This window comes from Lissotriton vulgaris, chromosome 3_1 (genome assembly GCF_964263255.1).
Source record: "Lissotriton vulgaris chromosome 3_1, aLisVul1.2, whole genome shotgun sequence".
NCBI classification, from domain to species: domain Eukaryota; kingdom Metazoa; phylum Chordata; class Amphibia; order Caudata; family Salamandridae; genus Lissotriton; species Lissotriton vulgaris.
This window is the reverse complement of record NC_141689.1, coordinates 1,363,324,534-1,363,396,622: the sequence shown is the minus strand read 5'-3', so window position 1 is coordinate 1,363,396,622 and position 72,089 is coordinate 1,363,324,534. Positions and strand designations below refer to the sequence as shown.

General features: G+C 45.6%; 7 pseudogenes; all 7 read right to left on the bottom strand.

The window, feature by feature from the left end:
* Positions 1-45,111: 45,111 nt before the first annotated feature.
* LOC147727905 (5S ribosomal RNA) lies at positions 45,112-45,230 on the bottom strand (annotated as a pseudogene).
* A 1,312-nt stretch (positions 45,231-46,542) lies between these two features.
* Positions 46,543-46,661, bottom strand: LOC147727904 (5S ribosomal RNA; annotated as a pseudogene).
* A 1,206-nt stretch (positions 46,662-47,867) lies between these two features.
* LOC147727903 (5S ribosomal RNA) lies at positions 47,868-47,986 on the bottom strand (annotated as a pseudogene).
* A 552-nt stretch (positions 47,987-48,538) lies between these two features.
* LOC147727902 (5S ribosomal RNA) lies at positions 48,539-48,657 on the bottom strand (annotated as a pseudogene).
* Positions 48,658-59,596: 10,939 nt separating this feature from the next.
* On the bottom strand, positions 59,597-59,715 carry LOC147727901 (5S ribosomal RNA; annotated as a pseudogene).
* Positions 59,716-60,049: 334 nt separating this feature from the next.
* On the bottom strand, positions 60,050-60,168 carry LOC147727900 (5S ribosomal RNA; annotated as a pseudogene).
* A 793-nt stretch (positions 60,169-60,961) lies between these two features.
* On the bottom strand, positions 60,962-61,080 carry LOC147727899 (5S ribosomal RNA; annotated as a pseudogene).
* Between the last annotated feature and the right edge of the window lie 11,009 nt (positions 61,081-72,089).

Below are 72,089 nucleotides of genomic sequence, written 5' to 3'. Positions count from 1 at the left end.
CCCAATGTACAAAAATGACTTGACTAGTCCCCTTCCTCCTGTTATCACCCCAATACTGCCTACTCCTAGCTTCCAGACCCCGAGGAAGGAAGTATTCATAGATGAAGATCAGGAAAGTGAGTGTGAATCTGGAAGTTTGATGGATCTGCCCATAAGGGAGTCAAGGGCCAGTGTAGTAGGGACAAGAAGTCAGCCCAGGCAAAAGGAAGTGGTGATTGAAAGTGCATCTGGAATTAGGAACGCCTCTTTAGTCTCCCCTGAAGAATTAGACAGATGGACAAAGGAGATAGAGAAGGAGACCGCTCCCCAAACTAAAGCATTGGAAATATATAAATTAAGAATAGAAATAGAAGAAATGATGGCTGGGAATGTGGGAGTTGAGCGCCTGAGCTCGTATAATGAAGAAGAGTTACTATTCATCAGTAAAAATCTTACCCGGAGTGCTAGGGTGCTCCATGAAAAGATAATGGATGCCGCCACAGAAATGGGAGTTGATGTTAGTCGCTCAAAAATTCTCCAGAAACCTTACAGAGTAGACTTCTCAGACAAGGATTTAGAAAGCCTGAATGTGATGGGAAAACAGATCCAAGTAAGAGAATTGTTGAAAATCTTGCAGAAATGGGGCGAAGTGGGAAAATGGAGAACCAGGTGGGCAAAGAAAAAGGAAGGCAGCAGGGCTGGGTCCGTAACTTCAGAATTCGTATTAAAAGAAGTAACCCCAACAGAAAAATTGTGCCCCATGAGAGAGGTCCCGGGAGGAAAATATGTCCATGTCCCTTGGTCCAGACAAGACATTGTGTCATTTACAAACGACTTCCCGAAACTACGTGAGAAACCAGTTGACTGGTACAGACAGGTGGAACGTTTCATAAAAGTTCAGAAATGTCTGCTGAAAGACCTGGATGGGTTTTTCGACATTGTGGTCCCTGTAGATCTATGGACCGAATGTAAGATAGAAATTGATTGGCCAAATGATGAATATCCCAGAGATGAGAGAACGGGGGCCCCTTCACCGGATGTAATGAGGAAATATGACCAGGTCATACAGTACCTTAAGAAAAAGGTGCCAGCAAAGGAAACAGATTGGACCAGAAACGGGATGAAACAGTGCATTCATTTTATGAAAGGTTACTGCAGGTATTCAAAACTTACAGTGGTATCGATAATGTAGACATGAAAGACATGACGCATTTCAGTTATAGGTTTGTGCTAGGATTAAGGCCTGAAATCTCACAATGGATTCGAGATAACAAAATCAGTTGGCAGGGGAAACCAATAGATGATGTCCTGAAATATGCAAAATACTGCGAAGATGAAATCGAAAATAAAAAGAAAGCCCTCAAGGAGAAAGTGATGTGGGCTCAGGTAAAATTAGCTGAACAGCAAGAAAAACAGTTAAGTAAAATTACTTCTGATAATAATGTTCCGAATACCAATTCTGGGGGGGGAGGAAAGCCCAGACCTAAAATGAGTCGTGAAGAGGCCATGAAAAAGTTTCCGTGCCATGGTTGCGGCCAGATGGGGCATTGGAGAGACGAGTGTCCACACCTACAGGCTGGTAATGCCCCTGTAAATGGTTTAAATCCACAGGTGCCGAAAGAGGGGACAAGAAAAACCCAGCAACAGGTAAAATTACCTCCAGTACCTCGCGCTCCTAGACAGAATTTTAAGAGTCAGGGTCAGCAGAATGAGAGGGCGGAAGTATGGGAGGTTGAGAGTGAAAGAAATGCAGTCATTCCACAGTACTTGCTAAGTGATACCTTCCTTTGTGAAGATCAAGATTGACGGGGCCTGAGAGGGGAGGATGAGGAGTGCGTACTTGGCGCCTCCTTACCGGTAGACCAGACTGGACCATACATTGAAGGAAAGGTTGAAGGAAAAGACGTCACCTTTCTGTTGGACACTGGTGCTACCAGATCTACTGTAAGAACAGTGGATGTTCCTAACCTACCCCTCTCGGGAGAAGCGATCCAAGTAGTGGGAGTCTCGAATCAGATAATACGTACCCCTGTAACTGAACCCATGGAGATTTCCATAGGAAATTTCAAGGAAATGCACAGATTTGTGGTCTGTGATTCCAGCCCTGTAAATCTACTGGGACGTGATTTGTTGTGCAAGATGCGTTGTACCATTTACTGCACACCAAATGGCGTTGAAATTCAGACCCCCGATGAAGATGGCCTGTACAAACTGATGTTAGTCAGACAAGATGCTGATATCAAGCCTTTGACAATTGAGGATTTACCTGAGGAACTCCAGCTAAGAGTAGTACCTGAAGTGTGGGATTTCACGGGAAAAGATGTAGGCCTGATGGCAAATGTGGACCCGGTTAAAATAGCAATAAAAACAAATGCTGTATACCCCAAAACCAGACAGTACAAAATGAGTGCAGAAGTGAAGGCAGGAGTAGCGACTGAAGTCACGAGGCTGTTGGAAGCAGAAATAATAGAAGAAGTGCTGAGCAGCCCCTGTAATTCGCCTATCATTGGGATCAAAAAGCCTAGTGGGAAGTACCGGGTGGTGCAAGATTTGCGCAAGGTAAACCAAATTGTTGTGCCTTGCTGTCCTATTGTACCCAACCCTGCAGTGATACTCTACCAGATTCCTTGGAACGCAGAATGGTTCACTGTCATCGATCTGTGCCACGCATTCTTTTCCATCCCATTGCACCCAGAAAGCAAGTTCCTTTTCAGTTTTGAATTTGACAGTCATATCTATGTCTGGAATCGTGTCCCTCAAGGGTACACTGAAAGTCCATCGATTTTCAACCAGATACTGAAAAAGTGCCTTGAATCCCTAGTGCTGCCAAGAGAGTCTGTTTTGGTGCAGTACATAGATGACCTGTTAGTGGCATCTAAAACCCAGTCTGACTGTGTCACTGACACAATTGCCTTGCTGAATCACCTAGGAAAAGGAGGACATAAAGTGTCGCCTGACAAATTACAATTCTGTAAAAACTCAGTAAAATAGATTTGAATCTGAGCAGGGACAGAATAGGGACCAGGCAGAAGAAATAGACGAAAGACCTGGAACTAGTCAGACAGGCAGGGAAACAGAAGTGCCACATCAAAAAGTGAAAAGAGTGCACGAGGAAGGCGAAGTCTCCTCAACAACTGGGAGGCACGGAGGAAGAAGTGAACCCAGATACGTCAAGAGACTAAGGCTCAGACTAAAGACAGTCGGAGAAAACGATAAAGACCGAAAAAGGGCTCAAAGTGAAAGAAGTGCAGCCCAAGGAAAATCGCTGAGAAAAAGCGACAGAATAAAGAAACAGAACCGACTGTATCGGAGCCCTGAATGGACGTACTTTGTGTTGGAGGAGATTGACGAGCCTCACCACAGTGGCAACAGTGACAACGAGTCTATTGCTGATCGGAGTTCGGACGAAGACCCTCCGTAAGAGAACCCCTGAAGTGAGCCTTTGGTGCAAAGAAACGAAGAGGGGTAGCAAAAGCCACCTGTAAGCTAAAAATGTCTGATCCGAGTGTCTCTGGGAGATCCCGGTGTGGTGCTAGAATACTGCAAGCAGCTGGGTGACCAAGTGCGTTCTCTCTCTCAGCAGATTGGAGAGACTGAAGACGAGTGGCCAAAGACTCCAGCACACAACCTGCAGCCAGGAGACTGGGTGGTGTTAAAGAAACACACCCGGAGCAGCTGCTTGAAACCAAGGTGGGGAAAGCGACGACAAGTGATCCTCGTCACTACCACTGCTGTGAAGTGCGCTGGTGTACCGAAGTGGATCCACGCCAGCCACACAAAGCGGGTATCTGGAGAAAACGCGACTGGAGCTGAAGGCAGCACAGCTGAAGAGACTTCCGAGGAGGAAGGTCCGGAACTAGCTGACATCGAACTGCCGAGCACAAGTCGAGACGTTGAATGGTATCCCGCCGACGAACCAGTTCATGATCCAATACGAACAAGGAAATATTCCTACTTAGACAGTGAGTGGGATAGTCCAGGTGAGTCAGGAGTAGAAGGAGAAGGTCAGGTCAACGAAAGCCACAACACACCTGATCAGGACATAGGCCAAGTAGGGTCAGATCAAGATCTCGAGACTCCTCCTGAAACTCCGGAGCCGAGAAAGGGACAGTTAGAAGTTAGAGTTGACGTTCATGCAGAAGAAAACGAAGAGATCGAAGAGCATGAACAGGAACAGATAGAACTAGATCAAAGTGCTCAGACAACGGAAACAACAGTAACCAGAAACAAAAAGAAAGTGCGATTTGAATCTGAGCAGGGACAGAATAGGGACCAGGCAGAAGAAATAGACGAAAGACCTGGAACTAGTCAGACAGGCAGGGAAACAGAAGTGCCACATCAAAAAGTGAAAAGAGTGCACGAGGAAGGCGAAGTCTCCTCAACAACTGGGAGGCACGGAGGAAGAAGTGAACCCAGATACGTCAAGAGACTAAGGCTCAGACTAAAGACAGTCGGAGAAAACGATAAAGACCGAAAAAGGGCTCAAAGTGAAAGAAGTGCAGCCCAAGGAAAATCGCTGAGAAAAAGCGACAGAATAAAGAAACAGAACCGACTGTATCGGAGCCCTGAATGGACGTACTTTGTGTTGGAGGAGATTGACGAGCCTCACCACAGTGGCAACAGTGACAACGAGTCTATTGCTGATCGGAGTTCGGACGAAGACCCTCCGTAAGAGAACCCCTGAAGTGAGCCTTTGGTGCAAAGAAACGAAGAGGGGTAGCAAAAGCCACCTGTAAGCTAAAAATGTCTGATCCGAGTGTCTCTGGGAGATCCCGGTGTGGGTGTCTCAAAACATGTTGTAAGATATGCTTGTGTAGTGTAGCTATGCTAATAGTAATGTGGATAGGACTAACAGTTTTTCTGCCCTTTATGATAAGTAGAGATCCAAACTTGTCCCCTACTGAACCCGAAGCAGTAGATGTAGGGGTTGTACAGACTGCAGAAACACCACGTAGACTAGAAAGACGCGACAAAAGAGTAGGACTGACACACACACGACCTAATTTAGAAGCACCAGATGAGGATGGACTACATTTTCACAGAATGAAGAACAGGACGCATCTAAATGTTTTTGCTAACCTGTTAGTGCATTATGTAGAAGCTATGGAAATAGAGGACTGTTATGTCTGCATGAAGCTACCAACCTCAGTGGCTGAAGGCGTGACATACCACCATCTACCTTTGACCTATGGAATCTCCTGTAGTATATTAGCTAGCTTGTTCTATAGAAGCACCTTGCAGTACTATTATTCAAACGATGACGTAGTATTTTCTGAACTTCCTGTTAGAGGACATTTGAACCGTGTACATACTACAAGTGATGTGACCCGCTATATGGGAGAATATTTCCTGACTATAGGTAACATAGACTTAGATCAAGCAAGAGAAGACAATCTGACCTGTTCACTGCAAGAGCAGGAAAAGATGTTTATAAAGATGGCAGACAGAAGGAGAGAAAAGTTTCAGAAGAAGGCAAATGACGAGAAGGATAGAATCCCTAGGTGGGCTGAGCACATGGACAACACCTCAGAAGGCGAAGCCAGTCCTGCCTTGTTGCTGGATTTTGAAAGAAAGGGGAAACTTTGTATCCATAGGGAAAAGACAGAGTACTATAACAATGTATTCATCGGTTCCAGCGAGTGTGAACATAATTATAAGGTAATTGGAGGTTGGGGTTTCAAAAACGGGTCAGAACGTGTGTTTCCCGGAATATATTATATATGTGGGAACAAGGCTTATTTCAAATTGCCGGATCACTGGTATGGAAGCTGCTACTTTGGCATTGTTTTCCCGAAAATATACCATGTGAATAACGCAGCTGGAAGCGATGATGAAACTAATGGCTTAGTGCGTAGTAGACGCGAAAGTGTAGGCGAAATTGTAGGTGATATCTTCAGTGCACTGATACCTGGAATGGGGGTAGTTCTGAACACCCATAGAATCTGCAAACTGTCTACAGTAGTGGACCGGTTATCAACGGACACTGCTGCTGGTTTCCTGCTGGTCAATACTGAAATGGTTGCGATCAGATCAATGGTTTTACAAAACCGTCTTGCCCTTGACACCCTATTAGCAAAAGAGGGCGGAGTCTGTAGAATGCTGAAAGCGCAACATTGTTGCACCTACATTCCTGACAAAAGTATCGAATTAAAACAATATGTGAAGAACATAACTAATTTGGAAAGAGAACTCAAACCATTGGAGGTTGACAGTGCCTGGACGAGACTGACTGGAGGTCTCTCCTCTATAGGTAGTTGGTTTACTAATATAGGTAGAAATATTTTGTGGAAAATACTGATGCCAATAGTCATAATAGGTGTGATTGTATTGATCATTTTTATCTGCTGCAAATGTCAAAGGTGTAAAAAGAAATATACAGTCAATCCGAGGGGGGTGAAAAGAAACATTGATGAATTAGAATTAGAAGAGCTGAAGAGTGCAATTTATAAAAAGGCGAAAAATCACCACTCTCATAGGGAAGCTGAAAGAAAACTAAACAATAAGTTTATTGAAATAGAAATGGACGATATGAATGAATGAGAAAAGTTGGCATCTGTTTCCTTCATGTAGTGATGATAGTAAATATCATCAAAGAGGGGATTGATGGAGCAAGGATTCGCACGCATAGCGCCTTGCTCGTATGCAAAACCCTCGTCTATAATTGCATAATAATATTAACACCATTGTTCGTCATTTGTAAAGTGTTTTCCCCTACACGCGGGTGTCCCTAGGATGCTTGCTTGTTTGTCTTTTCACGTACTAACGAAGCTTGCACTGAAAATGGCTGCTTTGCCGCAAATTCAGTCTGCGCATGCGTCGGTCATACCCATGTGATGTGACGCACTCGCATTCTGGAGGGATTCTGTGCTCATGCGCATTGATGCTAAATATGGCCGCTTGTCTCTTACCACGCTCTCTGCTTACTGCAGCAGCTTTTAGCCTATCTATTCTTTCGCATTAATCTTTAACGCTATAGTCATTATAAAGTAAGGGTTGGTTAAGTTTTAGCTTGGTATACAGTGCGATCATTTTATGTATGATTCTAATTTGTCTTCGCTTACTTTTCATGTACCGCGTCTTTTGGGCTGGGGTGATCATGAGCGGAGCCATGCTTGAGGCTCTGCTGGGCACCGTCACATGACCGGAGAAAGTTCCAACTGCGCAGAAGCTAAACCTAGCCAGCTGGCTCCTGAAGCACAATGCGCCTGGGAACCTCGCTGGGAATACGGAGTCTTACCTTGAAAGAAGCGATACTGTTGCTACCTATTGTAAAACTGTCCTGTACTGCTGTATTCTATGCATGGGAACGTGAACCTGGGGGGCGGGTATACAAATTTGAATATCAACATGTGAAAACTGAATTCTAGGAGGTGGTAAAGACCGCACCACCTCTCCTGACCAATCACAATGTGGGAAACTGTCACTTGCAACATTAGTGGGTGGTCTAAGGGTCCCCAAACTGTATAACTACCCTAGTTTAGCTTAGGAAAATTGTCCGACTTGTCCGAGTAGCAGACCTGTCACTGACCCTACGATCTCAATAGGTGCTCATTCTGAAAGTGCTGCGGAGCACTTTGTCCATACTTTCCACAATCTCCTAAGGGGTGGAAAATCCTAAGTGCTGGCGAAGCACTTTGCTGGGGAATTCGAAAATCCAATCGGGGTTTCTGGCGGATTACTTGCAGGAGGGGGTAACGCAGGCGTTGCTGTCCGAAGCTGTGGGTGTTGGTCGTACCCTGGGAGGCCCAGTCCTTGACCTGAACCTGAGGGGTATCCTGTCCTTACTGTCCGTGAGCTGTACCTGCTCGCATTCTGGCATTCCTTTTCTGAGGGTCCCTGTCCCCGTCTTTCCAACTGACCCGTGGCCAGGGTTGGTCTTCAATCTGATCTAGGTAAATATAGATTGTGGGTTTACGTCTCTCTCTCTCTCTCTTTCTCTCTCTCTTATCCGAACTGGTAAAGCATTCTTACCTGTATTTTTGCTTTATTGCCATTGCAATTATATGTGTCTGAATTTTAGTTGGTTCCTTCTCTCCCCCCCCATCCTTTAGAGAACTCATTGATTTTATAAAACCATAGCATGTTCCCGTTTTTCCCCCTTTCCTTTAGTGGTTTGCAGTGAACTTAGCAAAGAATAGCTTAAATACTTAGGTTAAGTACATGTTCTAGGTCATTCCCAATCCTATGTTCTAGTATAAAATTGCAGTGACTAGTTTTGCTCTAAAACTCCTACCTTTAGTCTCCCCATATATCCTAATGGTCATATTTTTGATACAAAGCTACCTATTGGTGTTGATTTTAATGTTTGATATATTACTCTGTGTATCGCTTATTATCCTGGCATCTTCTCTTTGAATACTTATATAAAAATTTTAACTTCATCAGGTGTCTGTGGTCATTTTACAGAATTGTGGAAAGTATATTACTGATTTTAAGTGTATTGGATGTTAGGCCTGTCTACTATTTTCCCTAATAGCTCTAGGTCCGTCGGAAGAATTGTGCCTGTGGTAAGTCAGGTGCATGGTAAGCAGAGGTAAATCCAAACTTTATTACTCTTAGCAGCGTGCAGGAGGAGAAATCCTCACCCGGATCACCCAATAAAATTAGTGAAATAATAAATAGTGTCTTTTCACGCTAAGGGCCCAGTGCGTGTGAAGGAATTGGTAACTCGGGTGACCTGGGTAAAACTGCGCGCTCTAGCAACCCCGCCACAGCCTGAACCAACCTACACGAAGGGATGAAAGACGTAGCCGAATGGATGAAGAACAGCCGCCTGAAACTGAACTCAGACAAGACGGAAGTCCTCATCCTGGGATCATCACCCTCGGCCTGAGACGACTCCTGGTGGCCCCCAGCCCTGGGCAGCGCACCCAAACCAACGGACCACGCACGCAACCTGGGATTCATCCTGGACTCTTCCCTCTTGATGACCAGACAAGTCAACGCCGTCTCATCATCGTGCTTCAACATTCTACGCATGCTCTGAAAGATCTTCCGTTGGATCCCCATCGAAACTAGGAAGACGGTCACCCAGGCACTCGTCACCAGCCGACTGGACTACGGAAACACCCTCTACACCGGAACCACAGCCAAACTGCAGAAAAGACTCCAACGCATCCAGAACGCCTCCGCACGACTCATCCTGGACATCCCCCGACACAGCCACATCTCCGGACACCTGAGAGACCTGCACTGGCTCCCCGTCAGCAAGAAAATCACCTTCTGCCTCCTCACCCACGCACACAAGGCCCTCCACGATCTGGGCCCAAGCTACCTCAACAACCGCCTGACCTTCTACATTCCCACCCGTCAGCTACGATCAACCAGCCACGCCCTCGCCGCCATTCCTCGCATTCGCAGAGCCACCATGGGAGGAAGATCCTTCTCCTACCTGGCAGCCAAGACGTGGAACTCCCTCTCCATCCACCTCCGGCTTACCCAAGACCACCTTTCCTTCAGGAAGCAACTCATGACCTGGCTGTTTGAGCAGTAGCGGACCCCCCCCCCAGCGCCTTGAGACCCTCCGGGTGAGTAGTGCGCTATACAAATTTCTTGATTGATTGATTGATTGATTGACTTGTGTGGGAGGTCAAAGTATCCGCCACAGGCAAAGGCCCAAAACATTTTTTGATAGGCAATGTCGATGTTACCTCAAAATGTTTTGGGCACATCGTCAGCCTAGCGCCAATCCAATGAAGCAATTATGCCCATCGGGCCTTTTACTGCGTCACGTGGGTGCATATTATTCATGATAGGCAAATCTGTGATAGAAAATGTCCCAATGCTTTTCGGGCCGTTATATGCCCTTCGTCAGGGGTAGCTGTCAAATTTAAATAACAAACCTATGTTAGTTTTACATATCTAGGCCTATAATGTTTTTACAACAATGCATATTTTAAATAAACTGTGAATCAATGTGTGAAATCATAATTAAATTACCGAACTCCTACAGAAATTATCGGAGTTTAAAATACCTCTTAAGTGCAACTGCACCACACACTATTGCGTCCCCCAGAAGAAACATTACTTTTCAAATAAACCCCATGTAGAATTCGCTTAACACAGTAACCTCCCCCACATCCATCCTCGATCAAATACCTGCCAATTAAAACCGCGTTACAAAACGAAATTCTAACCACCCAACATGCTGATTCTCCTACAACTGTCAAACCTCCCCATGTATTCCGCCTCATATCTAACAACCCAATACTAAGCTTATACCACAGTCATTACAACTATCGCTATGCTCTAGAAAACCTCATACCTGCTCTTCCTTCTAACGTGAACAACTCCTCCTTTCATCTTGACCAAATGGCCAGATGGATGTTCAAACAACTCACTCCTCCCCATACTAGCTATATAAGCTCTTCCGCAGCGTAATTTCCACAAACCACCTGATCCTTACTTTCTAGAACTCACCTTCCTTGGGGGGGCAGACAAAGCCAACTAGAGTGCCCACAAAAGGGGGAGCGACCCTTGTCCAAGGGGCCGCTCCCCGAGCAAACAATCACTGGCAAGACGAAAAAAAAAAATCCCTGGTGTCTAGTGAGAATTCCTGCTGCACGATCTCATGATCGTGCAGCAGGAATGCACAAAGAGACATCGAGGGAAAGGAAAAACCCTTTCCTTTCCCCCGATGCCTCTTTCGGTTGCATCCCCCCTCCCCATCCCCAAAACTCACCTCTTTCTCCTCCGACGCACAGGAAGCAAATGGCTTTCGTGCGCGTCGGAGGAGAAAGGGAACCTCCAATGACGTCAGCGCGCCTCGCGCACTAACATCATTGATGACGCAGGCGGGGGGCGGAGGGAGGCAGGGGAAGGTCTTCCCCTGCCTTCACGGTAGAAACAAAATAGATCGGGCACCCGGGGGGGAGCACCAGCGCCCCCCCCGTGGGTGGGGCTCATGATGAGCTGAGCTCCTCATGAGCACCCGAATACTGTATGCCATGACGGGCTCAGCTCGTCATGAGCATACAAGGGGTTAAAGCGCCTCTGGGCACATGGAATGGAATGGGAATTTATATAGCGCAAAACTGCCACCCTACGGGTATCTTGGCGCTTGGATCAAAGAAAGAACATCAAATAGCAGAATCAGTTGTCGATGAAGGAGAGCTAAGAAGCATTCCTTGGAAAAAAACAGGTTTTCAGACTCTTACTGAGCCCGATCAGTGAGCTCTCCTGCCTAAGAGTCAGAGGCAGCTCATTCCAAATATGTGAGGCAGGTACTCCGAAAGCTCTACCCCCTTCTGGGATCTCTTAAATCTAGTAGTTGTAATCAAATTGGTGTTTGACGAACAGAGCTGCCTCCTTGGGTTATACCAGGTGAACATTTTTTGCAAGGGAATAGGACCCTGTCCATGTGCTGCCCTATATACAATGCAGAGAGATTTAAAATGAATTCTCTCCCTGATTGGCAGCCAATGAAGATCTCTTAATGCCAGTGTCGTAGAGGACCTGCGTTGTCTATTTAGCGCCATCTTTGCTGCCAGTGCCTGTACTCTCTGCAACCCCTGCACAATATATTGTGGTGCTCCCAGATACAGGGAGTTGCAATAGTCCAACCTGCTCAGTATTACACTTCTCACTACAAGTGGTCGGGTGTCTTCTGGGAGAATATGAAGGATCTTACTCAGTACTCGTAGCAAAGAAAGGCGCACACTGGCAGTTTTGTTAGCTTGTATGTCCATTTGGAGATTTTCATCTACCATAACTCCCAGGTTGCGTACTACTTTAGCCGGAGCCAGAGGCTCATCCTCCAGAGTGAGTTTGAACTCTATCGGCAAGTGTCGAGACTCTGGTGGCAGGACAGTACACCGCCTCTGTTTTTCCCCCATTAAGCTGTAAGGAGTTTTTCCTAAGCCAACTTGCAGTTTGACACATGCACTCCTGAAAGGTATCCATAGACACCACTTGTTTTCCCTCCATGGAGAATATCAATTGAGTGTCATCCGCATAGTTGACCAGGTCTACCCCAAAGGACTTAATAATGGGGAATAGAGGGCGAAGGTAGATGTTAAAAAGGATCTGGCTTATTACGGAGCCCTGTGGCACCCCGTGATGTACTGGGGACATGTCAGAAATAAACGGCATTAAAGATACAGCCTGTTGTCTTCCTGACAAATAAGATCATAGCCACTGCAGGGCTCGCCCTTTAATCCCTATGTTTTCCAATCTCTCAACCAGCACAGCATGGCTCACCGTGTCAAATGCGGCTGACATGTCCAGTAGTACTACGACTGAGGAATTTCCATTGTCAGCACGCATTCGCAGATTATCCATTACCATTGCCAGTTCCGTCTCAGTCCCGTGTCCCGGGCGGGAACCATATTGGTCCCTGTCCAGCAGGAAGTTATCCTCAAGATAACACGATAGGCTTTTGCTGACTGCCTTCTCTAAGATTTTAACCGGGTAGGGCAGTAAGGAAATGGGTCTAAAATTCGCTGGATCATTGGGGTCCAGGGATGTTTTTTTAGCAGAGGAGTTACTACTGCATGTTTCCATACCTCCGGAACCACACCTTCCTCCAATGACTGGCAGCAGATCCTCCATAGCCCATGAAAGGTTTCTTCATCCAAGATTTTCCAGATTTTATGAGGAAAAGGATCTAGTGGGGAACCCGATGACACACTTAGAGCGAGCTGGTTAAAAGAGTCCTCTGAGGGAGCATGGAAAATGTCCAGGGAAGTGGCGTTCTGGGATTCTATATCAGGCTTCCAAGCCGAATCATAATTTTCCGACAATGTTGGTTATTTTGTCCTAAAAAAAAGAGGCAATCTCATAGCAAAGTTTTTGCGATGCCACTACCTTGTTACTTGTGAAGGCTTGACTAGATAAATCCCTGACAATATTAAAACGCGCTGTTGTGCAAATTGGGGGCTTGTAGAATAGATTTAGCATAAAAATCTGCTTTGACCCTAACAATAGATTCTTTATACTGGGTCTGTACCAGTTTCAGCACTTTTTTGTCAGATTCCAAGTAGGCCCTCCTCCATTGTCTCTCGGCCTTTTTACATGCTACCAGCAATTGTTTCAGTTCATCATTATACCAGGGAGCAGAGATTTTTTCCCTGTTTTAAGGCGTCTTATCGGAACCACAGAGTCAAGGATTTCCGCCACAACCTTACAGTAGGTCTGATAGTTTTCATCTCCCGAGGTTGAGGAAGAAAATAAAAACTGGCCCTGAAAGGACAATTGAGTCCTGTTTTTTATCACCTTATTCCATTCTCTTCCTTTCCGGAAGGTCGACGACTGGTTGCTTTTGTCCCCTGAGCTAGGTAACTTAAATATAAAAATGAATTAAAAAGTGATCAGTCCAGCTCTGAGGCAAAATGTCAACCACCTCCGTCTCGGCCTGATTCGCAAACAGGAGGTCCAAAACATGTCCTCCTAGATGAGATGGTTGCATTACCATTTGATGGAGACCAAGATTCTCGCAGGTATGCCTTAGATCCCTCAAATGGTTGTCTAAGCTACCATTATCCCATAGATTGAAATCTCCCAATACCAACATACGTGCGTGAGTTAGACTCAAATCGGTAATAGAATTGAGTAGGTCCTGGTACTGGGTGTCTGACCCCGGGGGTCTATAGCAGAGCACCCCTGTAAGTAATCTACCCTTAGTATCCTGGAGTGAGAAGCCCAGCCTTTTCAATCCCAGCGACCTCATCTACCTGCAAGGGTGCGAAATCCCATTTTTCCTTAAAAATCACCGCGACTCCCCCTCCTCTTCAGATGTCCTTGGTTTATGGAATATTTTATAGCCATCTGGGCAGGCAAAACCCATTTACACCAAAGAGTCTGAGGTGGTACAGGTTTCCGTTAGGTAAAGGACGTCCAACTCCATGTTTTCTAACATAGTGAATACCTCTTGGTAATGTTTTCTCAAGGGTCGACAGTCAATCATTCCACAATTAAGGGTGTTCCTACATTGACCCATACAAGTAGGTAGTGGACGTGTCCTCCCTTACCTATAGTGAGTAGCTGTTCCCTAATATATCCTATTCTATCCTGGTTTGGGCTACGACGGGCAACGTGGCTGGTGCTGTGCGCAGCCGGTGTGTGGACGGGCGCAGACGGGCTTGCCTCGGGCTCGCCTCCTGCATGCCCACTGCACGCTTGCATTGCCTGTTTTTAAATAGGCAGGCGAGTGCCCAACCACTAGAGCTCAGCCCCGAAAGTGCAGCCAAGCCCAGGTCCCCTCACCCAAGATGGCGCTCGGGAAAAAACACCCGCTACTCTGTTCCCGCTAAAACAGCAGGATGGCTGAAGTAAATTTTAATGTGCTAGTAAGAGCTACACTTTTTAAAAGCAGAAAAACGATTTTAAAATAAATTTAGCAGAATTTGTGACAAGTGCATCAAAATGTCCCAAGTGCATCAGCTAAAAGGATTAGCAACGAGCATTCCCTGCATAGTGCGCAAGTGATTGTCAGCTATTTTTGTGTCACTTCTAAGTTTCATGGTGCGGGCCTCGGTGGCATCAAGAGCCACAAGGGAGCCTGGGACCTGAAGTCCTGTCCTGCTCCCTCTCTGGACCCATATGGGGCCAAGGGGCAAGTGCAGGAGGTTTCTCTTGAGCTTTCCATGCTGTGGGAGCCTGGACAAAGCTTTAAATCACCTCCGGGTGCGTGGTATGGGCGTCAGCCGCGTCAAGAGCCGCAAGGGAGCCTGGGACCTGAAGTCCTGTCCCGCGTCCCCTCTGGACCCTTATGGCGGCAAGTGACAAGTGCAGGAGGGTTCTCTTGGGTTTCCTGTGCTGCGGGAGCCCGGCTGAAGCTCTAAAGCGCCTCCGGGCGTGTGGTGTGGGTGTCAGCGGCATCAAGAGCCACAAGGGAGCCTGGGACCTAAAGTCCTGTCCCGCTCCCTCTTTGGATTTGTATGGCAGCAAGTGGCAAGCACAGGAGGGTTCTCTCACGACATGCACCCATCAGTAGCCATTTGCAAGCTACCATTTTTAAAGGACACAGACAAAAGCAAATCCAAAGTGGAGGAGGAGTCAAACCAAACATAGTACAGATAGCCTAACTGTGCAAGCACTGTAGAGGTGTTACCTAAAAATGAATTTAGGCAATGCAATTGCCGCTCCTCCACTGTTATTAATGTCTGGTGGTGATCCCCCTATTGAATGGGAGGACTGGATAGACTGTGATAACGCCGGATTCATATCTTATCTTTTATTTTATCTTTCCAATTTTAAGAATCCTAGGTCGACTGGATCTTTATTATCTGCTAAGAAGCATAAAGGGGAAAAATTCAAATCTACCACATGATCAATCAGAATCAATCTTGTAACTCTAAAGGATCACTGACTCTGAAATCAAATATTAAGGGATTTATTACAAAGCCAAAAATAACTGAACATACAAACACCTCAGCACAAGGTTAATAAAATAAATGGGTACTAATACAAACATAATCCTACGCAAGAGTCTCATCCGACTCAGAATAATAAGAATAGTTAATTCTAAAAGCATCAGACAGGCAATGACTCCTCCAACCTCTATTTTAGTATTCATCAGCCTAGAAAAGAAAAGCAAATAATCTGTCCCTACACTGTCGCTGAAGTGACATCCCTACTAACATTATCCCCATGTAAGAGAGAAAAAAAGTGTCAGTAGTGAGGACTTCCTTAGAAGTACACTCACTTTGCATAGGCAAGTATCCAAAGCTACAAAGCTCATTCTAAGAGGCTCTTTCTAGCTTCCCCTCTAGTCCTCAACTGCTCCACTCTCCGGGGCACTAACCCTAATACAAAATCACAAAACCATAAAACACGCCCTTTACACGCCCCTTGGGACAGGTCTTCTTTTCTGTACTTTTCTAGTGAAACTCTGACTTCATCCAGAAACCGTTGGTGTGTCCTTGGGTCCCAGGCACCTTCTCCGCTGAAAGTATCCTATCTGCATTCCTGTACACTCCCATGGCGACTTCTCCTGCCAACCTAACCCCTAATACAAAAGGGTTATTCTGCCTAATGAGATGTTTGTCATGCAACAAGAGCATGTAAGCGAAACAACCTTGCACGCACACACAATCTGCTGGCTACCTTCGACTGAGAGCCTTCCCAAGGAAAGTACATTTTGCGCCTGCAATATACAGCTAACATAAGAAATCACACACAGGCCTCTCATTGCAAGGCGTAGAAATCATCTGGGTCCCTATACGTTTAAACATACATTTCCAAAGTCACAATATAAGCATTGACTTCATTACTTTGCATACATGAATAAGCAAAACTACACGTGCAAATGTTAATATGGTGCACGTTTACCACTAATGCATCACTTTATACATGAACTAATTCATTAGGCATCATCTAAAATACAGTTCCAATTAAACACTTCATTGATCTTCATAAATGACATAGTTACAATTCTATTCACTCTAATATATGCTGCTTTAGTACTATATTTCTCTTGAACCACACGTTAATACATTCCTTTAGCTATGCGGATGCTGACTATCTGTGATTATGATGCACCCCTACAATTTTCCAGAACAACATCACGCTATATCAGTTCCCCTCTTTGATGACTAGTGTCATCACACCTTCACACAACTTCCTTGGAGAAAGAACCCACCTAAACTGAACTTGTTGCCATCCTTTCTCATCTACTTCTCTCCGTGCTCTTAAGATTCTGATAGTGACTGTCCTGCAGTCTTTCCATCCTTATCTCTTGTTCTCTAAGTGATCTCTCAACTCTGGTGGTTCTATACCACTTGTAAGCTCTGACAAAACCCCACAAACAAATAACACAAATAACAACTATAATGAGTCTGTTTCAAGATATAGCCAAGGAAACCTCTTCCCAAATTCGCAAACCAACTTCCCACTTGACCAACACCTTTGCCAACTTTCTCCCAAACTCCGTCTTTAGTCAAATCCTCAATTCCATGATAGATCGTAGTGATGTTACTAATATATTTCTCCAGATCCTTGCTATTGTCTGCTATATAAGTACAGCACTCCTGAACTTTCAACAATTTACAGACTCTGCCCTCTTTTGCTAAAAGGACATCTAAAGCAAGACGATTCTACAAAACCACAGTCCTTATCGACAACATCTCTCCTTCCACCAACACCAGTGATTTTGCTGTGTTCATTGACAACTCATCAACCACAGTCGCCAATCTTCTTATTTTCACATCGTTCAAGATCACTCCCAAACTTGGTATAATTGCTCCAAAAATATCTTCAACCACAGCTCCCGCACTTTCACCTCTTTTCACTTTTGAATGCTTCTCTCCCTCTATAAGTTCCAGATCCTCTGCATGGTAGATCTTTGGAAAATAATCGCAAAATAACACGTACAATACCATTTCGCAGGCAATCTTACATAAGCATTCGTTCCACACACATAATACACTGTGGGTATCACTTGTACGGAACCTTGCGAAAAGTCCTTTGCGAAATCTTCCAAGGTGAAAACATGATCACACGTAGTCTGTCCAACTGGAACAGTCTCGTAATAAGTCTGTTTACGTCTTATACACAACTTCCCTCTCTGCTCCTTATCTAGCGCTATAGGGCCATAACTTCCTTCTGATTTGTGCAATCTCTCCTCATCGGTCCAATCTAACGGACTACCTCCTGAATCTCGTATCTGTGTTAATTTTCTGTATCTATCTTCTACCTGATCTACAGGCTTTTTCTCTATGTCTGTTAATGAACATGTTAGATTGTGCCTATGGGCATAAGCTGTATCCAATTCTAATGACGGTATAAAATACTTTCTAAGCCTATCCTCTTGTTTGTTATAGTCATACTTATTCAAATGCTTATAAGCTGGTACTTCAGGAGGCAATGCATCATAATTAGAAAAGAAATATTCAAACTAACCTTTTCCATAAAAGATACTAAGCAACAAACTACGTGAAATACCATACGTCCATGGAAGGTGATGATATTGAATACACTCGTCCACTGAAGCAGGTAACTGCGTACTCACGTAACAATCTTTCGCAACCATGGCATCTACATATTCATATAACAGCTTAGCATATGGGTTAATCTTAAAGTCACCTCTAGAAAGATCTACATGAAATCTAAAACTCTCTTCTATTAGCCAAACTCTTTCAGCTCCTATGGTGACCTCTTTCTGGCTATAAGTGGTGGGTGTAGCTTTTGCCTGAACCTCCACTGCCTGCTCATGTAGAACTAAATATGAAACTACAACTACTAGAATTATGAAAACTATCACTCCACCTACAAGTGTTTCTATCATACATTTGGACCTACAATCCAGGTTTTCAGCCTCCATGATCTAAGGAAAGTTCTCAAAGTTCCCAGTTCCAGCAACGAACACTCAAGAGTCTCTTTTCCCCTCCTTCAGTTGCTCGAAAACCAGTTCGAACAACACTCTTCAAAGGCTGAAAGTCCCCTTTTATGCTTTCAGTTCCTTTATGACACAGTCCGAAAAAGACTTCCTTAACCCTCCTCCTTCCTCTACGGAAAGTCCTTAAATTTCTTCTTCTTCCACTCGGGCCGAGGTTATCTTCTTTTAACTTATTTACACCAATATTTCACTTTTAGTCCAAAATAACATTAGCTCCAATTACCTCTAGAACATGCTGCAAAAGTTCAAGACGAAGAACAATCATTTCGTGAGATGGAGCTTCATTGCCAAACGTAGGAAACGTTAACCGGTGCAAAATCAAATGGCTAGTTCTGCTCAAAACTGGAGGATTCAGAACTGTGATGGTCAGTATTCCTTCAACTTCAAGTCCTGGAACCAAAAACGCCACATCTATTTTCATGTTAGGACTATTGATGACCACTGTCACTGCCCTCAGCCTCCCGGAACTCAACACTCCTGGCTTTGGTCACAAAGTATGTCCACTCCAGAGTAGTGTATCTCTGGCAAGGCACCCTTGTTTGTCTTGATCTTCACAGACCTCCACAAGCTTGCCCTTCTTCGCTCTCTTCTGATTCAGAGTCCTCAGACACAGGAGTAAGATCTCCCTCGGAAACCAATCGTAGATTCAGTCGCCTCTGCCTTTCAGGCCACACTTCTTCTGTGCTCTTAGTTCCTCTGCTTTCCTTTTGCTCACCCTGCACACCACTTCCTTCTGCTGAATCTGATTCTGGACCACTCTCACAGCAACTTTCTCCCTCCGAAGCAGTATCTGTGTTGCTGTTATAGTTACCCTCCCCAGCCTGACCTGGTGAGCAACCAGCTTCTTCAGCGACCCTCGCGGCTTGACTTGTCCCCTCCAGTGGCTCTGCCACCACAGCAGGATTTTCCTTTGGGAGAGGAGCTGTTTCTTCCAAGGATGCTGAAACTGCGGGTGTGAAAAGCGTCCACCCAATTTGGCAGTCGCCCATACTTTTACTGCATTGTTCGTTATCAGTATTACTTGGTAAGGGCCTCACCATTGAACATCAAAGAAGCTCTTCCTCACGTGCTTCCGGACATGCACCAAATCCCATGGACACAGGTTGTGACAAAGATCACTTGAAGCTGGAACAGCAGCAGCCTGCACCTGATGAGACACAAAACGGACCTCATCAACGAGTCCCTTGCAATAATCAAGGATTAGATCATTGTGATATTTATTAACATTGTTGATGGCACTGCTGATAACCTCATAGCCCTCCCCATTAATACTTTTTGTGGGCTGAAAGACCTGTGCTCCTATTGGGTGCACTACAGACACTCATCAGCACCAAGGGCAAAGCATCAGGCCATTTTAGAGATGCAGAAGAACACACTTTTGCCATTCGGGCTTTCCAAGTCGTATTAATTTGCTCCACTATTCCAGAAGCCTCTGGTCAGTAGCTACAGTGGAGTCTATGGTCTACGTTCAAAGCTGTGCAAAACATCTTCATGATCTCACTGTGGAAGTGTGTTCCTCTATCTGATTTTAAAGAGGTCGGAAAACCAAATCTCTGTATCAATTCCCTCAACAACAACTTAGCTACCGTGAGTGTGTCGCAACAACATGTTGGATAAGCCTCCACCCATTTCGAGAAGACACATACCATCACCAAGCTGTACCTCAACCCATTGCACTTAGGCATCTCAATGAAATCCAACTGCATTCTATTGAAAGGTCCCTCCGACCTCCCAATGTGACTCAGTGTGACCACAGTCTTCTTTCCAGCATTCATTTGTTGACAAATGATACACCTCTGACATACAGCTTCAGTCACTGCACGAAATCATGGATTGTACCAAATCTGTCTGAACACTCGCACCATTACATCTTTGCCTAAATGTACCGCACCATGAATTTGTCTTGCCATCGGGTTCAACAGATCATCCGGTAACACTGCTCAACCATCATTCGAAACCCAAAGGTCAACATCCCCTTTCTCACATCCTGACTTTATCCACACACTTTTCTCCTGTTCTGAAACCTGTTACTGCAGGCTCTTGCGTTCATCCCAAGTGTCTGCCATAGCTAACATCATGTTGAACTCGGTTCTTTTTTTGGCTCTCTCCTGTGTAATCTCCAATGAAAATACAACCTTTTTCAGCACAAAATTGTCCAACTTCATCATCGTATTTATTGCAGAGAGAGACAAAATCCGTCCCCCTCCAATGTGCAGCACATCTCACCAAAGCAATTTCCCTTGGGCACTGCAAAGCTTCCAATAGTAGCCTCACAAACTCCTCGTTCCTAATAGGAGATCCAGATGATGTCATATAACCCCTCTGTGACCATAGCTGTCCGAAGTCATGAACCACACCAAATCCAAATTGGCTGTCGGTGTAAATGGTGATTCAAATTTGATCAGCGGCCAGACAGGCACGAGTCAAAGCAATGAGTTCAGCTACCTGTGCGGAGTATACTCCTTCTAGACAAGCAGATTCAACCACTCCAGTATTGGTACATACAGCAAACACTGCTCTCAACTGACCGTCACTGTCTCCTAAACATGAACCATAAACAAAGAATATTTCATAAGGGTCAGACACAGGTTCATCAACAATGTCAGGTCTCGGTTTGGTACAAAGTTCAGTCACATCGAGACAGTCATGGTCCTCACAATCGTCATCAAATGTTGTTGGTAAGGGCATCAAAGTGACTGGGTTCACAACAGAACACCTTCATAGTGTCACATTCTCCGCAGCAAGTATGACTTGCTCGTAACGTGTGAGTCTACTGTTGGTCAGGTGCTGTGTTTTTGCCCTTGTCATGAGCAGTTCAACAGAATGCGGAACATACACAATTAAAGAATGCCCCATAACAATGCTTTCACACCTTTCAATACTGACACCCGTTGCAGCAAAAGACTTGAGACATCCGGGCAACTCCGAAGCTACTGGATCTAAAGTAGCTGCGAAATAGGCAACTGGACTATGGACACCTCCATGATCCTGAGTCAAAACTGATAATGCACAGCCTTCTCGTTCACAATAAAATAATGAAAAAGGCTTATGGTAATCAGGCATTCCCAGAGCCGGAGCATGACACAGGTCCTCTCTCAACTCCAAAAACGCCTTCATACAGTCATTGTCTCACCGTACCAGATCACTCACATCCTTGTGCGTCAGCCTCTGCAAAGGCTTCGATTTCAGATAGAAGTTGGGAACCCATCGGCGACAGTAGCCAACCATCCCTATGACCATTCTGACTTCCCTCTGTGTGGTAGGCACAGCCATACTCATGATTGCCTCAATTAGATTGGGTGACACATTTCGCTTGCCTTTCTCTATACGGTGACACAAGTATTGCACCTCATTCGGACAATACTGTAACTTGTTGGGAGACACCTTGTGTCCATTCTCTGCCAAATGATTCAATAAGGCAATGGTGTCAAACCTGCAAGCATCCTCTGTCTCGACACAACAAGGAGATCGTCTGTATACTGCACGAGAACTGAGTTCTGTGGCAACTCAAGACTCTCAAGATTCTTCTTCAAAATCTGATTGAAGATAGATGGACTATCTGTATACCCTTGAGGGATATGACCCAATGTTAACACACTGTTTTCCAGCTTAAATGCAAAAAGAAACTGGCTCTCCTCATGAAGTGGTATCGAAAAGAAGGCTTGACACAGATCAATCACAGTCAACCACTTTGCTTTACATGGAATCTGAAACAATATCACTGATGGATTCAGTACCACTGGATAACATGGAACAACTATTGTGTTGACCTTTCGCAGGTCTTGCACAATCCTACATTTCCCACTCGGTTTCTACAATCCCATAATAGGTGAGTTGCATGGACTGCCCATTATTTCTTTCAGAATTCCCTGCTTGATCGTAGAGTCGATTACAGGATTTATCCATGTGATCTTTTCTGGTGACAGATTATACTGAGGTGTTCTTGGAAACTCAACGTTTTGCTTAACCTAGGTCTTAACTGCCTCAACTCCTTTGATCAGTCCGATCTCTTCTCCTGTGAAATCCCACACCTTCAACAAGACTGAATCTCTTAAGTCAAGCGGAAGCTCTTCCACTGTTACCACAGGGTACATCTCAATACACAAGTGTTGGTTTGCAACCTTAAAGGTGTCATCATTGTTATTAGTCTGCAATTCCACTCCCTTGGGTTGCAATAAATAGTACAGTTAAGCTTACACAAGAGATCCCTTCCTAACAGACAGACTGGGCTTGAGTCACACACCACAAACTGTTGTCTATCTCGGAAAGTTCCTATTCCCACAGGAATTGGCTCAGTCAATGGACTTGTCATTTTCTTGTTCGCTACTCCTACGACTTGGATTGATTGTCCTGAGAGGGGTAGGTTGGGGACTACTGCAGATTTTACAGTAGAACGGGTAGCACCAGTGTCAACCAAGCTTCAGCTTCTACAAACGGTCCCCTCTGGCCTACCTCCAAAACTGCCCCAAGAGTGCAGTCTTCCTCCCCCTCAGGCACCATCATGCCAACGGGTCAGGGCTTTACTCGTCAACTCCATCAAAGAGAGGCATCTGCTGGTATGTCCGAATCCCTTGCAGGATTCTTAGTGGCTGGGGAACCTGTGCTTGTGGAACCAATGTCCCACCTTTCATTGGTCTTGGCCTCGTCATAGTATTACCATTTCAGGCACCCGCACTGTCTCTACCTCCTGCTGCAGCTGATTTGCTGAGTTCAATGGACACTCGCGTTTCCAATATCCGATCTGGTGACAAAGATGACACGCCGTGGTCTTTTTCAGTGTCGCCACATCCATTCCCGTTTTGGGGTCTACCGGTTTCCCTTTCCCTAATCCTGCCCATTCTGTGTTCCTCCCTGACTGCGTCCCTGTCTTCTCCCTAACGTCCCTCCATTTGGCTGCATCTGGAGTCCCTTGTCAGCAGTTTGCATCTGGACTTGCATCAGCTTATCTTTAAGCTTCCCATGTTTTGAGTCCACCCCATCACTGCAATGCCTGGCATATCGTAGTATTTCATCCACTGGCTTGTTCTGCCAACAGATCAAATGCTATTGAATCATGAGGCTGATCTCTGGTCTAAGACCCAAGACAAACTTTGAAACTGTCCCATATCATTGGGTCTAAGGTATATAGCCCACTGTACTGTTTAAAGACTTGCAAAAGCCTCTCATAGTACTCATGTACTGTCTCCTTCGGTGCCTGAACTGTTCAATCTATCTTGACCCAATCAATATCCTGTGGCGCTATCTTGCACTTTAGCCAACCTGTTCAAACTTCTTCATGACAATAGGCAAGGGACCATTCGTAACAGAATACCTATCTGGTTCAGAACTAGGCCAATCAATAGCAACTTTATAAGCTGCCCACAAATCGCTTTGAACTACAATGTCAAACAGTGTATTCAAATCAATCCACAACACCTTTGAGATCTTAACAAAGCGATCAACCTGTTTTTACCATTCAACTGGCTTCTCCCGCAACTGTGGGAAGTCATTTGTGAATGCTGCCAAATCACCTCTACTCCAAGGAACATGCACATACCCTCCAGTAACTACCTCTCACAAAGGGTAATTCTCTACTCCTAGCATACCCCCTCCTGGAGGCGGTGTCTCTCCTACACTTTTTTTGGCACCCTTCTTTTTGGACCATCTTTCTTCCCATTTATTGAGCAATTAATTCACAAATGTGAGTCTTCAACCCAATGACCCTCTTCTCTTCCAGTTCCTGATCACTGTACTACAACCTGTGACCCCCCCCTGTAACATCTTTGTTTTGGACAAATCCACCACGTATCTTTTTGCCAAGTCATACAGTTTCTCATGTGCTGACCTTGCCTTATGAGTCACATCTTTGGCTACAAATAGAAACTCATCTGGTTCGTAGTGCTCCACTCTCTCCAAAGGCAAGTTTCCCTCTATTATCTCATCTACTTCTGGTTTCAGTCTCACTACATCCAACATCTTTGCCCTTATAGCCACTTTCAGAGTCCCTCGACTAGGTGCACCACTTGATTCTTCACTTCCACTGCTCTGTTCTCTACATCTATTCCCTTTGGCTGCATCCCTAAGGACTGGTCTGTTCCCTTTGCTTCCATGATCCCAACTTCCTGACATTCTGTCATTCTGATTCCTCATTGGTGGCTCCCACATTCTTAGGTCTTATCTCGAATCAGTAAGGTATCTCGGCCTCGCCATCCATATCTCTATCCGTCCCCTTGATGAGTCTTCAGTGGCTGGCAATGGCATGCTCAATTCTATGGGCCTCGGTAAATGAGATATTCCGCTCACTGTGTCATTCCCTTCAGAGCTAATCCACAAGTTACAACTTTTGTAAAGATATATCGGTAAGAGACATTAGTTAGTGATAGATTCCTTACCTTAGATTATCCCCAGGCATCAGACTCTATCCGGAAAGTTTTTCGTCAGCAGTACCCCTGCACGTCAGTAGGTGGCATTGGGCAGCTCCGCGTCCATCGCTGGCGTCGTAAGCGCCCAGATGACGTCACAGAGACTACTTAGGCGCCACCCATTCGTGCTGACGTCAGTTCTGTACGCGCGCCAGGAACGCAGAGCCCTTCAAGAAACTGACCACTGGTGCCATGAAACTAGGGCCCTGAAAGGGATGATCTTAACCCTAGAAATCAGTTTGCAGAACGGGGAGAATGGGTGTGCGGTAAGGAATCTATCACTAACTAATGTCTCTTACAGATATATTGTTTCACAAGTAGTAACTTGTGCATCTGAAAGAGACACATTAGTGATAGATTCCTTACCTTAGAATAGGTACCCCAGCAGTACCAACCCCGGTAGTGGGTCTGCTAATAAGATTACACCAGAAAGTCACGGAGAACAGAACGGCCAAGGAGGCCGTCTCTCCGGACTTGACTGTCAAGGCAGTAATGCTTGGTAATCATGTGCAGCGAGGCCCCGTAGCTGCTTGACGAAGGGAACGCTGCATTATATACTTCGAGGGGGATTCCATCAGGGACTGAGGCTTTCCCAGAGGCTAATTCCCGAAGTGCAGTAATAATTACTTCAGATGAAATTATTACTGCACTTCGGGAATTAGCCTCTGGGAAAGCCTCAGGCCCTGATGGAATCCCCCTCGAAGTATATAAAGCTATTGAAGTAGAAATTGTCCCACTCTTATTAGATCTTTTTAATGGTGTTATGTATTCTGGCTCGATACCTGACTCTTGGAAAGAGACAAATATTGTAATCTTTCATAAAAAGGGGAAAACAATGGAAAAGGCAGGGTCATACCGCCCTATATCTCTGATCAACTCAGACACCAAACTCTATTCAAAAATTCTGGCAAAAAGGTTGAGCAGGGTTATTGTCGGTCTCGTTTCCCCGTGGCAGCACGGGTTTGTCCCCAGGCAGGGTACAACTGATCACATATGCAGGGCAATAACATTATTTGATGCCCTGGCTGCCATGGGGGGGGATATGGCCATGATCCTGCTTGACGCAGAGAAAGCGTTCGATCAAGTCGATTAGAGCTTTCTCTGGGGCGTTTTGGTGGCAAGAGGATTCGGGCCTAACATCATTGGAGCCCTTAAGGCAATGTACGTAGAACCTATAGCTAGGGTGACGGCTATGGGTCAGAGGTCTGGGGTGATTAACATCAAGAGGGGGACCCGTCAGGGGTGCCCCTGTTCCCCCATCCTCTTTGCTTTGTACATCGACCCTCTTATCCAGACCATCTTAGCATGTCCCGGAATAACTCTAGTGATCTGTAATGGCTACCCAAATAAAATCTTGGCATACGCCGATGACCTTGCTGTGTTAACAACTGATCCACAACAGTCTCTCCCAATTTTGGGGGAAATGGCTAAAGTGTTTGCCAGTGAGTCTGGTACCTATTAAACGAAACAAAAACTCAGGTTATTTGTTCCAAAAATATTAGTAAAACTGATCATAGATTTGTTGACTCTGCAACATATTTAGGGGTTAAAATGAATGCCAATGTGGAAAAATTGTCGCCGAGAACTATTTACCGCTAATTAAAAATCTAGAAACTGAATTAAAGAGAATAGACGTGCTCCATCTTTCTCTGGTAGGAAGGGTGAATGCATTGAAGATGTCTATGTTTCCTAGAGTGCTGTACCTGTTCCGTGCTATGCCACTAGTAATAGATGATAAAATTATGAAACATCTGGAATCCACCTTTATTAGATTTGTATGGCAATATGGAAGGGTAAGGCGCTCTACAAATTTAATGTCCCTACCTAGAGAAAGGGGCGGGTTAGCTCTCCCGAACCTAAGACTATACCATTGGGCATGTATCCTGATTCAAATGACAATCTTAGTTCAGCCAGAACCCATAGTTCCAGAATCCGTTGATGGACGAGAGCCACCCCCGATTTTTAAGATGCTTTTGGGGGATAAATCATTAGGGTTGTTGCACCGTGAGTTGGAGCGGTGCTATTATAAAAAGACTCAACTAAAGATATTATATGGGGGCTGGCAGGCATGGAAAACAATCATGAAATTCCTTAAGGTTCCAAAGTTTAATACATATGTACAATTGTGTAACTCGTCCCTTATGCCCCAATTGAAAACTGATAGACATTTACAGGTGTGGAAGAGAATGGGGATTATATCTCTGGGAGATATATAGGAAGGAGATAAGATCCTGGGATTCGAGTCAATACAGGAAAGATTTGGCATTCCAGATAGTCACTGGCTGTTGTATGGTCAAGTTGCTCGTATGATTGGGGCGATTAGACCTAAGGTTTCTTCGAGCGCCGACTTTCCTGTGTTGGAGGTACTACGCAGAGGCTGCAAGAAGATTAAGGCTATCTATGATTCTTTAGTTGAACGAATACAAGACGATTTAGAGAAGGTAGAATCTAACTGAGCATTAAAACTAGAAGATCCAGATGTGGACGTAGATCTTTCCCTCTCACTAAACAAAAAGATATTTCGGGCTTCTAATCTTCGAGCACAACATTACAAAACTATTTTTAATTTGTACCATACTCCTGCTAAACTATACGCCTGGGGAATAAGGGAAAATGACAACTGCCCTAGATGCAACGATATGATATAACACACATGTTTTTTTTCTGTAATTGGTTGGATTCCATTAAAAGTGAGATACTGAAATTTTGCGAGGGGCTGCTAGGTCATGTCATCGATCTATCCCCTACATTAATGCTTCTTGGTAATAATTCTAAGCTGGGTCTGGGAGATGATGAGAGGGCCTTAGTCTTTATATCTGTCACAGTACTTCGAATTTTAATCTCTGAAGCTTGGAAGGATGCGACTGCCCCGTCCTTCCAGATGTGGATATCCAGACTGTTGGGTATCCATAATATTGAGTTAAACCTATACAAATTTAAAGGTATTAAAAAACGCGAGAAGTGTGAGCGTCTTTGGGCCCCTGTAACAAATTGGAGAGCTGCCAGAATTTGACGAGTCTTTTAAAGTTTTTGCTGCCGTATGGTTTGATATGCTTTTGTAATGAAATGTCTTTTACCAGTAATTTATTATTCCTCTCGTCAAAATGTTTATTGCAGATTTTGTGTAAATATATCAACTGTTATTTTAGACTTGACCATGTTCTTGTAACTATTTGATGAAGTTTGTCCTTCCATGTACCACATTCCCAATAAAGAATGTATTTAAAAAAATAAAAAAAAGGGAACGCAGCATCCCGAGGCAGTAGCGGCTGCCGTTGCCCTGGTAGTATGGGCACGCAGCCCCACAGGAGGCTCCTTCTTATCCAACGAGTAACATGCTTTGATGCACAGAATGACCCACCGAGAGATGTTCCATTTGTGCACAGCCCAACCTTTTTTGGCGCCCACGTAGTCAACAAAGAGCTGGTCATCCATCCGGAACTGTTGTGTGCACTTCAGATACAATGAGAGCGCACATTTTGGGTCCAGGCGGTGGAGCCTCTCTTCCTCTTTTGAAGGATGCGGAGGCGGAAAGAAGGTGGGCAAAGTGATGGTCTGCCCGATGTGGAAGGGCGTGACAACCTTTGGCAAGAAAGAAGGACGGGTCCTTAAAACCACCTTGTCTGGATGAACAGAAAGGAAATGAGGTTTAGAAGAAAGAGCCTGGAGCTCACTCACTCTTCTGGCAGAGGTGATACCTACCAGGAAAGCCGTCTTTAGAGTGAGAAGACGTAAAGGAGAGTTATGAAGGGCCTCAAAGGGAGCGCACATCAGATAGGTTAAGACAAGATTAAAGTCCCATTGAGGCATTTTGAAAGGCATGGAAGGAAACGTGTGTGTAATGCCTTTCAGGAAACGGTTAACAACCTGGGACTTAATGAATTAATTCATTAAGCATCATCTAAAATCAATCAATCAGAGTACTTGTAGAGCTTGCTACTTACCCGTGAGGGTCCCAAGGCACTGAGGGGAGGGGGGTGCAGCTACTGCTCGAAGAGCCTGGTCTTGAGGAGTCTTCTGAAGGCGAGTAAATCTTGGGTCTGACGTTTGTGGGTCGGGAGGGTGTTCCAGGTCTTGGTGGCGAAGTAGGAGAAGGATCTGCCGCCTGAGGTCGTTCGTTGGATGCGAGGAACAGCGGCGAGTGCGAGGCTGGTGGAGCGGACCTGGCGGGTAGGAGTGTAGAAGCAGAGTCTGCTGTTCAGGTAGGCTGGTCCGGGATTGTGGAGTGCTTTGTGTGCGTGGGTGAGGAGCTTGAAGGTGATCCTCTTGTCAACGGGGGAGCCAGTGCAGGTCTCTCAGGTGGGGGTGATGTGGCTGCGGCGGGGGAAGTTGACGATCATTCAGGCAGTGGCGTTTTGGATGCGTTGTAGTCGTCGTAGGTGTTTGGCTGGGATTCCTGCGTAGAGTGCATTGCCATAGTCCAGTCTGCTGCTGACGAGGGCCTGGGTAACCGTTTTTCTTGTTTCGGTCGGGATCCACTTATAGATCCTGCGGAGCATGCAGAGGGTGTTGTGGCAGGTGGAGTAGACGGCGTTGATCTGCTTAGACATGGAGAGGGAGGAGTAGAGGTTGAATCCTAGGTTGAGTGCATGGTCAGTGGGTGTCGGTGCTGTTCCCAGTGTGGTCGGTCACCAGGAGTCTTCCCAGGCTGAGGGGGTGGGTCCGAGGTTGAGGACCTCCGTCTTGTCCGAGTTCAGCTTCAGACAGCTGCTCCTCATCCAGTCGGTGACCGCCTTCATTCCCTCGTGAAGGTTGGTTTTGGCAGTGTGTGAGTCCTTGCTGAGGGAGAGGATGAGCTGGGTGTCGTCGGCGTAAGAGATGATGTTGAGGTTGTGATGGTGGGCCACTTGTGCGAGGGGGCCATGTAGATGTTGAACAGAGTCGGGCTGAGGGATGAGCCCTGGGGGACACCGCAGATGATGATGGTGGCTTCGGGTCGGAAGGGTGGGAGGTGGACGCTCTGTGTTCTGCCAGAGAGAATGGACGTGGTCCAGTCAAGGGCCTTCTCTTGGAGTCCGGCTTCTAGGAGGCATGTCTTTAGAGTGTGATAGCAGACCGTGTCGAATGCCGCCGACAGGTCCAGGAGGATGAGGGCTGATGTTTCGCCGTTGTCTAGTTGGTGACTAATATCGTCTGTGGCGGCGATGAGGGATGTCTCGGTGCTGTGGTTTCGTGTGAATGCGGATTGGGATGGGTCCAGGATGTTGGTGTCTTCCAGGTGGTTGGTCAGTTGCTTGTTGACGATTTTTTCGATCACCTTTGCCGGGAACGGGAGCAGGGAGATGGGCCGGAAGTTCTTGAGGTCCTTGGGGTCCGCCTTGGGCTTCTTGAGGAGGGCAATGATTTTGGCGTGCTTCCAGCTTTCCGGGAATGTCGCTGTTTCGAAGGAGATGTTGATGACCTTCCGTAGTTGGGGTGCGATGGCTGCATCTGCTTTGTTGAATACGTGGTGTGGGCATGGGTCTGACGGAGACCCTGAGTGGATGGAGTTCATGATCTTGTGTGTCTCATCGTCGTTGACATTGGACCAGGAGTTCAGGCAGATGGCGCTGGTGGTGTTCACAGGGGAGGTGGAGTCTGGCGTAGTCGGGGCAGTTGTTGTGTTGAAGCTGTCGAGGCTGTCAAGATCTTGCGATGGAAGAAGATGGCTAGTGAGTCGCACAATTCTTGTGAGGGCGGGATGTTTTTGGCTTTGGCGCTGGGTTGGAGAGTTCCTTTACGATGCTGAAGAGCTCTTTGCTGTTGTGTGCGTTGTTATCCAAGCGGTCTTTGAAGGAGGATCTCTTGGCTAGTCTGATGAGGTGTTGATGTCTGCGGGTAGCGTCCTTGTGGGTTGCGTGGTTGTCCAGTGTGCATTCGTGGAGCCATATATTCTCCAGTTTCCGGCATGCACGTTTGGAGGTCTGGAGTTTGTTGGTGAATCAGGTGGCTCTCTTGCTGGCTTGGCTGTTGGAGGGTTTGTTGAGCAGGGTGAGGGTGTTGGCGCAGTCGTCGATCCACTGTCCTTCCTTAATCTTCATAAAGGACATAGTTACAATTCTATTCATTCTAATATATGCTGCTTTAGTACTACATTTCTAAGAACCACACAATAGTGTCTTTGATGGTTGACACTGATTCTCTCTATACTATATTACCAAATTGGCTACATGATGTGGCGTGGCAAGGGAGGGAAACAAACACCATCTGATGTGTTGAAAGGTTACCAAGGGTCGAATATTGGAGTGTTAGGATTTATCTGGGCAGACATTATGTTTGCTGGGAGGTACACAAAAGTAAGGTGTATGTTGCTCCGGATGGGACCCCCATATTCGGTTGAGCACATCAATACAAGTTGCATATAAAAGTAGATCCCAGAGCAGAAAATCAAGTTATGGTGGTCGAAGGAAGTGAAGCTAATGAGCACCCGAAATGACACTGCAAAGGTATTTGAGAAGAAGTTGGGGAGGCAAAGGGTTTCTTGCATGAGATCAAGCTCATGTGCAATGCAATCCCTGACAAACATGTGGCATGGAGAGTACCAATGGCGGCACAAGCTCAAGTCAAAGAGATAATACAATAAATGTTGGATGAGGAGATTATTGAGCCAGAGAAGGCTACGGAATGGCTAGCTCTTGTAGTGTACCAAAGAAAAATCAGGAGGCCCCCTGAGTTGACAATTCTGGGACCAGGGGAAAAGATACTAAAAAGATATAGAGTGTCCCTATGGCACCGTCAGAACTTTGGACAACCAAGAGGGAGAGGGAGGGGAAGGGGCAATTACAACTAAGTACCTCAGTTCCTTCAACGTCCTCGTACAAGGAGCCAGAAGACTTGGGATTAATTAATACCAAGAAGGCTCCAATAATCAACCTTTCCACCTATAGTTTGTCTGCAAGTGAGATTAGCCTTCTGGAAAAAGTGTTGGGATTTGCAACGACCTCGACTGTAGACAGATACTCGTTAGAGAGGGATCTGCAAAGTTTTTTTCGCAAGGTCAGGTTAGCAATTTTCTTTGAAGGTAAAGAAAGACAGATTAAAACTAACAAATCAGGGCTTAGGAATAAATCCTCCTGGACTCCTAGTATCAATATGGTGCCCAAAGACATTGAGGCCTTCGAAAGGAGTGTAGACAAAAGTGTGGATGATTTGCTAAAACAGAAAAATTGGATTAACCACAATTTGACCAAAGATGAGTCTGCAGCACTACGAACACTTGAGAGCAATGTGGCCCTGACGATAAAACCGGCTGATAAAGGCGGTGGCATCGTCGTGATGGATACCCTTGATTACAACAAGAGGATGCACTCTCTTTTAGACAATAGAGAACATTATATACCTTCTGAAAAAGAATTGACAGCTCTTAGCCCCTTCCATGCTCATGACAAGGTCAACTCGTCATGGGTTTTACCTGCGCTGTGCTTATGACGAGTTGACCTTGTCATGATTCTATAGTATTCAAGTATTTTCAGGGCAGGAGGGGGAAACCCCCTATTAGCCAAGGTGTTAAAGAGACCATCAGAAGGTTACTTTTCGAGGCAAGAGAGGATGAGGTAATTTGTGAAGAAGAACTTGCTTTCCTTAGCAATGACAATCCCATGACTACAGCGCTTTATGGACTTCCTAAAGTCCACAAGGACATAGGCAATCCACCAATGAGGCCTATTGTATGTAGCATTGGTTCCTTGACCGAACCATTGAGCAAATATGCGAATGTATTTCTTCAGCCCCTGGTGATAGCCCAAAAGGCTTACATCAAGGATACCACAGCTATCATCCAGAAAGTGGAGTGCCTCCAATTCAATCCTGAAAATCAGATCTTAGTCACACTAGATATAGAGGCATTGTATACAAATATTCCTCAAGAAGCCACTATTAGAATGATTGAATCCCTGCTTAGAGTAGACAGGAGAGACCTTACAGCCCATGAAATATTTATTGTAGATTGTGTCTCCTTGGTATTAAAAAATAATTTGTTCCTGTTTGATAAAGCCCTCTATAAACAAGTTAAGGGGACCAGCATGGGGGCCACCTGTGCCCGCAGTCTGTCTTGCTTATATGTCTCCCAGTTTGAAGAAAAACACATCTTCAACCAACTGGCACCTTTCTATGAAAATATATCCGAATGGTCCCGTTACATCGATGATGTGTTTTTTATTTGGACCGGACCAGCAGAGACTCTAACTGAGTTCATTGACTGACTGAACCAAGGAGATATTAATTTAAAATTCACCTCACATACTGACAGAGAAAGCTGTGAATTCCTTGATGTAATAATCAAACACACGGATGGATGCCTGAATGTTGAGCTTCATACTAAACCAACTGACAGGAACACCAAGCTCCATTTTGCAAGTAACCCTCCCCCTTGCCAAAAAAATAATATTCCCTTTGGGCAATTCCTTAAGTTAAAGCGTAATTGCACTACCATTCAGGATTACGATAAGCATGCCACAGCCCTTAAACAAAAATTTATTGAGAGAGGCTATCCGAATAGAATGGTGAGACATGCTCACAAGCGTGCTAAATACTACAATAGAGACAGCCTGCTTGTGAATAAACAGAAAACTGAGGGCAATTCTTTACCTATTATCTTTGTTACTAATTACAATCAGGTTAGCAATAGACTAAAACACATCATTAATAGGATCTGGCACTTGGTAACAAGTAAACAACAGAATAATTTACCAAAGCCAATGTTCTCATTTAGGAGGAATCGCACCATCCGCAATAGCCTGGTTCATACACATAGAGATATCAGATTCTCGAGCCAGCCCTGTATTGATAGAGCACCTTTGCCAACGGGTACTTTTCCCTGTTCAGGCTGCACCAACTGCAAGGACATTATTGGAGGAAACTCCATTAAAAACAAGACTGTAGAGATTAAAATCAAAAATGTTATGAACTGTCGTACAAAAAATGTCATTTATCTGATTAGGTGCCCTTGTGACCTTATCTATATAGGCGAGACATCTCGTGAAGTGCGTATACGCATGAACGAACACAAATCAGCAATTAGAAATAGCAAAAAAGGAGCTCCATTGACAGACCATTGGAAGGCAGCTAGCCATACAATCAGTGAGTTTAAATGGTGCTGCTTAGAGACTGTGATGATCAATGCCTGCGGTGGAGACATGAATCAAAAAAGGAAAAAGCGCGAGCAATACTACATGTCGAGATTTAACAGCGTTAGAAATCGTCTCAATAGTAGAGAGGACTGGGAACGAATAATAGACTGAGAATCGGGATAGACATCTCCGGCTCTCTTAGAGTAGGAGTAGCAATTAAAGGCTATTCTTCGCACATATGAGCTGAAGCAAAGTCACACTTTATGTAAGTATAACCAATAGGATTGAGCAACAGTTGGAGTACAAATAGGAGCATTAACCAATGGCCCTCCTTCATGTATAAGAACATAAGCAAAGCTACATTTCATGTGAGTATAGAAAACAATAAAGAACTGTAATATAGATAGGACATAGCAACAAAATACTAGAACTATGATATACATTTTAAATGTAATAAATATGGGTCTTCCACAATTAATTGAACATTATTAGTAAGCCTGACTTATAAGGGATAGCAAGTTGCCTCCTTTTTATGTGGTAGGAGATAAATGAAATAAGATATCCCTTGCTTTTTCCAGTGTCAGATACATAAATATAATTAAACGCGGCAATACGGTGACAAAATTACCATTTATGTAATAGTAAAATAGCTAATTGCTTCCTAGAACATTGTGTGGATTTGTATAAATTATAATGCTCCTAGGATGCTGAATGCTCGTTTGGTACATGTTTCAAAGAACTGGCTGAATAAAGGGAATTGAGTAGTAAAGTTTATTGACAATCAGCACCCGTCCATAACTTTTTAAAAAACGGCAAGACCGGTGTGCCGTGTGACCAGGAACAACCAATCATGTGTATGCTAAGGTGCGACCTATCACGCTCGTCCTACTATTTAAAGGGGAACTGGAGCGAGTATACGCTATTATTTTGATTGCTGCAGTAACCCAGATACACTGCCTTGGGAGGAGCAGGGAGACAGACAGTCCATAAATAGGTGAGAGCGACTGTAAGGAAGCTGTGTTTGTGTTAACCCTGCGGTATTTCCAACAATAGAGAAAAGGGCTTTAACGCAATGACAATCCCCGTAAATATGCCATAACGTACGGGGAAATGCGGGATAGCTAAATGAGAGTATAGATAAGGCAATCCGCTTTGTACTCTGTTTATCTCAAACAGTGCGTGCTCCGACCAGTGGTATAACTTGCATAACAACTATGGAAGGTATCGGAATAGGGCGCACACAAATAAATGACTTCAAATAGCATGTGGGTACTAATTAAATGACTAAAGCCCACAAATTGCTTTCTAAATTGCCTCTGACATCAGTAAAAAGATAGCGATCACGCCCGCTAAAAATGTTTTATATACCGCTATAGAGAAGGTGCGAATACCATTACTTTCTAAAGTAGACATGGAGCATCATGTATACAACTCCGTGCCACTTTAGAGGGTGCGTGCCTAGTGACTTAATTCATTAAATGGATGCAGCGACCGTTGTGTCAACTAAAGGAACTCAAGCAAGGAGCGGTAGCTCGAACTTCGCGATACACGTTTGCTACAATAAACACTGGCGGAATGAATATCTATAACGTTAGACTAAGAGAAGTAATCACGTGATATATAAATAATGCTTGCAACAACATGCACTTCCATTTGTTGACTGTACTTTGGGCAAGGAGAGAGATAGCAAATCATTGATATAAGGTCATTTCAAGTAACCAATTGAGATGTACTTAAAATTACTGGAGGTAGCAATTGTTTTGCTACTTAAAGGAGCTAAAGTAAGTAGCGTCAGCTGGAATTCTGTGGCAGACGTGTGCTTCATTAGACTTTTGACGCATGGAATAACTATAACGTTAAGCTATGTGAAGTGATCACGCGATATTTAAACAATACCTGCAACAACGTGCGCTTCTATTCCATTAAATGACTAAATTCCATCTCTAATGAGTGAGATAGAAAATCACTGATATATGGTTACTTTAATAAACCAATTGAGATGCAGTTAAAACTAGCATTGCAATGGAGCAATATGTCACAATACTGATCCTCAAGGTAAAAATTAGCGGCAGTAATAGCGGGAGCAAAAATGAGTCCTAATAATATTGACTATAGCTGTCTGTCAAAATCTATAGACTAACAACAAGGTCAGAAACGTAAAAAGGAAGTTTTTCGTGTAATCTATGCCATGTAGCGAGAACACAAGGCAAAATAAAAACACCAATAAAATTTCTCATTCTACAGATCGCTTGTTAAACCTGAGGACAACCCCTGAGTTTAACAGTGCTGAGGTATACAGTATTACAGGCCTGGCTACAGCGATTCCTGAAGTGACAGGAAATAGGTGGTGAGTGGCTCCTACTTCTAGTTGAGACAATAGACAAGTAACAGCACTACAGAGCACTAAGTTATATTTGTGTGTTCTTTGTGGATATCCAGCACCTGAATTAAGATTGGTGGCTCCTCCAAGGCAGGGTACATTTTGCACTCATACTTATACAGGTATTGATGCTATTCATTTATAATAGAGAGCACCTTTGAATTGAGACATAAGGGTACTAGTAGTATTAACACTTGTTCTCTGATATTATCCATTTAGAAATTGAATTGATAATACCACGCAGAAGTATTGGTGCGGGTATTTTTTCAGTGCTGCATAGTCACATGAGGACGCGACATTGTAAAGTGACTCTGAGTGAACCCAGAGCATTGATACTTAAGGTAAGAGACTTAGCAACTTCATGTTACTCTGTCTCTGTAAGCAAAGGAATGAAGGACTCTGAAATTACGATATGTTTGGGAACCACATAGAACCACACTGTAAATAATGAGGTATATATAGAAATAATTGGAATTATGTATTTCCAGCTAGACAGAACATGTTAAGCTTAGGTGTGTATTGTAAAATTTTAAATTGGTATGTTTTCTGTATGGTAATTGTGTGTCTCTTTATAGAGAAACAGTCCTGAAGAAGGTGCTTATTATCAACACCGAAACGCTACGTCGACACTTGTTCTCTTGAACAATTTTAAAACATGGATGTGTAAATCTTTTTTTAAAACATTTTTCCTCATGAATATTATGATATACTGAATGTTATATGTCTGTATGTAATTGCTACTGTGTACAAATATAACTGCATGAAGCAGAACAAACATACATATGTTTTAATTTTGTAACTACACTCTTGCCAAGACGTTTTTGTTCATTTGCACACCTTTTGTTCTGTCAAATTGTGTTTATAAATTGCCAACCTTATTGATCTATGTACTCTATTGTCAGTCCCCCTAGATATGAGTAAGTTCATGCTATTTGTGGTTGTGAGGTTGACCTAAAGAACAGATGTGTTCATAAGTCCTATTTTGGATGCATAGAATCTTCTGGACTAGTTCAGCTGTCCACTAGATATATGCCGTAGGGACACTCTATATCTTTTTAGTAGCTGCAGTAGTCTTCATGAAGAAGACTGATAGATCTCTCTGTTTGTGTTGACAAGCGCAGTGTAAATGAGAGTGTTATAATGGACAGTTTTCGATTGCCTAACATAAATAAGATTGGTATGATGCTATCAGGGCATCATACCCTCCAAACCACCAAACCACCAAACTCGATCTACGGAGTGCTTATCATCAGGTCAGGTTGCATCCAAATAGTAAACAGCTCACTTCTTCATAATGCAGAGGAAACCTTCCAGTTAAATGGGTTGCCCTTTGGATTATGGTCAGCTGCCAGTGCTTTTCAGCGCTTTTCACAACAATTTGAGTGGTGTTAGTAATACGTGTTCTTTCAAGATGGTATTTTAGTTTTTGGTTGTAATGAAGCAGAACACAACAGAATCCTTAATGATGTATTGAAAAGAATTTGAGATGCTGGAATGACTTTGAGGAAGGACAAATGTGTTTTTGGGGTGCAAGGGTTTGATTATCTTGGTTATATTATTGCCAATGATGGAATTAAGCCCGAACAGAACCTAGTGAGTGCAATTGTAATATGCAGGCACCATGTGATACAGATTAATTGAAATCCTTTGTGGGGCTTATCGAGTACTACTCGAAATTTGTGAGAGATTTTGCAGCAAAAATAGAACGATTAAGAGAGCTGTTAAAAGGGAGGAAGTTTGAATGGAACTTAGCACAGCAGCAAGCGTTCATAAAGATTAAGGAGGATATAGCACAGGTGGGGGTACTAGCACCTTTCCACACGGAATACAAAACTGTGGTTACCACTGACGCCAGTGCAGTGGGCATTGGTGCTGATTTCGCTCAAACACATGGTCAGGTGGAAAAACGGTGGCATTTGCCTCCCATTCATTGACTGACACCAAAAGAAGGTACTCAGTCATAGAGCGTGAGGCATTGGCAGCTGCTTGGGCTACCCAATACTTTAGAGTGTTTTTGTGGAGAAGAGCATTCACTTTAACCCCTTCGACGCTCATGACGAGCTCAGCTCGTCATGAGTTACGCCTGTCGTACGCTCATGACGAGCTGAGCTCGTCATATAACGCGGGTTTTTTTAAAACTCAGCACACAGCGGGAAAACTGCCCGCGCGCATGAGGTTAAGGACTAATCACAAACCTTGATTGAAATATTAGGGCCTAACGGTAGGAGAAACTGTTCAGGGAGATTAGCCTGCTTGGCAGTGAGATTGCAAGAGTACAATAGTAAGGTCCAATATGTTCCAGGTTGGCAAAATGTTGTGGCTGATTGCCTCTCAAGGCTACCTGATGACAGTGTTAACAGTTTTGAATTGGAATGTAAGGAGGTAGTTGCAAATTTGCATGATGTCACTGAAGGTTTAGAAGATGCCATTTCCAAGGTGGAGTGGGTTGCAGGCATGAAGAATGACGAGACACTGACGGGTGTAATGTGGCTTATTTTAGGTGATGATAGAAGATAAAGTACCATGTTATGTTAAAAGACACTTTTAAAGCGCGCTGACACCGGAGGTTTCCTGGCGCTACATGACAGAATGAATAAATGAGTGTAAATACCAGAGGAGGAGGAGTTAGCCTAGGGATGGGAAGAGGTGGGTTTTGAGCAGTTTCCTGAATTGAAGCAGAGTTGGGCTGGACTTGATGGTGAGAGGGAGAGAGTTCCAATAGGCGGGTGCCAGATGGGCAAAGCGACGACCGCCGAATTTCTTGGTTTTAATTTTTGGAGCGGTTAGCAGGTGAAGATAGGCAGAGCGAAGGTTGCGCGTAGGTCGGTGTGGAATGACGAGAGAGTTCAGAAAGGCGGGACTGGTGCAGTGGAGGGCTTTGAACGTAAGGCAGCCCAGTTTGAAAGCCGCCCTTTGTTCTATCGGCAACCAGTGGAGTCTGTGAAGCATAGGCTTAGCTGATTGCCATTTGGACATTTTGTAAACAAGGCGGGCCGCCTGGTTCTGTACTACCTGAAGGCGGCGAAGCAGAGATTGAGGGAGTCCGTAGTATAGGGAATTGGAAAATCCAACCTGGATATTACCAGTGAAAGAATGACCTGGACCAGTGCGGAGTGAGGCAATAGGTGGCTGACTTTACGGATTTTTCGGAGTTGGTGCATACAGGAGGAAGTCACAGCGCTTACTTGGGCTTTGAGAGATAGCTCACCATCAATGATCACGCCCAGACTTTTTACAGATTTGGCCGGAACTGGGGGGGAGCCCAACTCCGTAGGCCAAAATTGCGGGCCCCAATGAGTAGGGCTAAGTCCAGGGAGAAGGAGCTCTGATTTGCCAGGATTTAATTTGAGTTGATTGTGAATCATCCACTGTTGGATGTGGATCATGGTAGTGTGAAAGTTGCTGACGGCATTCGGGGAATTAAGTGGGAAGACAATTTGTAAATCGTCCGCGTAGTTAAACACTGTAATGTTCCATGGCTGAAGGGAGTGGATCAATGGCCGGAGGTAGAGGTTAAACAGTAATGGCGAAAGGGAGGAGCCCTGGGGGACTCCGCAAGACGTGGGGGTTTTGTCTGCAGTATATGGGCCAAGGCGGACACCTTGTGATCTTCCAGACAGGAAGGACTCCGTCCATTTGAGAGCGGAGCCCTGGATGCCTGCCTGTTCGACACGGTGGAGCAAGATGTTATGGTCCACCATGTCGAACGCGGCCGACAGATCCAGCAACACAAGAGCTTGAGGGATCCCTGCATCGGCGTTCTGTCTCAGAGTATCAAGAACAGCTAAGATGACGGCCTCGGTAGAGTGACCTGGCCTAAAACCGGCCTGATTGGACTCAAGGTGGCCGGATGTCTCAATGAAATTTGACAGGCATCGGGTGACATAGGCTTCTATTAATTTAGAAAAATAGGGTAGCAGGGAAATAGGGCGATAGTTCGAGGGTACTGAGGGGTCCGCACCGGGTTTCTTGAGGAGGGGCAGTAGAATGGCTTCCTTAAAGGATCTGGGGACCGTGCCACTGCTGAGAGAGCCATTCAGCAGGGGTAGGATGATGAGTCTGTAAATGATGAGTCTGTTCAGGGTGAATGGATTATTTTGAGGGAAGAACGTTTTATAGCTCCCTTATCTGTTCAGGACAAAGCAATAAAGCGGGCGCATGAGGGACACTTAGGCCAAACACTCACCATTAGGAGGGTTAAAGAAAGATTTTGGTGGCTGCTCATGGACAAATAAAAGAGTGGGTGGAAAAATGTCATAGCTGAAAGGAGATTAAAAAGAGGTTGCGGGTAGGTGTTGGTAAAGTCCATGAAAATCAACATATTGGGGAGGCAGAAAATGTTTGTAGAAAAATTTGCATGGACTTTATTGGACCTTTTAACTGTTTACAGGAAGTAAGAGGTATGAGAGGTATGATGCAGTGTTGGTGGATGCAACGTCTAGATGAGTGGAAGTGGTGTTTATGAGACAAACATCAATGTCTTGAGTGAGGTGTTTTGAAGAGGAAGAATTCATACTATGAACCTTACTGACAGCGACGGCTCGTGGAGGGAGTTACGGTGGGGCAGGAGGGCGGGGAGGGGGAGGGGCAGGGCGGAGGTTGCTAAAAACCGGCATATGGATAATTGCAGGTAAGTAAACAATTTAATTAATAAAACGAATTTCGTAGCTCGCACTGCATTGCATTTTGCGATGCAAGGCGCACTACGAAATTCATTTTATTAATTAAATTGTTTACTTACCTGCAATTATCCATATGCCGGTTTTTAGCAACCTCCGCCCTGCCCCTCCCCCTCCCCGCCCTCCTGACCCACCGTAACTCCCTCCACGAGCCGTCGCTGCTTACTGACAATGGCACACAGTTAACTTCTGTTGATATGGAGACATTTTTTGCTAGATTGTGTTTAAGGCATGCCTGCACCTCCGTATACAATCCACAAGGCAATGGTTTGTGTAAGAGAATAAACAAGATGGCCAAAGGTACCATGCAGCTTGCCTGCAACAATGGTGCCCAAGTACAGAAGGCAGTGAAGGAAACTACAATTCATAGCAGAACTGCTAAAAGTCCCATTGAAATGATGAGGGGTAGACCAGCGAGTACCACGTTGGTACCATCTTGGATGCTAGAGAAAAGCAGGAAACAAGAAGGAGGGGGGAGTATTGAAAGTGTACAGAAAAGGTTCATTCATACTGGGAACTGGGTCAAAGTAAAACTGGGTGGAGTAAATAAAGGTTTATCCAAATTCAGAGGTCCCTATCAAGTGAGTCATGTTGGTGGTAACTGGGTTAGACTTGACAATGATCAGACATGGAATTTGAGAAGAGTGACTCTGTATTATACAGAAACCAAAGATGAACATGGGGAGGAAACTTCAAGATTGCCCAGTGTAGGGTTGGGTGATGCGGTTTGGCATGAGAAATGCAACGATAAGGAACACGTCGAAGATGTTAAAGAAAGAAATGAACAGTGTGGGAGACTTAAGAAATGTCCTGCCTATTTAGCAGAGTATGTTTGTCAGTGAAACTCTCCCATGGGTAACTATATTAGAAAGGGAGAAGGTATAGGTATAGAGGTTATTGTTTAACTGCAATTTTATTGTTATGGTCCTTCACACTTAGCTATTGGTGTTTCTCATTTCTGTAACTTGTTGTTTACGGTCTTTAATGCTTTGTTTTTTCTCGGAAATGTCTCTCATTGCGCACTTTCCCTGTTCACTTTACGTTTCTCCCATCTTTTGGATCCCTACCTTCGCATATTATGAACATTGTTATCTTATCCATTTTATCATCATTCTTATCTTCTTTTGCTCTTAAGAAGGAAGATGTGTCATATTGGGCTTATCTTGCCCTGGCCAGGCTAGGACCTTGGTATTAAAACAGGAAAAAGAACCTGCCCTGTAATTTTAAAGGTCGGCCTACGAGAGGTCCGAAGGATTACATACCACTCTGAACCCAATGTGAATATCTCACAAATACATCAACCCGTCCAGTCCCGAGTGTGCGCCGTGCACGGCCAGCCGGAGAAGCGCGTTTTTGCATTGTAATTAGGAGGCTTAACTCCCGCACCTACCGCCTCCGCCGGGAGCCTCTGGAGGAACCTGCATCCTTCCCGTCGCCTCCGCCTACCCCGGTGTCTCCGTCTTCGACCATCCTAAACGTCTGTTATAAAAGATAGCCTGCGCAGAGCTCTCGTGGACTCCCTACTTCCTGAAGCCTTCCTGGCTTGTCATGTTAAACCTTCTGGTGAATTGGATCACCTAGCGAGCAGGGGATTACAGCTTGTCCTGCCTTCCTCTTCTTCCTTAAGAGAACATCTCTCATCTGTGGCCCTCTTTTCCCTCACCCCTGCCCTGATGAAGGTGTAGCCCGTGCTGGGCTATACACCGAAACGTGCGTCGGCGTTTGTTTCACCCTTGGAACCCACGTAACCTTTGGGACTCTATGCCATCTGTCCCATATCCATCGTACACATCTGTGGCAACTGTGTGAAGTGTTGTATGAAGTGTGAATGATTGTGTATGTGTGTTGGTGATATGAATTGTGGGAATTTGGGCTGTGATTAGGAAATAATTTTCTTACCTAATTTTTTATTGTATATTTATATTCGTTCTCTTTGAATATGTTTGTCTATATCAATGAAATACTAAATGAAAATTAGAAAAAAATGAACCGTAATAATTTATAATAAACTGTTTTGATAAAATATATGTGTTGATGTATTTGTGAGATATTCACGTTGGGTTCAGAGTGGTATGTAAACCTTCGGACCTCTCGTAGGCCGACCTTTAATATTACAGGGCAGGTTCTTTTTCCTGTTTTGATACCTTAACTTCCCCGTCTACCTGCCTTATATTGATGTGGAGTCCCCCGTTCCTTTGTAGGACCTTGGTATTCTCACAACATTCTGTGATGTCACTCTGGGTACTTCTGTGACCAGGGTCTGTTATGTCAGTTGGCGATCTTTGGAAGTTCCTGGCTGGGGATGGTAGGATTCTCCAGATTTCTGAGAAATAAACTACTCTTCTCCTACACTTACGTGAGTGCGACATTTCTTACTACAAAAACCCTACAGCAAATGGTAATCCCAGGCAGTCTCCCATCCAGGTACTAACCAGGACAGACTACTTAACTTCTGAGTTTAGACGAGATCAGGTGCTTTCATGGTGGTATGGACATAGGTATAAAAAGCACTAACTTTCTGGGTCTTAGTTTTTTCTTTCTTCTTCACTGCTGAACATAGTAACTGAGACAAGTCATCCTCATTCACCTAAAGGAAAATAAAATGTAAAAAAAAACCTACAGCACCTGGAGGTTCCAGGTGGTCTCCTATCCAGGTACTAACCAGGCCCGGCTCTGCCTAACTTCTCAGATCATGTGCTTTCAGGGTGGTGTAGCCGTGGGTGTGAAAAGCACTGACTTTGGAACGCTTAGATTTTTTCATTCTTCTTTAGTGCTGGGCATAGTAAGGAAGACAAGCTACCCTCATTCACCTAAAGCAAAAAAAAAAGTCTAAAGCACCTCGTATTCCCAGGTGGTCTTCCATCCAGGTACTATCCAGACTCAACCCTGCTTAACTTTCAGATCAGAAGAGATCAGGTGCTTTCAGGGTGCTATGGACTGAGGCTTAAAAAGCATTGACTTTTGGGGTGTTAGATTTTCATTCTTCCTCAGTGCTGGCCATAGTAAGCAAGACAAGTCACACTCATTCACCTAAAGCAAAACAATAAAAACAAAAAGGCTACAGCACATGGGATTCCAAGACGGTCTCCCATCCAGGTACTAACAAGGTCCAACCCTGCTTAACTTCTGAGATAAGACAAGATCATGTGCTTTCAGGGTGGTATAGCCATGGGCATGAAAGCACTGACTTTGGGGATCCTAGCTTTTTTTCATTCTTCTTCAGTGCTGGCCATAGTAAGAAAGACAAACCATCTTCATTCACCTGAAGTAAAACAAAAAGCTTACAGCACCAGGTAATCCCCGGCAATCTCCCATCCAAATACTAAACAAATTTGACCCTGCTTAACTTCAAGATCTCGTGCTTTCAGGGTGGTATCATCTATAGCAAAGAAAAAAAAGGCTACAGTACATGGGATTCCCAGACGGTCTCCCATCCAGGTACTAACCAGGCCCAACACTACTTAACTTCCGAGATAAGATGAGAGCATGTGCTTTCAGGATGGTTTGGTCATAGGTGTGCGAGCACTCACTTTTGGGCTTTTAGCTTTTTTCATTCTTTTTCAGTGCTGGCCAAAGTACGCAAGCCAAGCCACTCTCATTCATCTAAAGCAAAACACACACAAAAAAAGCCTACAGCACCTGGTATTCCCAGGCGGTCTCCCATCCACGTACTAACCATCCCCGACACTCTTTAACTTTTGAGAGTAGATAAGATCAGGTGGTTTCAGGGTGGTTTGGCCGTAGGCATGAAAAGCAATGACTTTGGGGCTCTTCGCTTTATTCATTATTCTACAGAGCTGGCCATAGTGAGCGACACAAACGACGCTCATTCATCTAAAGTAAAACAAAAAAGCCCACAGCACCTGGTATTCCCAGGAAGTCTGCCATCGAGGTACTTACTAGGCCTGACCCAGCGTAACTTCTAAGATCAGAAACTTTTAGGGTGGAATGGCCATAGGCAAGAGAAGTACTGACTTTGGGGATCTTCACTTTTTTCATTCTTTTTCAGTGCTGGCCAATGTAACTGAGAAAAACCACCCTTATTCACCTAAAGGGTACAAAAAAAAAAACGCCTGCGGCACCGTAAATTCCTAGGTGGTCTCCCATCCAGTTTCTTATCAGGACCGACCCTGCTTAACTTCTGAGATCAAATGCTTTCATGGTGGTTTGGCTGTAGGTATGAAAAGCACTGACGTTGGGGCTCTTAACTTTTTTCATTTTTTTCAGTGCTGGCCATAGTAAATGAAAAAAGCGACCCTTATTCACCTAAAGCAAAACAGCAACAACAAAAAGCCTACAGCACCAGATATTCCCAGGCGGTCTCCCATCCAGGTACTAACCAGGCTCAACCTGGCTTAACTTCTGAGATCAGACAAGATCATGTGCTTCCTGGGTGGTGTAGCCGTAGGCATGAAATGCACTGACTTTGGGGCTCTTAGCTGGTTTCATTCTTCTTCTGTGCTGGCCAGGGAAAGCGAAACAAGCCACGCTCATTCACCTAAAGCAAAATAAAAAAATGAAAAGAACCTACAGCACCTGGTATTCCCAGGCAGTGTCCCATCTAGGTACTAATCATCCACAACCCTGCTTAGCTTCTGAGAGCAGGTGCTTTCAGGGTGATATGGGTGTAGGCAAGAAAAGCACTGACTTTGGGAATCTTGGCTTTTTTCCTTCTTCTTTATTGCTGTTAATAGTAAGTGAGACAAGCCAACCTTATTCACCTAAAGCAAAACAAAAAGCCTACAGCACCTGGTATCCCAGGCGGTGTCCCATCCATGTAATAACCAGGCCCGACCCTGCTTAGCTTCTAAGATCAGACAAAATAAGTTACTTTCAGGATGGTATGGCTGTTCGAATGAAACACACTGACTGTGGGGCTCTTAGCTTTTTTCCTTCTTCTGTGCCGGCCATAGTAAGCGAGACGAACCACCCTCATTCACCTAAAGCGAAACACAAAAAAATACTACAGCACCTGGTAGTCCCAAGCGATCTTCCATTCGGATACTAACCATCGCTGACACTGTTTAATCCTTTGGATGCGGATGGCATGTGCGTCAGACGGCCGAGAGCCGTCCGATTTGCGCACGCGTGAAATTTTCCTGCATGCGGGAAAATTTTGGTTGCATTTAAAGAGTTAATTTCTGAGATCAGGTGCTTTCAGGGTGGCATTGCTGTAGGCATGAAAAGTGCTGACTTTGGGGCTCTGAGCTTTTTTTTATATTCTTGCAGTGCTGGCCAAGGTAAGCGAGACAATCCACCCTCATTCACCTAAAACAACACAAAAAAAGCCTAAAGCACCTGCCATTTCCAGGCAGTCTCCCATTCAGGTGCTGTTCAAGCGCAACGCTTCTTAACTTCTGAGTTTAGATGGGATCAGCTGCTTTCATGGTGGTATGGATTTAGGGATGAAAAGCACTAACTTTGGAGGTCTTTTCTTTTTTCATTCTTCATTGCTGGCAGGAGTATGGAGGACAAGCCACCCTCATTCACCTAAATCAAAACAAAAAGTCTACAGCACCTAGTATTCCCACCAGGTCTCCCATCCATGTACTAACCAGGCCAAACCCTACTAAGCTTCTGGGATAAGACAAGATAAGTTACTTTCAGGGTGGTATGTCTGTAGAAAATAAAAATATTGACTTTGGGGTTCTTAGCTTTTTTCATTCTTCTTTTGTGCCGGTCATAGGAAAACCCTCATTCTCCTAAAGCAAAACAAAAAAAAATCCTACAGCGCCTGGTATTCCCAAGCGGTCTCCCATTCGGGTACTAACCATCCCAGACACTGCTTAACTTCTGAGAGCAGACAAGATCAGGTGCTTTCACAGTGGTATGGCCGTAGGCATGAAATGCAATGACCTTGGGGCTCTAAGCTTTATTCATTCTTCTTCAGAGCTCATCATAGTAAGCAACACAAACCACCCTCATTCTCCTAAAGCAAAACAAAAAGCCTACAGCACCTGGTATTTCCAGGAGGTCTCCCATCCAGGCTCTAACCAGGCCCAACCCTGCGTAACTTCTAAGAACAGACACGGTCAGGGTGGCATGGCTGTAGGCATAAAAAGCACTGACTTTGGGGCTCTAGCTTTTTTCATTTTTCTTCATTGCTGGCTATAGTAAGCAGACAAGCCATCGCCATTCGCCTAAAGTAAAACAAAAAGTCTACAGCACCAGGTACTCCAAGGTGGTCTCCCATCCAGGTACTAACCAGGATTGACCCCGCTTAACTTCAGAGATCAGACGCTTTCATGGTGGTATGGCCGTAGGCATGAAAAGCACTGACTTGTGTGCCTCTTAACTTTTTTCATTCTTCTTCAGTGTTGGCCAATGTAAGCGAGACAAGCCACCCTCATTCACCCGAAGCAAAATAAAATAAAAAGCCTACAGCACCTTCAAATATACAGGCGGTCTCCCATCGAGGTACTGAACAGACCCAACCCTGCTTAACTTCTGAGTTCAGATGACATCATTTGCTTTCAGGGTGGTATGGCCGCTGGCATGAAAAGCACAGAGTTTGGGGCTCTTAGCTTTTTGTCATTCTTTTTCAGTGCTGGCCATAGCAAGCAAGACAAGTCACCCTTATTCAAATAAAGCAAAACAAAAACCCTACAGCACCTGGTACTCTCAGGCGGTATCCCACGCAGGTACTAACCAGGCCTAACGCTGCTTTACTTCTGATATATGACGAGAATAGATGCTTTCAGGGTGGTATTGCCGTAGGCATGAAAAGTACTGACTTTGGAGCTCTTAGCTTATTTCATTCTTACTTCAGTGCTGACCATAGTAAGCGAGACAAGCCACCCTCATTCACCTAAAGCAAAAGAAAAAGCCTACAGCAACTGGTACACCTCAGTCGTCTCCCACGCAGGGACTAACGAGGCACGATCCTGCTTTACTTCTAAGATCAGACGAAATCAGGTGCTTTCAGGGTGGTATTTTTGTAGGCATGAAAAGTGCTGACTTTGGGGCTCCTAGCTTTTTTCATTCTTTCTCAGTGCTGGCCATAGTAAACAAGACAATTCACCCTCATTCATCTAAAGCAAAACAAGAAGCCTACTGCACCTGGTATTTCCACGTGGTCTCCCATCCAGGTACTAACCAGGCCCGACCCTTCTTAACTTCTGAGATAAGATGAGGTCATTTACTTTCAGAGTGGTATGGCCGTAGGCATGAAAAGCATTGAGTTTGAGGCTCTTAGCTTTTTTTTATTATTCTTCAGTGCTGGCCATGGCAAACGAGACAAGCTACCCTCATTCACCTAAAGCATAACAAAAATCCTACAGCACCTGGTACTCTCAGGCGGTATCCCACGCAGGTACTAACCAGGCATAACGCTGCTTTACTTCTGATATATGATGAGAATAGATGCTTTCAGGGTGGTATTGCCGTAGGCATGAAAAGTACTGACTTTGGAGCTCTTAGCTTATTTCATTCTTACTTCAGTGCTGACCATAGTAAGCGAGACAAGCCAACCTCATTCACCTAAAGCAAAAGAAAAAGCCTACAGCAACTGGTACACCTCAGTCGTCTCCCACGCAGGGACTAACGAGGCACGATCCTGCTTTACTTCTAAGATCAGACGAAATCAGGTGCTTTCAGGGTGGTATTTTTGTAGGCATGAAAAGTGCTGACTTTGGGGCTCCTAGCTTTTTTCATTCTTTCTCAGTGCTGGCCATAGTAAACAAGACAATTCACCCTCATTCATCTAAAGCAAAACAAGAAGCCTATTGCACCTGGTATTTCCATGCGGTCTCCCATCCAGGTACTAACCAGGCCCGACCCTTCTTAACTTCTGAGATCAGATGAGGTCATTTACTTTCAGGGTGGTATGGCCGTAGGCATGAAAAGCACTGAGTTTTAGGCTCTTAGCTTTTTTTTATTACTCTTCAGTGCTGGCCATAGCAAGCGAGACAAGCTACCCTCATTCACCTAAAGCATAACAAAAACCCTACATCACCTGGTACTCTTAAGCAGTATCTCACGCAGGTTCTAGCTAGGCCCAACGCTGCTTTACTTCTGAGATATGATTAGAATAGGCGCTTTCAGGTTGGTATTGCCGTAGGCATGAAAAGTACCGACTATGGAGCTCTTAGCTTTTTTCATTATTCTACAGTGCTGGCCATAGCAAGCGAGACAAGCCATCCTCATTTACCCAAAGCAAAAAAGAAAGCCTACAGCACCTAGCACTGGCCTCCTCAGTACCTGCGTGGGAGATGGCCTGGGAGTACCAGGTGCTTTTATGTCGGGATGGACGTAGACATGAAAAGTACTAACTTTGGGGTTCTTCATTTTTTTTATTCTTCATCAGTGCTGGCCATAGTAAGCAAGACAAGCTACATGTAAGGTTTCCTTTCTCAGGGGTTATTCTGTAGAGGGTCTCTCTCTTAATGACACACGACCCTCGACGTAGGACAGTGTTATTTATCAATTCACATAAACAATCAAAGTCCTTCTGGAGAGGTGGATATAATGAGGGATAGAGTCAATTACAACAGAAGTGCTTCTAAAGCGCTGTTATTGTCACAGTCCCAGCCAGAAGGTAAGTCAGGTGTATGCTTTGCTTCTGTCTTGGACTCCTGAAGGCTACACAGTCGGGTCTTCTTCCTCCCACAGGTACCGTAAAAACAAAGGAAAGAAATGGATGGATAAGGACATAGGAAAACGTGGGTTTAAGGTGGGGAAAAGGTCTAGTGCACCCTTCACCGTCTCTGCCATATCTTGTGCCGTAGTGCGGGGTAAATTATGACACGTTTACTCTTAGGTGCCCCGAAACCCTGCCCACTACCCTTATATGTGCAATAACGGTGGTTGAGTCACTTGCCTGACCCCACCATCGACTTGAGACATTGGGTATGCATCAAATAAGCAAAAAAGAGTGTAAGCGTCCTCCGCTTCCTGTAGGAACCTCAAGGCCAGTCTTGCGTGTTTAAACTTTAGGTCTTTCAGGATCCCCACCAGGAACTTGCGTCTTGGCATAGTGTACAATGGGCACAGTAGGACAAAGTGAAGGGTATCCTGCGGAGACCTGTGGTCGCAGCCGCAGGTACCCTTCTCCTCCACGGTGTGAGTGAACCCAGCCGGGACCGCGAGGAGGTGATGGAGCATGTTAAGTCTAAAGCGGGTCATGACAAAGCGATCCTGGGCGTTAAACATGACCCTTAAATAAGGTTCCATGCCATGCTTCACTGTGAGTTCATTATAGGAAAGGTTAGTGGGTTTGTGATTTTCTTTTCCGGCCCTTGCCAACTTCAGCTGTGCGGAGAAGAGTTTTTTCACCAGGGCCTTGCTCTCTGGTGTGATGGAGTCTGGGGATGTAAAGAGGTTGGAACAATCAATTTCTACTAGAGATTTCTTGACAAATTTCATCCAGGGGATGGTTTGCCCTTTATCTCTTTTGAGGCAGTCCCCTATGATTTGTCTTGTTAGGGCCGCCTCTGGGTTGGTCCATACTTTAACCCATGCCAGGAGAGGTTTGATTTTAATTTTATCTTCTATGAAGGATTCTCCTACTTCTTCATGGATGATGTGGGCCGATACGCTCTGCGGGACTTTCAGAATTCTCCTCAAAAATTTATTTTCTTCAGTCTGGATCTGCTGTACTTTATTGTCCAGGAAGCCCCACACTTCTGCACCATAAGATACTTTCGCACAGCAGATTGACCTATATAGGTTCAGTATTTGTTCCGGGGACCATTTTCCTAGTCTCTGCCCGTACCCCACGATGGCTCCTACCGAGGCTGCCAGTTTCGTGGAATGCTTTTCTACCAGGGGTTTAAACGTAAGATGACGGTCAAATAATACCCCCAGGTATGAAAAGGTCTTGACCTGGTCTATTTTGTGTAGCCCAATGTGGTAGGAGAAAGACCCTTTTGTGGGTTGCCCTGATGACATGACATAAGATTTTTCCAGGTTGGTGGCCAGGTCTAGTTTATCCATGAACATGACGAACCCATCAATCAGTTTTTGCAGTCCTAAGGGGGTTCTGGCAAGCAAAACCGCGTCATCGGCGTAGAGTAGAACAGGTACCGCTCGATGACCGATTTGAGGTGAGTCCACCTTGAGTTTAAGGAGATCCTTTTCCAGCGCGTTGATATAAATGGAGAAAAGGAAGAGCGCAAGGATACATCCCTGCCTTACTCCGCTCGAGCAAATGAAGGGGTCGGTCTTATTTCCCTCTTGGTTGTATCTCACACTTGCAGTGGTGTTCCGGTGGAGATTTTGCAGGGTGTCTACTAGTGGTTGGTCCACCCCCAGTTCTAGTAACATGGCCCAAAGCTTACTCCTGTTTACGCGGTCGAAAGCCGCCGAAAGGTCCATGAACCCCATATGAAGGGACCCCTTCCCAGCGATGGTATATTTGGCTATCAGGAGGTATAAATTTAAGCATTGATCGGTGGTGGATCTACCTTTCCTGAAGCCATATTGCGTTTCCGAGAGGACTTGGTGCTCCTCGGCCCAGTCTTGTAGTCGCTGTAGGATGACACGCCCTAGTACCTTTGCTGTCACATCTATGAGCGAGATGGGTCGGTAGCATTGGGGGTCATCGCGGTTCCCTTTCTTGTAGATTGGAACTATGGTCGCCGTTGACCAGGACTGAGGCAGTCCTGCCACCACTGCCTCGTTTAGTACCCTGGTGAGCAGCAGCGCCCACAGGTCAGGTCTACTTAGGTATAGATCTGGTGGAATGCCGTCCGGACCCGGGGCTTTGTTTTTGCTGAGCCCAGTTATTCCCATTTCAACTTCTTTCAATGAGAAGTCCAACTTGGCCGGCTGGTGATCCCTGGGAGCATCCTCCCGGGTTAGATGACTTGAATGGTTATATAGTCCCTGGAAGTGGGTCTGCCATTGTTCCGGCAAGATGATGTTTATAATTTTTGGTGCCCCTTGGTCCTGAAAGCATGGGGAATTAATCACTTTCCAGAAGCTTGCGGAGTCTTTCCTTTCGGCTGCTTCCCTTAAATCTTCCCAAGCTTGATTTTGTAGACTTTGCTTGCGGTTCTTCAGAGCTTTTTTGTATTCAGCTCTTTTCTGTGCCACCATGATCTTGTCCCTAGGTTTGGAGTGGAGGCTACCTTTCAGTTTTTTTAGCGCCTTGGTGCAGTTCGAATCAAACCACCGAGGGTTTGGATGCGTTTTGTTAGACCCAGAGGTCTTTAGAGAGTTATTTACGTAGTGCGCGATTTCTTCGAATGCCCTGACCACCCAAGCACCACACACACTTGGGTCCAGACAGTTGTCTATTGCAGCTGAGGCCTCTGTTAGTAATTTTTTATAAAATCTATCCCCATCGATTTTGGCCCATTTGATTCTTCTTCCCTGATCCACTGCTTTTTCCATAATGTCAGATCTCTTTGGGCACGAGTTAAAATCAAAACATTCAATTGTAATGGTGACCGGGTTATGATCACTAAAGCTGCTGGCCTCAACTGTAGTGTTACTAATATTTCTTTTTAGAATGGGGGAGACTAGGATAAAGTCAATATAGGAGTGGCAACCTCTTCCTTTATATGTTGGGGTCAGTTCTCCATTTTCTCCCAGTGCCACAAGGTCTAGGGTTTGGATTAGGTTATGTCTTTTTGTTAGTCTCTCTAAATCCCATCCCTCTTTTGAATGTACAAAATGTGGGCCTTTCATTAAGGTGCATCTCGACCAGTCTTTGTTGAAGGGTTTTAATCTATCACATAGGTGGCAGTTAAAATCTCCCATTAGTATTAAACTTGGGGGGTTTGGTGTCTTGTTGAAAAGGTTCAAATTTCTTAAACATTCATCCAGTTCCTTTACAGCTATTCCCTTCTCCGTTGCTGCAGGAGTATTATACCAATTAACTAGGAAAAGGGTTAGTCTTGGTGAGGTAAACCTTAATGCTTGAAGATTATGTGAGGCCCATTTAATGTCGGACCAGGTGCCCTTAATGTCTAGGTTGACGTATATGGCGAGTCCTCCACTGGCTCTCCCGGAAGTTACTTTTTTAGCTGGAACGAAGAAGCTTTTATAGCCTTCCATGCTGTAATCGTTTAGGTCGGTGGCCCAGGTTTCTTGCAGGCATATGATATGGAATTTATTTATGTGGCTAAGCCATTCCTGCGATTCGAATTTGGCCGCTAGTCCTGCGATATTCCAAGATACAACAAGTAATTTTGGTTGGGTCATTTCCTTTGGGGTTCCTATTGTGTCTCCTAATGGGATCATTAAGTGTTTTCCCGCTTCCTTTGAGGAGACAAGGGCGGGATGTGTGCTGCTGGGAGCAGCTAATCTGCTGTGGGCAACTGGTCTGCTCTGTTTATTGGTTGTCCTATGTTTTGGGGGATTTGTCCACTCTCCTTTTCCAAGACTTGTGTTTGGTGGTTTGATGCTGCCCCTTTTGCCGGGCACCAGTTCTGGACCATTGCCTACCCCGTTTCTCCTTCCTTTTGATGGTGGTGGGCTTGCCTCGTTCCTCGTTGCGAACTTAGGGGATTGATTGTCCCATCCATGTCAATCCACCCCATCCAGTGTTCTGAACCTGTTCCAGTGTGCGTACTGCATTAGGGCGGAGTCATGATTTGGCATGATAAAGTTTGGTCTTTGCCATTGGGGTGGACCGTGTTGTGATGGTCCATGCCATTGGGGTGGACCGTATTGTGATGGTCCATATTGAGGGCCCATGGGGGGGATACTAGTCGGTGGTGGTCTGTTGCTCTGCCTAGGTCTTTGAAATGCAAAGGGGTAAAAATAAGATAGATGAACCGGGTGAATTTGTGAGCGAGTATAGCTCGGGGGGACATTACAGATAAAATTGACTGCTGCCATATCTCTGAAGTTTACCGTGATTATGTCCCCTGCTATGGTCTTGGTGCCTTTGCCGATCCACTCCCCCCTTCTTACAGATAGAATTTCCCCGTAAATATTAGGGGGCAAGGGTCTATGTATTTGTAGCCACTGTGCACACTTGTTTTTCAGTTCTACTTGTGATTCCCGTTGACCCTCCTTTAGAGGTGGGACTCCTGTTAAAACCACTACAAAGGGCAGTGCTTCGGGCGGTAGATTGATTGTCCTGAAGCGGGTGGCTGTTATATTTTCTTTGGTAGTTGTTGTAGGGGGAGTCAGGTTGGTCTTTGGGTTCGCTTTAGGTGTTTGAACATTATTTCCTTCCAGTGATTGGGAGGGTCCCGGGGGTAATTTGTAATTTTCAGTAGTTTTTTGTTTGTTGCTTTTACCTGTGTTTGGTGTGGGAGCCGCTTTTTGCATATCTTTGATGCTTTTTTGGGTATCTCTATTGGAGATCTTCGCCGCCGCGACGGGAATTGTAGAGGCGTTGTCTTTAGTTAGGCTTTTTGATGTGGCATCATTCTGTTTTATTGGGCCGCCTTCTTGCACTAGCTGGGTTTTTTGGCCAATCCCCCTATTATTTACAAGTGATGTTAATCTGTCTATTTTGGCTATGAGGGGTTTTAGCAGCGCGTTAATGGAATGCTCAAGGTCCGTTTTGAGGTCTGCCACCATGTTGGTAATCCAACAGGGTATTCCCGGTGTAGGTGGATTTATGGGCGTTACCAGGTTGTGGTTTCTGGTTTTTGATGGTCCTTTTTTGCCCCCGCGTTTAGGGCCTTCCTTGTGCAAAATTGTCTCTGTACTATGAGAGTTATTGTTATGGTTATTTGATTGTGCGCCGGATCTCCCGCTGCTAGTTTCAGCAGGCGCCTGGGCGCAAGGTAGGTCAACGAAAGAAGAGGCAGAGAGGGGCAGGCTAGAATCCAGTTCCTCTGCCAGCTCTCGCTCTCGGGAAGCCTCCGATAGGTTGATAAGGGATTCCTGGGTTTCCTGAATGATTGTCACCGGTGGTAAGGACATTCTCCTTTCTGTATTTGCGATGGCATTGGATACCGCCCCTATGGTTTGTTTGAGCATTTTGTCGATGGCAGTTAGAGTTGGTAAGGGCGGGGGTGGGTCCGTTTTGGCTTTTGTGTTCGATCTTAGGATAGGCATCTTGGGCTTCTTGGCGGTCTTCCTCATGGTCCGCAACTCCAGGTGCGTGAGTGGATTTGTCTGATGCAAGTGGGTCCGGATGATAGCCCAATATACAAGATGCGGTGTGCAACTTTAGGGGGGTGGCCCAGCCCGGCCTCTTCTGGCCTCTGAGGGCCACAGAGGGCCCGCCCTTTGCCCGGGCTTCGCTCGGCGTCCCGCTCTCGTCCTGCTACGCGCCTCCCTGTTGTAGTTAAGCCAAGCGTTGCGGCCGGGGGCGTGTCTTGGTGGGGGCGCGGCCGTGCACACCTGTGCAACGTAGGGACTCCTGGTCTTTGGAGTCCCTGCAGCTCGCGCTCTCTGCTAGATCTGGTCTGGTGCTTCCCCCTCCTCCTGCCGCTGTTGTTCCCAGTCAGCCGGCCTCAACCCCACGCCTCACGCCGCGCAGCGGCACCCGCGGAGCAGGTGCTGCAAGTTGTTACCTTGCGGCGGGGCGGTCAATCCCTCCTGGGATACGGGGAGGCCAGCTGGCTAACACGGGCAGTTCTGCGATGTGGCAATTTGGCGATTTCTAAGGCAACAACACCCTGTACGTTTCTTCCTCCAAAGGTTCCCGCTTAATGCTGGAAAGCGTCCTTCTTTGTAGAACTGGTCGGCCGGGGGGGCGTGTCTTGGTGGGGGCGCGGCCGTGCACACCTGTGCAACACAGGGACTCCTGGTCTTTGGAGTCCCTGCAGCTCGCGCTCTCTGCTAGATCTGGTCTGGTGCTTCCCCCTCCTCCTGCCGCTGCTGTTCCCAGTCAGCCGGCCTCAACCCCACGCCTCACGCGGCGCAGCGGCACCCGCGGAGCGGGTGCTGCAAGTTGTTACCTTGCGGCGGGGCGGTCAATCCCTCCTGGGATACGGGGAGGCCAGCTGGCTAACACGGGCAGTTCTGCGATGTGGCGATTTGGCGATTTCTAAGGCAACAACACCCGGTACGTTTCTTCCTCCAAAGGTTCCCACTCAGCGCAGTGGAAGCACTGGGGTCCTTGTAGGGAACCTGCTCTTAACGTAGTCTGGGGGGCTGTTTTAACATTGGTGGAGGTTTATGCTCCGGGAGTGTAATAGGGGCCCTGGTCGTGGAAGATTGAGAGGAGGACAAAGGGTTTAGGCTTTAAACTCAGGGGACTGATGATAGGCACAAGCTAGGTCGAAGGCCACAGTGACCAAGAGATTAGGATGTTGTTTGATCCAGGCTCTTGTATTGGAGGGTAGAGCTTCCAGATATTGCTCCAAGTAGATTTTTTCTGTAAGATCGTCTATGGAGAAAGACGTGGGGTGTAGCCAACGGTTCCCCAGATCTCATTTGCGATACTACAGGGCGCATGGATTGTTTCTTGTAGTCCATTTCTCTTCTCGAAACCGATTACGGTAGTACTCCTGGCCACCTTTCTGGAGGCTAAGCAGCTATTGTGGCGACATGCTCAAAATTGACAAAGAAGAAGTCGGGGTTGTCACCTTCTTCTGGTACATTAGGACGCACCCTGGCACTCAAGATAGCATCAGTTAATTGTATGATGGCTGTTTTCTGTACTTGATGGTTATTGGTCATGTGGGCGGATTGGTCTTTTAGTGCTGAATTGAGGGCGTCACGTTCTTTCTGGGCTGCCTTGTTCTGTTGTTCGAATACAAGCTGTAAGTGTTGTTACCCCTCCACTGATTGGGTTATTATAGCCTCCATGGGAATGGGTTGTGCCATAATGGCTAGACACTGATCCACTTCTGACACCACTTGTAAGGTTTCCTTTCTATGTGGTTATTCTAGAGAGGGTATCTCCATTAATGACACACGACCCTCGATATAGGATAGTGCTATTTATTAATTCACATAAACAATCGCAGTCCTTCTGGAGCGGTGGATATAATTGGGGATAGAGTCAATTACAACAGTAATGTGTCTAAAGCGCTGTTCTAGTCACAGTCCCAGCAAGGAGCTAAGTCAGGTCTATGCTTTGCTTCTGTCCTGGATGCTCGAAGGCCACACAGTCGGGTCCTCTTACTTCCACAGGTATAGGAAAAACAAAGGGGAAGAAATGGAGGGATAAGGACATAGGAAAACGTAGTTTTAAGGTGGGGGACAGGTCTAGTGCAACCTTCACCATCTCTAACCATGTTGGGTTCCTTAGTGTGGCATAAATGGTCACATGTTTACTCTTAGGTGCCCCGTAACTTTGCCCACCACCCTTTTATGTGCAATAAGGGTCATTGAGTCACTTGCCTGAATCCTCCTGGCTGTGGGGATGGGAGCCACAGCCTTTTCTTCCCTAAGGAGAGGACTGGACTCATCAGTGTTGATCCTTGAGCTGCAATTTCCCACGTTGGCCGTCTCCTGGTTCCTGATGGATTCTCCCTCCTCCGGCTTCGCGCTGGTTTTTCCTCCTCTCTCTTCCTGGGTTCGAGTCCGTTCTGACACAATGCTGTCCTCCGTCGTTGTTTCCACATTCTCCACCTCCAAGCACACAGATTGCATTGTTACCGGGCTTTTTCTGTCTGGCTCTTCCACGGGTACTGGAGTGTTAACTCTGATTCCGCTCTGGGACATCATGGGCGCCATGTTTGGATGATCGGGATAGTTCCTGAACCGACACACCACCCAGACGGTCTCCCATCCAGGTACTAACCAGACCCAACCCTACCTAGCTTCTGAGATCAGATGAGATCAGGTGCTTTCAGGCTGGTATTGCTGTAGGCATGATGGCACTGACTTTGTGTCTCTCAGCTTTTTTTTATTCTTCCTCAGTATTGGCCATAGTAAGCAAGACAAGTCTCCCTCATTCACCGAAAGCAAAACATAAATCCTACAGCACCTGGTATTCCCAGGCAGCTTCCCCATCCAGGTCCTACCCTGCTTAACTTCGGAGATCAGACGAGATCAGGCATTTTGAGGGTGGTATGGCTGTTGGCAATGAGGCACTGACTTTGGATCTCTTGGGTTTTTTCATGCTTCTTCAGCGCTGGCCAAGATAAGTTTCTGGAACAATTTCCTGTCTCATGTAAAGTGCTCTGATATCTCTGGGTCGAGCCAGCGCTATATAAAACTTTTCAAATAAATTAATAAACAAGTGAGATAAACCACCCTCATTCACCTAAAATAAAAAATAAAAAAAATGCTACATCACTTGGTAATCCCAGGCGGTCTCCCATCCAGGTATTAACTAGGCCTGACCCTGCTTTACTTCTGAGATCAGACCAGATCAGGTGCTTTAAGGGTGGTATGAATATATGTATGAAACACTGACTTTGGGGCTCTTAGTTTTTTTCTTCCTTCTTCAGTGCTGGCCATAGTAAGCGAGACAAGCCACCCTCATTCAACTAACGCAAAATAAAACATTTTTTAAACTCTACTTCACCTGATTCTCCCAAGCAGTCCCCCATTGTGAAATGGCGCCGTCCCCTACCTCCCTGAAACGACATCCTCCGATAAGAGCCCCGGCCTCGGGGCCTGAGCCTGAGAAACCTCTGACAGCCTGGCCTCCTCCCCTCTGTCCTTCATTACAGAATCCAATCGGAAAGGATGGAAAACCGAAAGTGTTCTCCCGTGACCCCGGAAGGCCAGCCCACGCCCTGGAGCCGGAACACAGAAAAGCAGGAAGTGAGGAGAGGAGAGCGTTCAATGCGGCGGCCTCGTGGCAGGAGACAGTGTGCGGGGAACCTGAGAAGGCGTCCGAAGGAGCGGAAGAGGACGGTGAACCCGAGAAGGCGACCGGAGGAGAAGAAGAGGACATTTGGAGTGAGGACTGGTGGAGTCCAAAGGAGGTGGCTGGAGAGCGGCCGCAACTCTTGGAAGAGTTGCGGCGGGGCATGTGAGTACCCTTTCTCCATTACCACCACAGGGGATAGTAAAGAGTTGTGTAAATAGTTCTGTACATAGGCATTGAAAGTCAAATCACCCTCACTTCTGGGTTCGCTTCTTGCACTGTACATAGTCATTGTACAGAAGAGTTGGGTCACACGGTCACTGTTGTAATTAACCCTTCACCTACCCTCCCCAACACACCCGTATTTTTCGCTCTTCGCCTCCCAACCATTGTCCGATCCCCTTACTCCCTCACAGTCTCTTTAACCTTCCGCACACCCCTGGTGTTGGTAGAAGGACTTGATCCGTCCCGATCAGGTGGACTAACAGCCCTCTTTTATCTCTCATTTCTTACACCTCCGAGGACAACACCGGGAACCATCCAGAGCGAGGACCCCAGCGCCCGGCTGAAGTCGACCGAAAACCAGTAGACCCTTCACTTCCTGCATCCTCCTTGTTTTCAACCTTACAAATCATAAAATACTGTGTAAAACAATGAAACAAGCGAAGTCATTGCCCACTATATACGGCCTCCCCGCCTGGTATTCCGGTCCACCACAACCCCACTATTACACCCACCCAGGTACAAACCAGGCCCAACACTGCTTAACTTCTGAGATCAGATGAGATCAGGTGCTTTTAGGGTGGTATCGTTGTAGGCATGAAAAGCACTGTGTTTGGAGCTCTTAACTTTATTCATTATTCTTCAGTGCTGGCCATAGTAAACAAGACAAGCCATTCTCATTCACCGAAAGCAAAACAAAAGGCCTACAGCTCCTGGTATTCCCAGGCTGTCCCTCATCCAGGCACAAACCAGGCACTACACTGGTTAACTTCTGAGATCAGAGAGGATCATGTGTTTTCAGGGTGATATGGCAGTAAGCATGAAAAAAACTGAGATTGGGGCTCTTAGCTTTTTTCATTCTTCTTCAGTGTTGGCCATAGTAAGCGAGACAAGCTGTACTCATTCACCTAAAGCAAACAAGCAAAATACAAAAGGACTACAGCACCTGGTATTCCTAGGCAGTCTCCAATCAAGGTGCGAACCAGGCCCTACCCTGTTTAACTTTTGAGATCAGACGAGATCAGGTGCTTTCCGGGTGGTATGGCCATAGGCATGAAAAGCACTGAATTTAGGACTTGGCTTTTTTAATAATTCTTCAGTACTGGCCATAGTAAGCAAGACAAGCCACCCTTATTAACCTAGAGCAAAATAAAAAAAATAAAAAGCCAACATCCCCTGGAACTCCTAGGTGGGCCCACATCCAGGTATGAACAAGAACCAACACTGCTTAACTTTTGAGATCAGACAGGATCATGTGCTTTCAGGGTGGTATGGCAGTAGGCATGAAAAGTAATGACTTTGGTGCTCTTAACTTTATTCATTATTGTTCAGTGCTGGACATAGTAAGCGAGACAAGCCATCCTCATTCACCTAAAGCAAAACAAAAATCCTACTTCACCTGGTACTCCCAGGTGATCACCCATGCAGGTGGTAACCAGGCCTGACCCTTCTTAACTTCTGAGATCAGACAAGATCAGGTGCTTCCAGGGTGGTATGGCCATAGGCAAGAAAAGTGCGCACTGTGGGGCTCTTAGCTTTTTTCATTCTTGTTCAGTGCTGGCCATGGTAAGCAAAAAAAGCCACCCTCATTCACCAAAAGCAAAATAAACAAAGAAAAAAGGCTACAGCACCTGGTATTCCCAGGTGGTCTCCCAACCAGGTAATAACCAGGCCCAAACCTCCTTAACTTATGAGATCAGACAAACTCAGGTGCTTTCAGGGTGTTATAGATGTAGGCATGAAACACACTGACTTGGGGGCTCTTAGCTTTTTTCATTCTTCTTCAGTGCTGGCCATAGTAAGATAAACAATCCTACCTCATTCACCTGAAGCAGGTCAAAAAGCCTACAGCACCAGGTATTCCCAGGAAGTCTCCCATTCAGGTACTAACCTGGCCCGACGCTGCTTGACTTCTGTGATCAAACAAGATCAGTTGCTTTAGGGCAGTGTGGCCATAGGCATGAAAAGCAATGACTTTGGGGCTCTTTTCTTTTTTTATTCTTCTTCAGTGCTGGCCATAGTGAGCCAAACAAGCCATTCTCATTCACCTAAAGCAAAACAAAAGGCCTACAGGTCCTGGTATTCTCAGGCTGTCCCTCATCCAGGTACGAACCAGGCACTGCACTGCTTAACTTCTGAGATCAGAGAGGATCATGTGTTTTCAGGGTGTAATGGCAGTAGGCATGAAAAAAACTGAGATTGGGTCTCTTAGCTTTTTTCATTCTTCTTCAGTGCTGGCCATAGTAAGCGAGACAAACTATCCTCATTCACCTAAAAGCAAAGAAGCACAAATACAAAAGGCCTACAGCACCTGGTATTCCTAGGCAGTCTCCCATCAAGGTGCGAACCAGGCCCTACCCTGTTTAACTTCTGAGATCAGACGAGATCAGGTGCTTTCCGGGTGGAATGGCCATAGGCATGAAAAGCACTGAATTTAGGACTCTTAGCTTTTTTAATAACTTTTCAGTACTGGCCATAGCAAGGAAGACCAGCCACCCTCATTAACCTAGAGCAAAATAAAAGTAGTTCAAGTTCAAGTAAAACTTTATTCGGATACAGTTTTGTGTCCATAAAAGTATACAGATGATTAAAAACATTGTTTAAAATCGTTAAAATATTCGGTACAAAATATAACACATGTAAAATACATTTGTAATAGAAAGAACCATAACCAATCAATCATTAGCAGCAAGAGTTCATTTTAAGAATAAAAACACATAAACAGGGAAAGCAGCACACTTATAACACCACTAGTTTCTGTTACGACCCCGGAACACGGTCTGTCATTTTACATTTTACACAGGGTCATAGTTTGCGCGATATCTGACACACACTTTTAAAAAACGGGCTATTGGGACTATGTTATGCTCAATGTCCAAACATTGTAGGGCAAGAAGGGCCGGTCGGCAATGTCGTAAGCCCATGAATTTCACCAAAGGGGTAATCCACTGCTTACGTGGAAATTCATAGTAGCTGCAGAAAAAGAGTATGTGCAGTAATGATTGCACTGATTGCCCATCACATGGGCAACAGGACAAGGTACTAGACCAGTCTTTTATCTTTGGAAAGGTTAACAGCCGGTGGAAGGTATTAAACCGGAATCGCGTCAAAAGATATTTGTCATAAGCATTGACGCTGGTTAGTAGATAAGGCTGGATCCCATGGGAGACTTGCACCGAGACTAGATGGAGATTTGTAGGTTTTAAGATCTCAGTTGCAGAACGAAGCTCACGAAGATGAGATAAACACGCATTTTTCATTTTTTTACGTGAAACTTCAGTTATGGTCTCGGGGTTTAGAAAGGCTGTTTCCATGTTTATATCTCTGAGAAAATTATAAACATATAGTAACCATGGGATATTTCTCCACCTTTCCAGTGTGAGGCAGTCAGAGATAAGTAAGCGTGTCAATTTGCATTCTAAAGTTTCCCAAAGACGGTGCCATAAAAGGATTGGTTCGACAGCAATAAGATCGATAATATAATCCTGACCCAACTCCATATGACAACCGAAAGTTGGGGAGCTTTTTGGGGCTGCCAGGAGATACCGCAGAAACCATTTTCTACTTTTTGGATACAATCTGAGTTTACATGCCCCCATACCCCTGCCCCGTACATTGCCACTGGGCAGCACTTAGCCCTGTAAATCTGGATAAGTTCCCGCGAGGGGCGCTGACCCAGTTTTTGGGCAAATGTGACCAAGGCTGTTGTAGCTCTAAGGAACCCCATCTTTCTGGCCAAAAGTGCTGGGCGCCAGGTAGAGGTGTTATCTATCTGGATACCTAAGTAGGGGTATGAGTTAACGCTTTCCAGGATGGTATTATTGATCTGAGCACCACCAGGATGTTTAATACGTTTCCCCAAATGCATGACAAATGTTTTCTTCGTGTTTACATTTAAATCTAAACTTGCCATGAAAATGCTGTATCTGTCAAGAAGGAGTTGGAGTTGGCGAGGGGTCCTGGCCATGATGACCGCATCGTCCGCATAGAGCAATGCGGGTATTGGACGGCGGCCTATCATGGGAAGGTCCTTGCTACCTTCAAGCATCGCAACCTCCAATCCATTCGTGTAAAGATTAAAAAGGAAGGGTGCCAGAACGCACCCTTGTCTGACACCCTTAGCTACTGGGAAGGAAGTTGTAAGTTCTCCTCCCGTACCTACTTTGGCTGTGGCCCCCGTATAAAGCTCTTGAATAAAGTATACCAGGGGAGGATCTACCCCCATGGACAAGAGGAGTCTCCAGAGTTTGCTGTGGGAGACGCAATCAAAAGCCGCCGAGAGATCGACGTAAGCTAGATGCAGCCTCCCCTTTTTTGCCCCAACATATTTACCTATCAACAGAGATAGGTTTAGAGCCTGCTCCACTGTCCCCAGGCCCTCTCGGAAGCCAAATTGCAGGTCAGAGATCACTTGGTTACATTCGGCCCAGTCTTGTAGTCTTTTAAGAAGAAGCCGACCCATAACCTTGCCTGTGGAGTCCAGGAGGGAAATAGGGCGATAACAGGCAGGGTTATTGCAGTCGTCTTTTTTAAAAATTGGAAGCAGAATGGATTTTGTCCAAGACCGGGGGGCCGATTTTAGTGGCTGCTTTGAAGACCCAAGGATGGGGGACCATAATTCTAGATTGTTTTTAAATATGTCGACGGGAACACCGTCGGGGCCTGGAGCTTTGCCACACTTGGAGGCTTGTAATGCGTTAAGTACCTCTTCAAGATCAAAATTAAGCTTAGAAGAAGTAATTCTGCTTTGATAATTTTGGGGAACCAGTAGCTCCTGAATAGCTGTAGAGAGCTGTGTTGGGGGATCCTCCGGGGTGCCAAAGATCTTTGAGAAATGGGCAACCCAAGCAGCTTCACCCACTGCTACCTCTATCCGGGGGATTGTTTGTTGATCAGTTAAAAAAGGTGTTCTTACTATTTGCCAAAAGGTGGCGGAATCCTTAAGGGAACAACTACGGTGGAGTTTGCCCCATAGATCTTTCTTAATGTCCACTTTACAGGATTTAAGTTCTTGCTTATATAGCTTTCTTAACCTAGCAACTTCCCCCTTATCCCTATCGGTGCTTGTCAGGGCTTTCTTTAATAGAAGGTAAGCTTTCCTTGTAGCGGGGTTAAACCATCCCTTTTTTATTTGGTTGGGGCTATTAATTTTGCGAAACAATTCTTTTTTAATTTCGGTGGTGATGGCAAAAAAAACTGTCAATACCTGGGCAGGGTCGACTGTGGATTTAGGCACATTTCAACAGATGGAAGAGCACGTTTCAGTACTGCAGAAGTGACCTTTTCGGGATCCACTTTGTCCCATTTTATTGCGTACCCATTCAGTTTTTTACTCTTAGTGACTCCTGTGGTAAGAGTGTTTGCTTGCTACATAATACAGGGTTATTTGGAATAGTGATAATAAGAGTATTGGGAAATTGATCACTACTAGCGTTGGTACCTGTTCGAAAGCTACATAATTGCTCTTTGATGGCTTGGGACACCAAGATGTAGTCAATCAAAGTAGATAGACCCCTGCCATTGAAAGTCGGGATAAAGGACACAGGTGGGGATACTAGCTCATTTGCAAAACCTATGTCTAAATTAAACATTGTTTCAGTAAGGAAGTTCCCTAATTTCGTATGAGGGAAATGTGTTAAACTAAGGCCCGACTCATCAACAATACCATAATTGGTTGCCACCCCATCGTTACAAAGATTTAAGTTAAAATCCCCTCCCCAGACAATGCCTATAGTAGAGGTAGGATTTTTCAGCCGCTCCTCCATTAAAAACAGGGAAATATTTTCCAATACTGGTAGTACATCCTTTGGAGCAAGATTGTTATAGAAATTCACTATGTAAAACACATGTGTTTTATTTGGAATTATTTTAAGGATCTGAAAGTGTGGATTGCTGTTTATTAGTTTGATATTGGTGAGTTGCAGATTATTTGAAACGTAGATCACCAAACCCACTTTCGCTCTACCATGTTGGGAAGGTTGGGCAGGGGAATTAAAGGTTTTATAGCCTTGCAGGTGAATGGGAAGAGTTAGCCAAGTTTCTTGCAGGCATAAGATATTATAAGCCTTAATACTAGGGAGCCAAGATGGCAAGTCTACCTTAGTACGCAAACCGTTTATGTTCCAGATTATCAGGTTGAGGGATAGGTCAGGTCTAGCCGAGCCCCCCTCAGTTACAGAGTCTACAGCTGGAGGTTTAGTCAGGGTCCTATGTAAGCCCTTGCCTGGGGTTGCTGCAGTGGGAAGAGAGTTGGAAGTCTCCTGCGCACTCAGGTGGGTCAGCTCCACAGCCCTGGTAGGGGAAAGGGATAAGGGTTCTTGAATTGCTACGTAACTGCATTTCGGGGGCGTGGGGGACAGGAGAACTGGTAGCTTTGATGAGTGAGCCAGTCAGTCATTTGCGTCCAGGCCTGATAGAAGGTTAAATCTGTTAAACGTTTGAAAGGGTTCAGACCAGTGGAATGGATTATAGTCATTGTAACCATTTCTGCTAAAAACGCAGCGATTCTGGGTAGGCCTAGGACGATTATTAGAGTAGCTAGTTTGTAGTCCCCGGTTTGGAATGAATTCTACTGCCGATCTTGGGTAGAAGAAAGTCAATTCACGTGTTGTGATGCCCCCTAGTCCTCTGTCCTGAAAATCAGTTAAAATATAGTTCGCGGCTCTACTATCTGAAAAATTAACAATGATAATATCACCCGTAGATCTTTTCTACGACAGCCCAGCCAGGGGAGGCGTCTAACATGGATGATTTCACCATTCAAGTGCGGAGGGAGTGGACGGTTCTGACGGAGCCAATACAGGACTTTTTCAATTGGAAAAACCTTTCCGTCTTGCCTTCCTCTAGAGGTGGGACGCCTGTTAAGACGACCACGTAGGGAACCGCTTCCGGAGGGAGATCTACAGGCCTAATCCTAGGCTTGCTTGATTTGGCATGACTTGGCCGTACACCTTGAGCGGGCATGGATTGAAGCTTTAAAGCATTCCCGCCCCTCTGTAGGTTATTAGCTCTAAGAGCGGATGTTGCCTGTAATACTTGTGGCGCTCTTGTTTGTGCAGAATTTGAATTGGGAGGTTTAGTGGTCTTTGCCCCAATCTTTGTAGGGGGGTGGGTGAGATTATTATTTCCGGCACCCATTTTTACCACAGTTGCAGGTTTTAAAGGAGCAGATGACGAAGATGGGGGTGCCCTATTTTTACTAATAACAGTTGTTGCTGAAGTTGGAACTATCGTTACCGAAGGTAATATTGGTAGAGCGGGGCCTTTTGGACCTTATTTGCTATTATGTTCTCCCTGACCCCTTGTTCTAAAGAACCTAGCTGGGCAGTCATTTGTTTCAGTCTCTCTATTACTGGGAGAATGAGAGATCTTACTATGTGCTCAATGGACCCCACAATGTCAGAATTAGGGGTAGGCTTAGAGGGAAGAAGTTCTAAAACATGCGGGGCCGGTGTCTTGTGGTTCTGTAAGGGTGGTAAGGCAGGGCTATTTTTGGGGTCGTGGTTAGGCGTTTGAATATTCCTATTCCTGCTCACTTTACCCCGAATAGTACTACCACACTTTCTCCTTCTTTTTGATGGGGGGGGGGGCTTTACGAGGGGCGGAGTTGATCTTAATAGGGTTGGTTTCTGCGTGAAAAATCTCCGCCACAGAAGTTGATGAGGTCAGCTGAGAGTGAGGGAGAGGGGACACGTTACATTGTGACGTAGCAATAATTACACTTAGTTGACTGATTGTATCACTAATAGAGTCACTAATGGAGTCAAGTGGGATAGGTCTATCTTGAAGAAGCAGTGGAATACTGTCATCTCTAGAAGAATCGCAGGCTACAGGAGATGTGGGGATCCCATCCTGGGCTGGCGTATCGAGAAGAGTAGATGGCAAATATGTGCGCATGTTCTTTATATGCTCAATGGAGCGACGTCTGTTGGCCCTTCGCTCGGCAAGAGAGTCATCCCTATCAGCATCTGGAAGCGCCCTAAAAAAGTAATCCAGTGTTCCTTTCGTTTTCGCTATCGGGGATGGTCCCATATTGTTCATGGTTCACGAGTTTTTGGAAAAGGAATAACTGGTAGACTGGAGAATCAAATATAGGCTATAACCCCCTATGGGTTGTTATATTGTTCAGTTAGTCAATAACAAGTATGACACAGAAGCAATGGGACAGGCGGTAGTTGTAACAAGATGTCTTACTTGAAACGGGCGCTGCATGGATGACAGAGGGGGGTCCCAACCCAACCTCTTCCGGCCTCTGACGGCCGTGGATGGCCCGCCCTTTGCCCGGGCTTCACCCGGCGTCCCGCTTGCGTCCCGCGTTGTGGGGGATGCCCACCTTTATCGCGCCTCCAGGCTGCGCAGGTGACGACCAAGGCAAGCGCCGCCGCAGGGTATCCTGGGAAGCCGAGTCCTCCACTCGGCGGCCGCCTATGATGTAGAGCGCGGCAGCGGGAGGACTCAGGCAGTGCAGGGAGAGTGGTTCCAGCAAAGTTTTGCCCAGGAGAAGGTCCGTGAGGAAAGTGATCCCAGAGGTCAGTGGTCACAAAAGATTACACCCTTGGGTCGAGGGACGCCCACCTTTATCGCGCCTCCAGGCGCCGAAGGTGACAACCAAGGCAAGCGCCGCCGCAGGGTATCCTGGGAAGCCGAGTCCTCCACCGCCTATGATGTAGAGTGCGGCAGCGGGAGGACTCAGGCAGTGCAGGGAGAGTGGTTCCAGCGAAGTTTTGCCCAGGAGAAGGTCTGTGAGGAAAGTGATCCTAGAGGTCAGTGGTCACAAAAGATTACACCCTTGGGTCGGGGGACGCCCACCTTTATCGCGCCTCCAGGCGCCGAAGGTGACGACCAAGGCAAGCGCCACCGCAGGGTATCCTGGGGAAGCCGAGTCCTCCACTCTGCGGCCACCTATGATGTAGTATTAAGAGACAATTTCAATTGTGCATGCCTAACGGCATTACTGAGAACAGAAAACAAGGAGTCAAAAAGATTTTAGAGGAACGGTGGTATTATTTACCAAGGACAAGGGTATTCAACATATGTTTACAGTTTTCAACAGCACTGTAAAGATTAGATCTTATGACAACCCAGTGGCACTTGGTGCAAGGTGCTATATACAGTTTCAGTGAAGTGAAGTGCAAGTGCTTAAAAACAGCATTGGTGGCGCATAGATGGTGATATATACATCAATTGCAGCTTCAATTAAAATCGACAAGTTACAATCACTTGAGACAATTATTTTCTTGAAGAAAGCTGAAAGTGTCATATGCGTCATTTGATTCACGCTGTGTGGTCGACGGCGTTTCGATCCCCTTGATTCGGGATCGTCCTCAGGACGGGGTTGTTCTTAGTGAATACAGTGAAAAAACCATACAAGGATGTGTGGTTTGCAGCTTACGAATTCAATGCGTGCTGGTCACTGGTGGCGTCTTGTCCTGGGACTGCTCACGAGTTAGGGCAGCTCCTTAGAGGAGGAGGGGCACAGAGGGCGATCGCTCATCTGGCGTGGCTGTGTTGCACTTAATGCCGCTGCATTAAGTGCAACACAGCCACGCCAGATGAGCGATCGCCCTCTGTGCCCCTCCTCCTCTAAGGAGCTGCCCTAACTCGTGAGCAGTCCCAGGACAAGACGCCACCAGTGACCAGCACGCATTGAATTCGTAAGCTGCAAACCACACATCCTTGTATGGTTTTTTCACTGTATTCACTAAGAACAACCCCGTCCTGATGACGATCCCGAATCAAGGGGATCGAAACGCCGTCGACCACACAGCGTGAATCAAATGATGCATATGACACTTTCAGCTTTCTTCAAGAAAATAATTGTCTCAAGTGATTGTAACTTGTCGATTTTAATTGAAGCTGCAATTGATGTATATATCACCATCTATGCGCCACCAATGCTGTTTTTAAGCACTTGCACTTCACTTCACTGAAACTGTATATAGCACCTTGCACCAAGTGCCACTGGGTTGTCATAAGATCTAATCTTTACAGTGCTGTTGAAAACTGTAAACATATGTTGAATACCCTTGTCCTTGGTAAATAATACCACCGTTCCTCTAAAATCTTTTTGACTCCTTGTTTTCTGTTCTCAGTAATGCCGTTAGGCATGCACAATTGAAATTGTCTCTTAATAATACCTGTTGGGAATTGTTTTTGTTTATACAGTACACCCATCCCAACTCGGTTTATGGGTCCCCTCCTGTTCTCCCTATCACCTATGATGTAGAGCGCGGCAGCGGGAGGACTCAGGCAGTGCAGGGAGAGTGGTTCCAGCGAAGTTTTGCCCAGGAGAAGGTCCCTGAGGAAAGTGATCGCAGAGGTCAGTGGTCACAAAATAAAAGTAAAAAAGCAAACATCACCTGGTACTCCTAGGTGGTCCCTCATCCAGGTACAAACAAGAACCAACACTGCTTAACTTTTGAGATCAGACAAGATCATGTGTGTGACGGGGGTACTGAGGACGAGGACACAAGAAACATTGACCCTTTGCCTTTCTTCAAACAGCACCCCGAGAACTGGAAGATTGACGACGGTATAGCACCAGGATTCGAGTATGACCACCCTGAGGATCACTGCTACTTTAATTGGGCGTATCCCGGGGCTAGCCATGCCCCCGACAACCAGGTAAATGCCCACTAGATCCACACACCGGTGTTTTTATCACCCGGAGGCAGAGAAGGAGTTTGGAGTAGTGAGGAGTGCGACGGCGAGGAGTGGAAGTTTGGAGATCGGAAAGGGGAGGGGAGGAAGAGCGGAGAAGAGGACATCGGAGGCGAGCCAGGAGTCAAGGCCAGAGGAGGAAGATCGGAGGAGGCGAGTGGAGACAGCGAAAGCGTCAGGAACATCGAGACGTTCGGAGGAGACGTTCGAAGGAGAGACCGGAGGAAGAACAGACGACTGCAGCAACAAGCCAGGAGGCCAACGAGAAGGCGCTTCACCCAGCCACACTTCAAGGGAAGTGTGGCTCTTGCAGGTACGGTCACGCTTTGTGGGCTGGGCGGGACGTAAGTGGGCTAAACCTCCTTGAGGTCTTCACCCGAGTTTCCAGTGCACTACCCTACCCAGTCACGGCATTGCCATTCACTTTCGCATAAGGGGTTGTTGTTGTGCACGTGTGTCTCCCTCAACCCCTTTCCCTGAAGCACTGAGCATTAAGTAGGATACCACACAAAGACGTTTCCCTTTCCCTCCTTACATTTCCCCGATCTGAACACCGAGCTGGAAGACGACGAGCCTACCGTCTGCACCACAAGTCCCAGAAGACACTGGGATAGAAGAGTAACCAGAGCAGAGGCGGACCAAGACCTTCCCCTACCCTACTACCGGAAAGTGATACAGCAAAGAAAAGTGTTCAAGACAATAAAACCCGCCTTACCCACAGTACCTGTGTCCGTGAGTCTGTTCCCATCCCACAATGTGCTTTCAGGGTGGTATGGCAGTAGGCATGAAAAGCAATGACTTTGGTGCTTTTAACTTTATTCATTTTTGTTCAGTGCTGGACATAGTAAGCGAGACAAGCCATCCTCATTCACCTAAAGCAAAACAACAATCCTACTTCACCTGATATTCCCAGGTGGTCATCCATTCAGGTACTAACCAGGCCTGACCCTTCTTAACTTCTGAGATCAGACAAGATCAGGTGCACCCTATGGGTGCTTCCCATAGGCAAGAAAAGTTCTGACTGTGGGGCTCTTAGCTTTTTTCATTCTTGTTCAGTGCTGGCCATGGTAAGCAAAAAAGCCACCCTCATTCATCAAAAGCAAAATAAACAAAGGAAAACGGCTATGACACCTGGTATTCCCAGGTGGTCTCCCAACCAGGTACGAACCAGGCCCAAACCTCCTTAACTTATGAGATCAGATGAACTCAGGTGCTTTCAGGGTGTTATAGATGTAAGCATGAAACACACTGACTTGAGGGCTCTTAGCTTTTTTCATTCTTCTTCAGTGCTGGCCATAGTAAGATAAACAATCATACCTCATTCACCTGAAGCAGGTCAAAAAGCCTACAGCACCAGGTATTTCCAGGAAGTCTCCCATCCAGGTACTAACCAGGCCCGACTCTGCTTGAATTCTGAGATCAAACAAGATCAGTTGCTTTAGGGCATTGTGGCCTCAGGCATGAAAAGCAAAGACTTTGTGGCTCTTACCTTTTTTTATTCTTCTTCAGTCCTGGCCACAGTGGGCCAAACAAGCCACCCTCATTCACCTAAAGCAACAAAAAAAAACTACAGCCCCTGGTATTAGCAGGATGTCTCCCAACCAGGTACAAAAAGGCCCTACCCTGCTTACCTTCGGAATCATACAAAATGAGGTGGTTTCAGGTTGGTATGACCTTAGGCATGAAAAGCACTGACATTGTCGCCTTTAACTTTTTTTCATTATTCTTCAGTGCTGGCCATAGTAAGCGAGGCAAGGTGCTGTCATTCACCTAAAGCAAAACAAAAACTCTACAGCACATGGTACTCCCTGGCAGTCTCCCATCCAGGTACTTACCAGGTTGACCCTGCTTAACTTCTGACATCAGATGAGATCAGGTGCTTTCAGGGTGGTATGGCAGTAGGCATGAAAAGCAATGACTTTGGGACTCTTAACTTTTTCCATTCTTCTTCATTGCTGGCCATAGTTAGCGAGACAAGCAGACCTCATTCGCCTAAGGCAAAAAAAATTAAAAAGCCTAGAGCACCTTGAATTCCAAGGTGGTCTCCCATTGAGGTACTAAACAGGCCCGACCCTGCTTAACCTCTGAGATCAAACAACATCATGTGCTTTCAGGGTGGCATGGCAGTAAGAATGAAAAGCACTGTCTTTAGGCTGTAAGCTTTTTTCATTCTTCTTCAGTGCTGGCCATAGTAAGCGAGACAAGTCACCCTCATTTACCTAAAGCAAAACAAAATGTCTACAGCACCTGACATTGTCAGGCTGTCCCTCATGCAGGTACCGCCCAGGAACAACCCTGCTTTATTTCTGAGATCAGATGAGATCAGGTGCTTTCAGGGTGGTATGGCCGTAGGCATGAAAAGCACTGACTTTGGGACTCTTAACTTTTTTCATACTTCTTCATTGCTGGCCATAGTAAGTGAGACAAGCAGACTTCATTCGCCTAAGGCAAAATTTTAGAAAAAGCCTACATCACTTTGAATTTCACCGTGGTCCCCATTGAGGAACTAAACAGGCCCGACCCTGCTTAACTTCTGAGATCAAAGAACATCATGTGCTTTCAGGGTGGTATGGCCGTAGGAATGAAAAGCACTGTCTTTAGGCTGTAAGCTTTTTTCATTCTTCTTCATCGCTGGCCATAGTAAGAGAGACAAGCCACCCTCAATCACCTAAAGCAAAACAAAAAGTCTACAGCACTTGGTACTCCCAGGCGGTCTCCCTTCCAGGTACTAACCTGCCCTGACCTTGCTTAACTTCTGAGATCAGACG